Source organism: Bubalus bubalis, chromosome 4 (genome assembly GCF_019923935.1).
Source record: "Bubalus bubalis isolate 160015118507 breed Murrah chromosome 4, NDDB_SH_1, whole genome shotgun sequence".
NCBI lineage: Eukaryota > Metazoa > Chordata > Mammalia > Artiodactyla > Bovidae > Bubalus > Bubalus bubalis.
This window is the reverse complement of record NC_059160.1, coordinates 94,037,072-94,109,160: the sequence shown is the minus strand read 5'-3', so window position 1 is coordinate 94,109,160 and position 72,089 is coordinate 94,037,072. Positions and strand designations below refer to the sequence as shown.

Sequence of the window (72,089 nt, the reverse complement as noted above, 5' to 3'; positions counted from 1 at the left end):
TCCAGGTAACTGACTCCATTTCTGAAGTTTGAGAATGAACAATCTTTAAGTTATCATAAGGAAAGTCGCATTTCTCATGGACTCCACCACGGAAGCTACTGTCTTTATCAGGTTCATCTGCATCTATCCAGCTCCACTGGAAGTAAAAACTGGAGGCTGAGGAAGCAGGTACAGTCTCCCTCTTCAGGAGGCCTTCCACAGAAGAGAGATTTTTATTCACCTAAGAAGCTGGTAGGAGTAGTTTTTCTCTCAGTCAGGAGGCTCATTCAGATGGCCACGAAAAGTTCCTTTATGGATGTGGGGAGCCAATAGGGCAAAGGGCTAATTGCAAATAACATAATGTTGAGAATCTGTGAAACAATGGAGTCCTAGGAGTCAGGTAAGGCCAATTAAAGCAGCTTTATCCCCTGGAGGAGGGCATGGCAACCCACTCCAGTATTCTTGCCTGGAGAATCCCATGGACAGAGGAGCCTGGTGGGAGACAGTCCACAGGGGCACAAAGAGTCAGACAGGACTGGAGTAACTAACACTACTGCAGAGGAGACTTTCAGGACCAGGCTACAAAGAGGAGAGGGACAGGGTTGAACAGAGAGGACAGAGAAACAGTACTAAGGTTGAAGAAAGAGGAAACTGGCCTGTCAAAATGTCTGAAGGCAAGTACCGGCAAGCACATGTGGTGAGTGTCATGTGTGGGAGAGAGAGAGAACAAATGAACTCAGCTGGAATGGACAGTCTGTAACATGAGCCAACAAGGACTCAGTCCACAGGTAGATCGGTTTCCAGCACAGAACCTAGGTCAACACTGGATGTTATGCTGGTCTCTCCAGAAAGGGAGGTAGGAATTTCAGTCTTCATTTTTCCTTTATATTTAATACTTCTTCAAGACGTGGCTTACATTCCTAGTTGTCTGACACTGACTCATCCTCCTGTAATGAATCTGCGTGTCCTAGTATATGATGCTGTTTATTGTACTGAGGGACAAAGTGACGTGGGAGCAAAGAAGACTATGGGGCCCAAATTCAAATTATAAGGAATGAAGTTCTGCTCAGGCTAAAATTATGCTCTTAATCCTCTGCTCCCCCTGGTCATCCCTAAATCAGGTGAGGGAGTGGTCAGATGTGGGAGTTACAGGTTATTACAGAATGACTTCAGAAGGACTGCATTGCTTGGAGTTAACTGCCTCTCATAGCCCAGACTCCCGAGGTTATGGCACAACTTTCTTGCTTCATATCCCATCTGAATTCACAGAAGCAAGTAGCCACAATGGGAATTTGCTGAAGAGCCTGACTATCAGAGTAGAAACTGCTCATTGACCATTCTGTGCAACCAGTGAAGCCATGTTGACCTAAGCCACGAAGAAAAGTTTTGTTGAGTAGAACCAAACGTTCATACAATCCAACTGCAATTAGAAGCTGGGGACAAGGCGTCCCTGAAACCCAGCCGAGGAAGTCTGCCTGCACGTTCTCTCTAAACTCTGTATTCTACCACAGAAGACAGTTAAAAGGGGGCTGCCCCACACCCTTCTTGTAGGAAAAAGGTACATTTTGGGATGGTTTGGAAGCATCAAAATGGTAAGCAATTTTAGGGTACAATTAAGACCTGGCTGCTCAACCCTACAATAAATTACCATCAAAGGCACTCACACGTCAATAGGGGAAAGAAAAAAAAAACACAAGTGCTTGCAAGACGATGTGTGTTTGATGCTCATAAAAAAGATAAAAATATAGGTCATCATCATGTAACGAGCTTGTAGGTGTCAGAACGTGTGCTGTTGGGGGAGGCAGGGGAGGAGAAGCAGAGGGGGATCAGAAAACCAAAAAGGAACTGGAAGTCAGACTGTATCCCCAAGTTCTTCCCTGAGGTCAAAGAACGAAGGGTGGGCAACAGGGACACAGAAGGACACATCTCCCATGTTTTATTTCTCGGGACATCCCCTTCCCTTTTCCCCCTCGCTGGATTTCCGACATATTAATCACCTCTCCCATTTTGAAATCAGCAGGTCAGGCTATTATTCAAGCATTGTTAATGACACCATCAGCCAAGGTATCAATTAGGCAAGTTGGGATAAGAAGAGCAGAGAATGGGCTGGCCAGAGAGAACACATGTCTGTTTTTGTGTAGGTAACCCACAGGACAGCAAGGGCTCCCAACTCTCCTTTTCTGCTCCCCTTAAAGGCAAATGCACTGAATTCCCCAGTCAAGACCTAACCCAAAGCTAGGATACCATGTGGAGTCACAAGAGCCCCCTCATTCGTTCAGTCGCCCCTTGACTAGATTTCAGCTATCACTGAAATCAGTCAGCAAGTCACTCGGCATAAGCAGGCAAAGGGCCACAGTTGACCAGTGCTGAGGGGAGTTATTCTTGTGGGGGGCGCCCAGCATGACGGGAGGAAATGCATCTGCAGTCCACACTCGGAACTTCCTTTAAAAATCTCGCTCAAGATCTCTCATCCAGAAAGGTGTTTTTTTGTTTGTTTGTTTTTTCAAATAAAGAAAATCTTTCTATTTGTTGATTATTTATTAAGTCCAAGAGCTCACTAGCATTTTTCTCATCAGACTGTTTCCTAAAGACCAGCAATTAACTCTTTCTCCCCCTGCCATGTCTCTCTGCCCCACTACCTGCCCCTACCCCTTCCTTCTGTCAAGATAGGCTCTGTTCTGGATGGGAGAGGAGTTTGGGGGAGAATGGATACATGTATATATATATGGCTGCGTCCCTTTGCTATGCACCAGAAACTATCTCAACATTGTTAATTGGCTATACTTCAATATAAAATAAAAAGTTTTTAAAAAGACAGGCTCTTGTTTAGAACAAATGGGTGTGAAGATAATTGAAATTGGGATTCTTGAAAAATGAAGGGAACCAAGACTAGAATCAAAACTACAGCATGTGTGTGCATGCTGAGTAGCTTCAGTTGTGTCTGACTCTTTATGACCCTATGGACCGTAGCCTGCCAGGCTCCTCTGTCCATAGGATTCTCCAGGCAAGAATACTGGAGTGGATTGCCGTACCCTCCTCCAGGAACTGCAGCATAGTAGGAGTCAATTTAGTCATCAAGATGTCCAAGTTCCTTCCCATTATATACTTAGGGAGGTTTTCAGAGTCTTTTGTTCCTAGACTCCAATCTTCTTGAGTCATTCCCCAGCTCTTTCTCACCTTGCCACTCTCCAGATGGATACAAGTTCTCCGTGGCTTTCTTCCCACACCCACCAATTATCCAGATCTTCAGGCCAATGTGGGAGACTAGAGAAAGATACAAGGTTGATATTTCATATTTTTAGTGTCATTTGCACCAGAAGAAGGTGGCTAAGATAACCCAGTTCCAAATACCACAACCAAAACTGGAACCCTCAGTCAAAGATATTCATATTTGGAGTCTTGAAGGCACGGTTCTTACTTATTAGATAGGCTAAGAGACTGAACAGGCCTCCCAGGCCTCTTCTCAGAAGACTTCACTCCTTGGGTTCTCTTTGGCCCTTATTCTCTGTCCTTTTTCCTCCTCTGCCTTTCCTGCACCTTTACCCTAAACTCCAAAGCACTAAGTATACAGTAGCCAACAGACAATAAATTAACAAACTTTCAAAATGCAGTGGCCAGGATTTTTAAGATGAAGAACCAAAAAAGAAAAATTCAGTTAGCTTGTAGGTTCCCTAAGGGCAGGCACTGTATTATAATTTTCTTTTTTCAATAAAAGCTTTATTGAGATATAATTCATATACTATATGATTCACCTATTTAAGTGCACTGTTCAATGTTTTTAATATACTCACAGCGCTGTGCAACCACCATCACGACCAATTTTAGAATATTTTCATCACCCCAAAAGGAAATCTCATAGCTCTTGTCTCCCATCCCCCACTCCAAGAATCCTAGCTCTGGGAAATCACATCTACTCTCTTACTTCATAGATTTACCTACTTTTAACACTTCATATAAATGGAATCATGTGATATGTGGTCTTTTGTGACTGACATCTTTCTTTTAGCATAATATTTCAAGATTTAGCCATGCTGTGGCATGGATCAGTTCTTCGTTCCTTTTTTATTGCTGAATAATTGCATTTTGTGAATATTTCACATCTTATTTATCCAGTTGTTGAAGGATATTTGAGTTGTTTCCACTTTTAAGCTATTATGAAAATTCATTCTGCTATGAAAGTTCATATACACATTTTATATGACATATGTTTTCATTTCTCTTGGGTATATACTTAGGAGTGGAGCTGCTGGGTCATATGGTAATTCTAGGTTTAACAATTTTCAAAAACCACCAGACTGTTTGCAAAGCAGATGTATCATTTTATATTTCTACCAGCCAGGGTTAAATTTTTTCCAGCCTTCACCAACACTTATTAATATCTTATTTTTTATTATTATAGCCATTCTAGTGATTTTGATCTGCATTTCTTTGATAGTTAACGACACTGAGCATATTTTCATGTGCTTATTGGCATGTATTTCTTCTTTGCAGAAATGCCTATTCATATCCTTTACTCATTTGGGCTACTTGTTTTTATTTTTGAGTCATGAGAATTCTTTATATATTCTAGATACAAATCTCTAATCAGATAAATGATTTGCAAATATAGTCTCCTATTCTGTGAATTATCTTTTCACTTTCCTCATGGTATCCTTTGAAGCAAAAAGTATTTAATTTTGATGAAGTCCATTTATGCATTTCTCTTAGGGTGACTTTATCTGAGAAATCATTACCTAATCCAAAGTCATGAAGATTTACACCTATGTGTTTTTTTTAAGAGTTCCACATTTTTAACTCTTACATTTAGGTCTTTCATCAATTTTGAGTTAGTTTTTGTATATTGTGTGCAGTAGGAATCCAATCTAATTTTCTTGCACGTGGCTGTCCATTTGTCCCAGCACCACTTGAAAAGTCTATCCTTCCTCCATCAAATTTTCTAGGCCCAATGTCAAAAGTCAATTGACCATACATGTGAGGGTTTATTCCTGAACAATCTTTCTATTCCATCAATCTGTATGTTTTTCTTTATGCCAGTACTGTACTCTCTTGATTACTGTACTATTGTTGTAAGTTTAAAAATCAATAAATCTGAGTCTTCCATCATCGTTCTTCTTGTTCAAGATTGTCTGGGCTCTTTTGGGTCCCTTTGGTTTCTATACGAATTCTGGGATTAGCTTTGTCAGTTTCTACAAAGAAGTGAAATGAGATTCTGTTGTAGGCATTATGTCGAATCTGTAGATAAGCTTGGGAAGTATTGCCATGAACATGGGATGTTTTTACATTTATTTAGGTTTTCTTTAATTAAGTTTCAACAGTGCTTTGTAGTTTTCAGAGTATCAATTTTTCAATTCTTCTATGAAATTTATTCCTAAGCATTTTATTATTTTTATTATATATGGAATTGTCTTTATTAAATTCACTTTGGGATTGTTTATTCAAGTATTATTTTTCTTTTAAATACTATAGTGATGAGCATAATTATTTACGGAGCACCTAACTATGCAGAGAGTGCTCTGCTAGGTTGAATGGGAAATAAACAGTGTAAGACTTGTGATTCCCAGATGGTCCAGTGGTTAAGAATCTGCCTACCAACCAAGGGGACACATGTTCGATCCTGGTCCAGGAAGAAGCTGTATGCCACGGGCAGTGAAGCCTGTGGGCCCTAAGGCCTGTGTTCCCAAACAAGAGAAGCACCACGATGAGAAGCCCTTGCACTGCAACTCGAGTAGCCCCAGCTCACCACAACTAGCGAAAGCCCGAGTATAGCAACCAGGACCCCGAAATAAATAAGCAATAAGTAAATAAACACGTTTTTTAAAGGGTGTAAGATTTGGTTCCTACATTCAAGAAATTTACGATCTAGTTAACTAGAAACAATGCTTTACACTCTTTTCACCTGTACATTTTTTTTGAAGTATTTCAAATAGTTCATCTTAATCCTGACAATGCCATTCATTCATTCATTTATTCAAATGTATTTATTGGTTCACTGGCCAGTGCATGGAAGCACTGAACATTCTGGGAATTAAATGGAGAGGAAAATAAACACAGTTCTTGTCTTCCTGAATATGCCTGTCAAGTTAGGAAGACAGATCTTAATCAACCACAAGTTACAAACCATGAAAAGCACCATCACAGTCAAGCACACTGAATAGTGAATAGGGCAGGAATAGCTCTACCCATTTTGCAGAAGACAAAACAGAGGTAAGCAAGCACCTGAGTGTTCTAGAGGCAAAGAGCAAATGAATTCTGTGAGAAGGGTTAGGCCCTTCGGCTTTTAACATGGAGTTGCTTGATTATAATCCAACATTTGGTTTTATTTCCTCCCTTCAGCCTAAGGTCAGGGGATGTGAGGGATCAGCAGGGATGTGAGGCCTCCTGTTCCAATCAGGTCAGGACACTTCAGCCACCAGTCTCCCTCTCTGCTTGGCTCAAGAAGAGAAATAGTCTTCCTTGTAGAACACGATACAGACCCTGGTCCCTGCCTGCTGTCCCACTGCTCTAAGTATAGGGTAGTTTTCTTTTCTTTTCTTTCTTTCTTTCTGGCCACACTGTGGGGCTTGCAGGATCTTAGTACCTTGACCAGGGATTGAATCTGGGCCCTCAGTAGAGAAAGCACAGAGTCCTGACCACTGGATCGCTAGGAAAGTCCCTAGGGTGGCTTTAAACTGCTGCTCAGCATAGGCCAAAGTAAACCAAATGGGTTCTTTCCTATCATTTCACTTTCTCGGCATTCCAGCCTCCTCAGCACTAGTTAACCTGTCCTAACTTTTGCAAAAAACTGTCTCACGTTATAAATACTCTTCCAGATAACTTTGAAATACTTTTTTAAAGATTCACAGAAAATTGGGATAGGACAGAGTTAGAGAGAGATGGTGGCTTCCCAGATGACTCAGCGGCAAAGAATTCGCCTGCCAGTGCAGGAGACATGGGTTTGATTCTTGGGTCAGGCGAAGGAGGGCATACCAACCCACTCTAGTATTCTTGCCTGAAAAATTCCATGGACGGGGTGCCTGGCACACTATAGTCCATGGGGTTGCAAACAGTAAGACTCGACTGAGCGACTGGTCCCAAGTGAGCTGATGACTATTTTATGAGTGGATTCGAGAAGAAAACTTTGGTTTTATTTCTTCTGGGTGACACGCATACTGGGAGGAGGGACAGTGTATTTAATTAACCAAGGAAGCAGAGGTCTGGTACCAGCCCAGGATCTTGCCCTGACTTCATCTTGACAAGCAGCAGCGGGGCCAGGTCACAGACTGTAATCATGGAGCCTGATCCAGAACCCAGACCTTCAGACTCCTATTCCAGTGCTTCTGCCACTGCAATTCCAGAGACTTAATAAATCCTTGACCAATTCATTCAACAAGCAGAATATCATACTGAGGACTAGAATGTATGAAAATAAAATTCTGGCTCTCATCGTCTGCTCCTTGAGAGTCCATCCCCCACCCCAAAGAGCAGGTTAGATACCACCTCTCCTTTGTGCTTTTATAATACTCCTGTTTTACTTCTTTCATTGTATTATACCTATTTGCTAATATGTCCATTTCTTCCACAAATATGTACTGTGAGGACCTCATAGACAAGATCTTGTTGTCTTTTTAGCAGAACCTCACGCAGTTCCCAACACTTATTAGGGGCTCAGTAAATCTTTGCTGAATGAGTAGATGAGATGCTGGTCCTAGCCTCCTTGGTCACAAACCTAGGTAGTATATAGGCATGTATATCCCAAGTGAGAACTGGAAAGCTGGTATATCCACCCTATGATTAAATGGCATCACCAGGACTGTAGATGAAATAGAACAGCATCTAGGTACCTAACAGAGTACTTCCACTCCCTCTTCCTGCAGGCCCATTCCCAACTAGAGGTTTGACTCAAGTGAAACCACAGAAGTTGGTTTCATGTTGAATGTATTTAATAATGTGGGATGTTTAAAACTGAACAATTCAGAAAACTCTCTTTTATTTTATTTCATCCATGAGTAGCCAATCTTGGGTTTAAACAGGGTAGTCTTTCTCCAAGGCAGGGTTGTTTTATTCTCCTATGCTTCATTTTTGTTTTGCAAACAAGATAAAAGATGCAGATAGGAGAATTAGGTGCATATTTAAAACTAAGTTGTTGCTAAGCCAACCCAGAGAGAGGAGAATATTAATAAAACTCATCTATATAATTTTTCATACAAAATTATCATAAATGATGTAAAGCAGGGTCTTGGGAGCCTCCATGGTCAGCTCAGCCTGGACTATGCACAGGGGACGGGGAGATGGTAGCAGGGGCCTTCTTCCCACGCCATTGTCCACGGCGTGACCCTGAGCCCAAGCTCTTGGAGGCAGACTTGGGGGACACAGTTCCAATATCTGTTCCAGTTTCAGATACAGAACCAAACTGGGAGATAAGTAGAAATGTCATAGAGAAGCTCAGAATCAAGATAGTGGAGTAGGGACTTACCTTGTGGCCCTGTGGTTAAGAATCCACCTTCCAATTCAGGGGAGGCAGGTTTGATCCCTGGTTGGGGAACTAAGATTCCACATGTTGCAGGGCAACTAAGCCTGTACACCACAACTAGAGAGAAACAAACTAAGACCCGCTGTAGCCAAATAAATAAATTAAAGAAAAAAATAGATGGTGGAGTAGAAGAACGTGGAGCTCACCTGCTCCCACAAATACATCACAAAAATACATTTTCTACATGCAGCACAATTCTCACAGAATACCTACTGAACACTGCCAGAAGACCTCAGACACTTGAAAGGACAAGAAAGATCTTCATGTAACCAGGGAGGATGACAGAAGTGTCACAGAAATCTGATTAGGTATTTGGTAGTGGTTTGTAAACAATTTCTCAACCAAGCCTTTTTGGGTCTAAAGCACATCTCCATAATTGTGGCTTGTGTGCACTGGTCTGTTCTCGTGTCTGGAGACAGCTTTGGTTTGCTTCCTCCCCTCCACAGACCATCAAGCTGCTGTCAGTCCAGCTCAGAAAGAAATTAGCATCAGTTTAATAAAAGAGTGAGTGTATATGTGTATGTATGCATGCATGCTCCCGCATGTGTGTGCATGCATGCCTATGTGTGAGAGAGCAGGGCAAAGAGTGAGAGAAAATATTTTGACTTCATGACAAAGACAAATTGAAATTCTTTCTCTTAGCTTTTTCTTGGATAGTTTTCTATTCTTCCTCCCTTCAAGAGGGTGGATAATTCAAATTGGAATCAGTAGGTCCTTAACTATTCATCACACACCTGCATTCTCAAAGGCAAAATGAAGTGCATTCAACTGGTTCAAATTTGTAGGGGCTATATCTGCTGCTGCTGCTGCTAAGTCACTTCAGTCGTGTCTGACTCTGTGCGACCCCAGAGATGGCAGCCCACCAGGCTTCCCCGTCCCTGGGATTCTCCAGGCAAGAACACTGGAGTGGGTTGCCATTTCCTTCTCCAATGCATGAAAGTGAAAAGTGAAAGTGAAGTCGCTCAGTCACGTCCGACTCTAGCGACTCCATGGACTGCAGCCCACCAGGCTCCTCTGTCCACGGGATTTTCCAGGCAAAAGTACTGGAGTGGGGTGCCATTGCCTTCTCCAGGGGCTATATCTACGTAGCACCAAATAAGCAAAGATTTCAGAACTGAATTCATATAATTAGTAAATGCAGATTATTTAAGCCCCAGTGTAGATTATTTGAGTTTGAACTGCTCACTTTGGCTATCTACACTAATTCAGAACCCTCTCTCTGAAAAATAGCAAATATATATATATATATATATACACATATATATACATATATCTCCTAACCTAGTCTATATATAATGTGTACAAACATCTGTAGGCAAACTAGAAAATATATACATAATTTATAAGTCTAAATACTCGAGAACATCAGGATAACAGTGAAATTTTCAGTCAAATATGAAAATGGCTATAATTTTCAAAAAACATGCCTGAGCTATCTGCATAATTACCTCCACATTCCACAAGGCTGCTGTAGTTATATAAATATATTTATATACCATTCTATTTAAATCTGCAAACACACACATTGTGTAAGCTACTAATATGCAGAAACCTATATATGTTTATATGCTGAGATATGTAGGGATTCATAAGTACATTCTTTTATTTATTAATTTATTTATTAGATTTCTATTAGCCATGTCTATTTTGGTTAATTATCTGGGAGAATCTGGCCTCACAGAGCCCTGCCTCCCTCTTTCTATATTTCTGCTGCCAGGAGGTCCTGTGCCCAAGGCCTGGGAATTTTTAGCTCCTTTCTGTAAACTAGGGAAAAGGTCAGTCGCAGCCTGAATGAACCCATAAATATTAATACTGCCCCATTTCCTGGAATGTTCTTACAAGAAGAGTCATCTATACACTATCCTCCCTAATAATTTTTTTGTGTAAACAGGGGCAGTCCTACAACAGAACTGCCCCCCTTCTTGGGATGAGGAAAGAGGTGGTGCAGGGGAGAACCATATGGAATCCTGTTTCCACCCCAAGTTTAAATATAACTCAGAGTCAGTATAAAAGTGGCAGGTAACCACTCTACCCCTATCTTACACCACTTAAACCAACTAGACAGTAACTGAGCAAGTGGGCAATGAAATTTGGGCCCCATGACCCTATTTGTGTGTCTTTGTGTTGTTATTGTTTAGTCCCTAAGTTGCATCTGACTCTTGTGACCCCATGGACTATAGCCTGCCAGGCTCCTCTGTTCATGGGATTAACCAGGCAAGAATACTGGAGTAGGTAACTATTCCCTTCTCCAGGGGATCTTCCTGGCTCAGGGATTGAACCTGGGTCTTCTGCATCACAGGCGAATTCTTAACTACTGACTCAACAGGGAAGCCCTTTGGGTGTCTTTTGTGCTGTGCTGTGCTTAGTCACTCAGTCCTGTACGACTCTTTGTGACCCCATGGACTGTAAGCCCGCCAGGCTCCTCTGTCCATGGGGATTCTCCAGGCAAGAATACTGGAGTGGGTTGCCATGCCCTCCTCCAGGGGAGCTTCCCAATCCAGGGATCAAACCCGGATCTCCCGCATTGCAGGCGGATTCTTTACCATCAGAACCACAAGGGAAGCCCAAGAATACTGGAGTGAGTAGCCTATCTCTTCTCCAGGGGATCTTCCTAACCCAGGAATCGAACTGGGGTACATTAACACCTAAGGAGCCTTTAAAAAATACTGATGCCTGGGCCCCACTCCACACCAGCTGAATATATACATCAGGGAGTAGGCATCGCTACTGCTTAAAAGTTCCCCCAGGTGATTCTGATCCACAGTGTTGGCTGAGAGCAACTTACTTACACTGATCTGATTCAGTATAAACCAGAGACATATCCCAGGAATTGGGGACTGATAGACAGAGTGATTCTAGCCAAAAACGAACAAACTAACAAAAAAAAACAAAGGTTGCTTTCACAAAGCATTATGTGTTAATATCAGATCATGTAGAAACAGCCAAGAAACTGGGCTGGGAGTGGGGGGATTGGTGTCTTTTAGGAACCTCACATTTGGGAACCCATTCCCAGAGTAGTTACAAGGAAAACTGGGGCATGTGTGTGCACGTGCACATGCGCACACACACACTCATCCACACATACATACCATGTGACTGCAAGCAACTTAAAACAAAAAAATTTTAATTGAATTTCGGGGCCTGGGGAAGATCTGAACCTATAATTATTTCTTAGCAAACTGCTGAACACAGGGTTTCTCTCCTCTGGGACGAGATGAGACGGGTAGCATAATGAACCCTCTTTAATTAAAAAATAAAATGTTTAAGGATAATCATATTCTTCCAAGCTACATTATTTTTTTTTAAAGGAAAGGAAGGATGATGAGAAAATGCCCATTTTCAAATGCCCAGTGTTAGGCTGCCACAGATGGCCTCATTTCTCACTCAACCCTCTAGATTCAAAGTTAGGTCCTCAAGGGAGAACTCGAGTCTCTGCATTATTCCCAGGAGGAAGCTAACTTCTTCATCCCAGCTTTATTCCCAATTCTCTTAAAATCAACAGGCAGATTCAATGCCAAATTGATTCTAGCCAAGGAGAGCTGCAGGAGGGGAGCAGAAGTTGAGACACCAAAACAGAGACTCTTTGCCCAACAGCCCTCTGACCTAATTTGATGCGATTCTCCAGGAAAGAAGTGCACTTTTCCAGACTTATGGAAAAGGGGGTGGGGGAGGGTTGGGGGAGGTGCTAAGAAGGAGAGGGTGGGACAAATGGAGAGAGTAGCGTGGAAATATATACACTAACATGCGTAAAATAGACAGTATGGACAGTGGGAATTTGCTGTATGACTCAAGGAAACTCAAACCAGGGCTCTGTGACAACCTAGAGGGGTGGGATAGGGTGGGAGGTGGGAGGGAGGCTCAAGAGAGAGGTTACATATGTACACCTATGGCTGATCCAAATTGATGTATGGCAGAAACCAACACAATATTGCAATTACCCTTCAATCTGTTGCTAGTTGCTGTCGTCTGACTCTTTGCAACCCCATGGACTGCAGCACACCAGGCTTCCTTGTCCTTCACCATCTCCTGGAGTTTGCTCAAACTTATGTCCATTGAGTCGGTGATGCCATCCAACCATCTCATCCTCTGTTGTCCCCTTCTCTTCCGGCCTTCAATCTTTCCCAGAATCCTTCAATTAAAAATAAATGAATTAATTAATTTTAAAAAAGAAGTGCACTGTTCATGTTTTCCACCACAGAGTCCTTCCCCAGTTCCTTAGGAGAGAGATATTTGGAATGTGGATATACAGGCAGAAGCAGGGAAATAGCAGATCCTGGGACTATGGAAGGGGCTGAGGGAAAGGCGGAGGAAGGCGCATGCTCTAATTAACAGAAAATGCTTCTCTTCAGAAAAGGGAACAAAACAAAGATGTTCATAGAACTAGACGCCTGAGTTCCACCTCTCAATGGGATCTGAGTTTATTGGTGGCCTTGGGGTACAGTCAGTGATCAACCACCGGGATAAATATGAGACATCCAACTCAGGATGTTGTTTTTTAATTTTGTTACTTTCATTTTCTTTGAATCCTATTTTCTCTTCTACTACTTCTGGGTCCAACACCCCTAATGCTTTAATTTCTGCATTTAATGGAGATCTCTTTATTCGAGGTAATAAGTAATACACTGGAAAAACTAAATGAAAATTCTATTTTTCCAGAACTTTTCCTACCCCTTTTCCCTGAAGAAAAAGTAAAGGTATAAGGTTCAGATAGAAAAGAATCCATCTGCCAATGCAGGAGATGTGCCAATGCAGGTGGAGAAGATCCCCTGGAGAAGGGAATGGCAATCCACTCTAGTATTTTTGCCAAAGAATCCTATGAACAGGGGAGCCTGGTGGGCTACAGTCCATGGGGTTGCAAAAAGTTGGGCACGACTGAGAGACTAAGCACAACACGCACAGTACATAAAACAGCTAAAACCTATTACTGTTGCTGATTTCACATCAAAAATGACTGGTGACAGGATGTGTCTGTACTTCCAAGCGCAGCAGGTACAGTGGCTACTTGCACAGCTTCTTTAACCACTTAAAATACATTACAGCCCTTTTCCTAGGCAGTGCAAACTTTTATTCTCATAGCTAAAAGGGGAACATCCACACTTGAAACTACATGTAGACACACACACACTGCTGCACCAGAAGCATTCACGCCGTGGCTGAACGAAGTGCTAAAGAGCCTGGAAAGCTACCAGTGGGGAGGGACCTCTCAGTCAACAGCCTAGAGAGCTTTGCCCTGGCCAGGTCTGCACCTGCCCAGGGAGAATTTTGGTAATTTTAATAAAACCAAATTAAATCCTAAAGTAAGACCAGTTGGTGATTCAGTAGAAATGGCCCCAGACCATTATGGAGTGACTATAAAATAAAAATTATAGATGGATAAGAATAGGAGCAAAGCAAATAAAATCATGTTAATGGAAGAGAGAGGGACCACGGCAGAGAGGAGGAAAAACTGCCAAGTGTGGAGATGGGAGCTGTTGACAGGATTCTCCAGGTGAAGAAGCTTCTGAGATGCGAGCCTGAGAAGGACAGAGAAGAGAATTGGCACTGAGCTTGGGATTCATCCATTTGAGAGGAAAGGCTGGGCGGGGGTGAGGGGGAAGGCTTGAGGGAAAAAGCCTCCCAACCAAGCATGGAAGGGGCAGACGCGTGAGGTGATGGAGGAGGTGGAGGGATGTGGGGCGGGGAGGGGAGAAGGCCGCTGAGATCCCGGCTTTCAAGGACCTTCTCTTTACATCAGGGCGACAAGTTTGGCTATAAGACACTCTTCTGGGTACTTGATGTGCATGTTTTACTCTGTTCTCATGACATCTTGTGAGAAATAGTCTATTATTCAATTCAGATTTAGAAAGTGAAGTTCAAAGAGTTACGTAACTTGCCCAAGGTCCAAAAGCTAGAATGATCAAGTCTAGGATTTGAACCCAGGCTGAAGCCCACTTCACCATACTCTTTCTAATGCTGTGACAGAGACTGACTTCAATGCCGGTGTTTCCCAGAGAGATGTGGTGGGTCTGGAAGGATGCTCAGCATTAGGCCATCCAACTGACTGCTGCTCATGCTAAATCCTGCCCTCCCTGGACTCCTTCCCTCACCTGAGAACTTCCGTGGGCAGGGCCTCTCTGGCTGAGGTTGGCCTCTCTCTCCCCACCCCCACCCCTTCACAAGAAGAAGACATCAAAGATCGCAGCAGGGCCATAAAGAGAGGGAGGGTGTTAGAAGGGAGCCACCCTGGACTCATAAATTGGGCGGGGGTGGGGGTGGAGACCCACCCATTTGTCAGGGACACTGCATCTCACTTTCCGCAAAAACTGAGATGTCAGCTTTTGCTTGAGGGCAGGGCACTTAAGCAAAGTGCAGATGGCTGCAGCGAGAGGCGGGGTGGGAATAGGGGTGATGACTGGAGTCATTCTGACATGGAAACGGTGCCACCTCTCCACCCCGACCTTGTGAGGCCAAGACACTTGGCGGGGGGGCGGGGGGGGTCATTTGAGACCTGAGTTGCAGTTTCAGTTCCACTGCCCCGTGGCTGTGAGGAACTTCTTCCTGTCTCCTCAGTCTCTTTACCTTGTTCTGGGGTTGATCTTCGCTGGCACCCCCCTTTACCTTGCTGAGAAGTTCACTGGAGACCACACAGTGGAGGCAACGTACAGAGCACAGCTGAGTTCCCTGTGCCACAACCAGGCTACACATGTTGAAGGACAGCTAGAGACCCCAAGAGTATCAGTGGTCTCCCAGTCACCACCTCCTTCTACCATCACAGTCGACCAGAACCTCCAAACTCTTGTTGGGTGGTGTCTGAAACTGCAAGTCATGCAAATTCAGTTAAAAAAAAAAAGAAAAATGCCTGTGTCTTAGAGCTAAGTGCAATCTCCTCCATTAGCCTAGGAGCGTCTCAAGGACAGAAATCAAGTCTTGTTCCCAGATAATTCTTTCACTAAATGGAGAGCTCTGCACACAACGGGGACTCTTGAAATGCAGTCAGCAACATCTACATGGATCAAGAAGTCCATGTTCTCCTAGGCACACTGGAGAATCACAATTAAAATTCTCCCTTCCTCCCAATCACATTCACCATAGAACTGCTTTTTTTTTCTGAATCACCGTAATTATCAACAAGCTTTTATTAAATATGGTGCTGTGCTTGTTGCTTGGCATGACAGATATCACAGGTCCTGCCACCAGGAGACATGATATAGACATCTAAAAATATACAGAGTGTTGGGAGAGCTTGAGTTCTGGGTTGCAAATGCCTGGGTTCAAAGCTCAGCTCTGCCTCTTTTCAGTCATGAAACACTGGACAAGTTCTGTAACTACTCTGTACCTTTTTCCTCATCTTTGAACAAAGAAGACAAAAGGCCCTACCACACAGGGTTGATGTGGTGAGTAAATTAGATGATGCGCACAGAGCACTTAGGATAGTATCTGACACATAGCAAGCATGCAACAAGGTAACCATGGGAACCAGTTTCTGAGCAGAAAAGTGGCCTGATTAGGGCCATGTTTTAGGAAGACAAATCTTGCAGCAGAGTTTAGGATTGTTACAAGGGAGAAAATTGTTTGCTTTTTACAACAGATAAAGCTTTTACAGCAGATAAAGCAAAAAGGCAAGGACAGCCTGAATCAGAGCAGAAGGAAACAACAGCTCTTCTTACTCTTGGAGCCTTGACCTCCCAGAGAGACCAGGAGCAACCACTATTATTCAAAAGCTGATGTGAGAAGAAAAGGCCAAGGAAGTTGGTAAAGAAAAGTATGAAACCTGAAAAGTATGAATTCTGTTTATAAACTCATGAATTGATGTTACACTGGAAGTTTCTAGACAGCTTTCCAAATCACATATAGCTATATAGATACAGATACAGATACATTGATAGGTAACCCCTACCCCAACTCCCACTAACACAGAACTAGTTGGGATGGTAGCAAAAGAGATTATATTAGGCCTAAGATCTGGGTTCGATCCCCTGGAGAAGGGAATGGCTACCCACTCCAGTATTCTTGTTTGGAGAATCCCACAGACAGAGGAGCCTGGCAGGCTATAGTCCGTAGGGTCGCAAAAAGTTGGATATGACTGAGCGACTAACACTTTCACCTTCAGTTCAGTTCAGTCGCTCAGTTGTGTCCGACTCTTTGCAACCCCATGAATCGCAGCACACCAGGCCTCCCTGTCCATCACCAACTCCCAGAGTTCACCCAGACTCACGTCCACTGAGTCAGTGATGCCATCCAGCCACCTCATCCTCTGTCATCCCCTTCTCCTCCTGCCCCCAATCCCTCCCAGCATCAGGGTCTTTTCCAATGAGTCAACTCTTTGCATGAGGTGGCCAAAGTACTGGAGTTTCAGCTTTAGCATCATTCCTTCCAAAGAACACCCAGGGCTGATCTCCTTCAGAATGGACTGGTTGGATCTCCTTGCAGTCCAGGGGACTCTCAAGAGTCTTCTCCAACACCACAGTTCAAAAGCATCAATTCTTCGGCGCTCAGCTTTCTTCACAGTCTAACTGTCGCATCCATACATGACCACTGGAAAAACCATAGCCTTGACTAGACAGACCTTTGTTGGCAAAGTAATGTCTTTGCTTTTCAATATGCTATCTAGTTTGGTCATAACTTTCCTTCCAAGGAGTAAGCGTCTTTTAATTTCATGGCTGCAATCACCATCTGCACTGATTTTGGAGCCCAAAAAAATAAAGTCTGACACTGTTTCCACTGTTTCCCCATCTATTTCCCATGAAGTGATGGGACCAGATGCCATGATCTTAGTTTTCTGAATGTTGAGCTTTAAGCCAACTTTTTCACTCTCCTCTTTCACCTTCATCAAGAGGCTTTTGAGTTCCTCTTCACTTTCTGCCATAAGGGTGGTGTCATCTGTATATCTGAGGTTATTGATATTTCTCCTGGCAATCTTGATTCCAGCTTGTGCTTCTTCCAGCCCAGCATTTCTCATGATGTACTCTGCATAGAAGTTAAATAAGCAGGGTGACAATATACAGCCTTGACATACTCCTTTTCCTATTTGGAACCAGTCTGTTGTTCCATGTCCAGTTCTAACTTCAAGATAAAATAAATGACAGACATGGAATAGTTCAGTGGGCTTCTGCTGCTCTGCCATCTTTGAGCACCAGTCATCTAGCCTCATGTTGACAGTACGGCCCACAGGTGGGGGCCTGGAGAGAGTAGCCTCTGGAGTTTCCTTCTAAACCAGACTGCTTAGAACATTCAATATTTCATCAACAAAATATTATCAGGTTGGCATATCTTTCCCAGTTTTCTTAATATTTTCTTATCCTTGCAGTTAGATTTAGGTTTTTTTAGACCTCATTTCTTTCTATTTTTTTTAGATCATGCTGTGTGGCATGTGGGACCTTATTTCCTCACTCAGGAACTGAACCCATGCCCCCTGCATTGGGAGTATAGCATCTTAATCATTGGACCACCAGGGAAATCCCCTCTACCTCACTTCTTTTGGGGCCCATGCCAAGACCATCTTATCCTCAACCATTCATAAGACTTCATAGGAAAATCTGTATTCCCCACCCTGGGAATTCTTCAGAAAGGACTCTCTCCTTTCTTTCCTTGTTGGACACAGATTTTCAGCCCCCTCATAATGGCCACTAGACTTTAGTCAGATACCACATGTGTCTCTGTCGCTAACGAGTTCTATACCCTTGAGGAAATCACATTAACTGCTCTGTACCTTGGTTTCCTCCTCTGTCAAACGAAGGTTAGAATTCCGTTACACAAAGCTATTGTATGATTATAAATGAAAGCACTTTGAAACTGTAAAATGCTATTAATATTTAAATGTTTATTATTACTACAATATTTACCCATTACAAGACAGAAAAAAGAGGGAGCTGGCAGGGACTCTGACCCCAACCCTATTTTTTTTTAATTAATCAATTTTATCTTTGGCTGTACTGGGTCTTCACTGCTTTTGCACGAGCTTCTCATTGCAGAGGCTTCTCTTGCTGTGGAGCACAGGCTCCAGGCATGCAGGCTTCAGCAGTTGTGACCCACAGACTCAGCACTCCACAGCATGTGGAATCTTCCCAGAGCAGAGACTGAACCCGTGTCCCCTGCATTGGCACGCGAGTTCTTAATCACTGCACCACCAAGGAGGGCCTTCTATTTTTTTTTAATTAAGTTTTATTTTTGGTTGTGCTGGGTGTTTGTTCCTGGGCAGGCTTTTCTCTAGGTGCAGTGAGCGTGCCCTACTCTTTAGCTGCAGTGTGAGGGTTTCTCATTGCTGTGGCTTCTCTTGGGGAGCACAGCCTCTAGAGCACAGAATCCAGTAGTTGAGGCACATGGGCTTCAGTAGTTGAGGCTCTCAGGCTCTAGAGCACAGGCTCTATAGTTGTGGTGCATGGGCTTAGTTGCTGCATGGCATGTGGGATCTTCCCGGATCAGGGATCAAACCCGTGTCTCCTACATTGGCAGGCAGATTCTTTACTACTGAGCCACCAGGGAAGCCCGCCAACCTTATTTTTTTTAATTTTATTTATTTTGGCTGTGCTGGGTCTTCGTTGCTGTGTGGGCTCTTTCCAGCTGCCTTGATAGGCGGCTTCTCTCTAGTTGGAGTATGCAGGCTTCCCATTGCAATGGCTTCTCTTGTGGGGGCACAGAGGCCCGTGCTGGCTTCAGTAGCTGCAGCTCCCAGGCTCTGGAGCACGGGCCCAATAATTGTGTCACATGGGCTTAGTTGTTCCGAGTCACGTAGGATCTTCCCGGATCAGGGATCAAACCTCTTGCATTGGCAGGCATATTCTTTACCACTGAGCCAGGGAAGCCCCATCCCAACCCTCTTTAGACTTGCACATTTTGTCATTTTTCTAAATCAAACTGCCTTTTTTAAATCCTCAGAAAACTGGAACACTGATGTTTTCCAAGAGGGTAACACCTATGCGACTGGTAGACCGGGCTAAAGCAAGTATTGTGTCATCTAAGAACAGAGATTTAGGGATCTTTTGTGCACCAGTATGTTTGGAGGATCACAGGGCTTCCCTGGTGGCTCAGTGGGAAAGAATCTGCCTGCCAATGCAGGTGTCGTAGGTTTGATCCCTGGGTCAGAAAGACCCCCTGGAGTACAGCATGGCAACCCACTCCAGTATTCTTACCTGGAGAAGCCCATGGACAGAGGAGCCTGGTGTGCTACAGTCCATGGGGTCGCACAGAGTGGGACACGACCAAGTGGCTGACCACCACCACACGCATCTGTATGTGAGCTTCTGCCATTGTCACTTCCTAGCTGGTTTGAGAGGACTTTTAGCCTCCACACTCTGTGCAGGAGGCTGGGACAGGAGCTATATCTGGGATTTGAGGGAGTGTAAACTCTGCCCCAGGATGTGCAAATGAGGCCTAGAGGGAGTAGATCAGAGAACCGGGCGCCGTGCTTTCTCCCCCAGTTGTAGTTACAGTAGGATTGGCAGATGTGGGCTAAGGAGAGAGGGGGAAGGAGTAGAGCCTCCAGGAGCCCTCAGGGCAGTGACTGTGTTGAACTACGTGTGTTTAGAGTCAGGCTGATGGTTGTCTGGCTTCCCCAAGGAGTAAACAATAATAACCCTGATCATCTTCAACATCAGGAAACGATCATTAGTGTCCAGCTCCTTTTCTCCCTTCCTCAAGAGTAAGGGTCCAAGCTGCTCCCATTTTGTAGACAGAAAACTGACTCATTGTGAGCTGGGGAGAGGTACCAGGTTTGGAGAAAAGTTTCAGGTGTTTCTAGTTGTTATTTTGTCCAGAGGCACAGGTTTAGCCCCATAAAGATCTCTATCCAGCCAGGGTGGATGCCTGTCTGAATTTTGGCAATGGCAACAATGGGAGGAGGCGGAGCAGCACGTGGGCCCTGTCATGAGAGGGCACAGGGCAGAGTGGAGCAGCTCGGCATCCCCAAGGGGGTGACACTCGGTGGATTGGAAACTTCTCCTGTTTGGAAAGCTTCAAGACTCTGCATTCCCAGCGACTTCTTTCTCCACAATTTTCTTGCAACCAATGACAAAGTACCAAGTCTTTCCTCTTGGTAAGGAGTCTCATGAAATCTAAAAGGAAAGAAAGAAGGAACCTCAGGACAGCACACTTCTCCCTTTTCCCCCAAATTAGGGAGAGGGACAGAAGGGAAGCACCTCATTCAAAGCAAGCCTGTTTACCAGCTGCCAGCCCAGACACACCCCCAACAAAATGCCATGGAGAACGATGTCGTGACTCATGGCTTGGCAAGTACCGAGATCATGCCCCGGGCTCCCAGATACCACACTGGCTCCTCCAGGTCGCTCTGGCTGGATCTCCTCCTCCTCCTTTTCCCCAGAAGCATTCCTCATCTTGCCGTCTCTTCCCAGCCCCTCCTCTCCTCAAATCATTCTCTGCAGTGAGAGGTGGGGGTGGACAAGCAGAGGTAGAACTGGGATTCGAGTTAGGGTTAATTTCAGGATCAGGATTAAGGATGGGATTAGGAATGGAGTTAGGGGCTTCCTTGGTGGCTCAGACGGTGAAAGAATCTGCCTGCAATGCAGGACACCTGGGTTCGATCCTTCAGTCGGGAAGATCCCCTGGAGAAGGGAATGGCTACCCACTCCAGTATTCTTGCTTGGAGAATCCCATAGACAGAGGAACCTGGTGGGTTACAGGCCATGGGGTTGCAAAGAGTCAGACATGACTCAGTGAGTAACACTAGGGATGGAGCTACTTTGAAACTGGGTTTAGTCAGTGGACTTTTGTCGGTAGAGACAACAAAACTCTACTAACTTATATGCATTAATGTCTTGGGGTAGCAGAGGGTTAGATGTCTTGGCCAGAGGTCCACGTTCTTTTTTCTTTCTTCTTTTTTTGGCCACACAGCATGCGGCATCTTAGTTCCCTGACTAGAGATAGAACCTGTGCCCCTGCATCGTAAGGGTGGAATCTGAACTGCTGGGCAGCTGGGGAAGTCTCAAGGTCTGCTTTCTTTGAGATCAGACTAGAAGAGTTAGAATCTGGTTTAGAAGGAAGGAAATGTCAACACTTAAACAAAAATGTACTCAAGAATCACTTCCTAGGAATCTGAGCAAATGTTTCTGGGAATCAACTTCATCCCTAAGGATTGTAGGTACCATAAAACCACTACATCCGTTCTCCAGGCACTGGGCAATATTCTGTGACTTCACCTTGATCTCAAACTTACAACTTTCTAGTACACCCAAGAGTCTTTCTTGGATTTCTTCTCCTAATCCCCTCCTGCTGCCGCTGCTGCTAAGTCACTTTAGTTGTGTCCGACTCTGTGTGACCCCATAGATGGCAGCCCACCAGGCTCCTCTGTCCCTGGGATTCTCCAGGCAAGAATACTGGAATGGGTTGCCATTTCCTTCTCCAATGCATGCATGTATGCTAAGTTGCTTCAGTCATGTCCGACTCTGTGTGACCCTATGGACAACAGCATTCTCTAGGCAAGAATACTGGAGTGGGTTGCCATTTCCTTCTCCTAATCCCCTCCTAGTCTTATCCAAAGAATTGTTCCACTGTCCCATAGTCTCCAAAGCACCAGGGCCCTGACATTTGGGTACCTCGGGCACTGTCTTGGCAGTGAGGCACAAAGCATGCTGGGGCTTCCCAGACTGAGACATCTGTCAGCAACCTCAGGAGGCTCCCCTTGGGCGAAGGACAAGACGCATTGCAAGTTCTAAGCTCAGTTTTCAAAGACAGGAAGAAAATAAAGTAGGAACAACTAGTGGGCAGTAGCAGGGCACGGAACAGGAGGCTTCCCAGGGGCTCCTCCAGGAGAATTTGGTCCATAAACTGATGCGATGCCACTGGGTTGGATCGCTAGAAACCTACACACACGAATACACACCAGCACCTTTTTACATTGCTCAACCCAGAAAGATGAACTAGCAAGCAGCCCACCAGTGCTACGCAAGCAAAATCTCTTCCATTTCATAGGGGCCTGAATTTGTCTTCTTTCTCTCCAAACTCTCCTCCCACATCTGGCCCCTTAGGTGCTTGGAGATCCTCCCGCAGAGGGACGAGAGGGTTCGAGGCTGGCACAAACCCCACCTCAGCCCTGCCCTCCCCATGAGCAGCAGCAAGACGGTGATTAGCTGCTCTCCCCAAGGCTCCAAGGTAAGGGAATTTTTTTCTTTCAAACATGTCACATCTGGCACATCTGCTTTCCTAGCAATGATGCATCCCAAGGGGTATAATCAACAGTTGGGGCGGGGCTGGGAGGCAGGTCTGTACTGACAGAAGCCTGAGCTAGAGATGCCAAGAGCAAAACATAAGAACAGCCACTACCCCCACTCCCATTCTACCGCGGGGGCTGAAGATGAGTCCTATCCCTGTGCATCTTCCTGCCTTACAGCCAGGTGCCCTCCTCACAGGACAGATCTATTTTAGGACACAGAGATCACGCATAGAGCACTTTGCTTTGGAAAATTATATAATCTTTTCTCCTGTCCACTCCTAAACTCTCCTATTGGAATAGGAAGGGAAGTGGAAGAGAACTGGTCATCCATCCCCCTGCCACAAGTTCAGAAGCCCTGGTAGTGGCTCCCACTCTTCCTCCCCTACTCCTAGTAGCCACCTTCATCTCTTCTCTGCCCACCCTAACTCCTTATTCTTTCTAAGCCCAATTCCTCACTGCAGGGAAAATCTCCCTCCCCATCCAGGATGTAGTGTTTCAAGGGGCTACCTAAATGCCTCCTAGCAACAATTGGATGAAACACCATCAGCACTTTTATCCTTCTGCCCATTGGAACAGCCCTCTCCTCCACCCCCCACTTCCCTATGACTTCTTCACTTAAGACACTGCCTGTCAACTTGGCAATCTGCTACCTTCCCTGCAAATGTCTCCCTTTCTACCTTCAAGGTCATTTTTTTCTTTCTTCAAAGACATGGTCCTTTCCTTTCTTTCTGGTCCTAATCCACCTCTCCCAAACAGTCCCCCACAGTCTCTCCTGAAGGAAGTCCTCTGTCAGTAAGTCAGCCATTTTGCTTCTAATGGTGTCTCTCCATCCTCCATCACTACCTAGACCTCACCCTCATCTTACTATGTCTGCGTGTTTGTCATTATCCTGGGTATCACAGTGTTCCCATCACACCTAGAGTCTCCCTCTTGTGCCCTGTATACGCCAGTTTCTTGATGCAGTAAAGGAAGGTAACTGAGCAAGAGAAAGGCATAGGGTCTAATACCTACTCTGCTCACACAAAAAGACATAACCAACATATATACACGTACACACATGCATACAAATACACATACATACACCAAGTCATCCCAAAGATGACTGAGCTTGTCAGGTATAAATCATGTTTGGGTTTCAAATGCAACAGTAATTACACAGTATCTTAACTATCTGTGCGAACTGTCAGAGAAAATATATTGGCAATTCAGGGGAAAGAGGAGGGGAGGTTTGGGGCATCCATTGAACACCACCCTCTCCTTCTCTGAAGTCATCTGGAGATAGGACAGCACAGAATGGCAGAGACGTGCTGGGGCCAGTCCCAGCGCTTCAGAGCCTAATGATTTTTTGGGTGAGTTGTGCTGTCACAAGCTCCCAGGGAGGAGGGGACAATTCAAGATGAATTGTAGGCATCCCCAGTCTCTGAAGGTATTGCAAGCAGCAGCAGGAAGGATTTAGGCTAAATTTTCTGAAGACAGTCTGACAAAACAGTGGCCCCAGAAAGACTGAGTCCTTCCTCTGTGAGTTTGGGGATCATCTGAACCCTTGGCATCCAGGCAGAACTAGATCCAGACTATTCCAGAAGGGGAGTGATATTTAGAACATTCAATTTTTTCTTTTTTAAAGGAATGAATTGGTTTAAACATTTATTTATTTATTTTGGGCAGTGACGGGTCCTCATAGCTATGCACGGGCTTCTCTTGAGTTGCGGCAAGTAGGGACTACTCTTGGTTGCAGTGCATGGGCTTCTCGTTGCAGTGCTTTCCCATGTTGCAGAGCAGAGGCTCCAGACATGTGGGCTCAGTACTTGTGGCTCACAGGCTCTAGAGCACAGGCTCAGTAGTTGTGGCGTACGGGCTTAGGTGCTCTGCAGCGTGTGGGATCTTCCTGAATCAGGGATCAAACCTGTGTCTTCTGCATCAGCAGGCAGATTCTTCACCACTGAGCTACCAGGGAAGCCCCCTAGAACACTCATTTTAAATGTAAAACATATTCATATATGTAGGAAGTCTCCGTGTCTGAGATTAGGATTACATTACTTCTTCTTAGTTGTAGCTACAATTTGGGGCGCTCCTCCCCCAATTATTTTCTCTGCGAACACTCCTCCCTGCCCCAGACTGACATTTGCTTGGGCTCCTCTTTTCCTAGAAGCACTGCTTACCTGTGTCCAGCCTACATTTCATACCCATCTTCCTGCCAGTGGTCTTAGGGATAGCAGACTGATAAGTTTCAGAAGGAGAAAATGTATGTAGGGACAGTGCAGGGAGTGGGACATGAGAGATGGGAACCAGACTGAGGAGGGAGAGGCAGATTGGGGGCAGGAGTGCAGGCCTAGTGTTGAAAAGCTCATTGCTGCAGGGCAGAGGGGGTGACAGGGGCAGGCGGAGAATGAAAGAAGCAGATTTCTCGTGGCTCCTCTAGCCCACCTCTTGCCTTTGGACAGACTTCACACACACACAATTGGTTCCCCACCAACGTCAAGCCAGGGAACTGTGTCATCTAAAGCTGAGAAAAGAATACTGTATCAGGAGCTGGTTTATGAACATTTCTACTGTGAGTGTGTGTAGGTGTTCCGGTGACTTTGTGGGCAAGAGGAGAAGGAAGCTGCTTGGACAAAAGGCTGTCATATATGGCGGCAGAGGGCAGGGCCTTCTTCATCAGAGATGTAGGAAATGCCGATGGAATGTGTCTTCCCAGAATGATTCTGGATAGTCTATTTTTATATGTTCCCAGATCTTCTTGACCTAACCAACTAATAAAACAACACACATACACACACACACACAAGTACATTGTATTATTACAAACTTGTATAAATAGTAACCCCCAATTCCCTAGTTGGCATCTGGATGAATCCCATTTGGTTCAACACCCCAGCTGTCCCTCTAGGCCACAAGTTTCTCTGTCAAAGGAATAAGATCCTCTCCATTTTTCTCACCTGGGGACTTCAAGTTCACAAGCCCTATTTTAGTCTTGGTCTTACTATCAGTATCTCATTGCCCTGGAGTGGACATTTTAACTATACTGTAAATGACCACTCTATTTAAGGAACAAAAGTAGTATGACAGTCACACGAGCCACAGATTCAGGACAGACCCTAATGGCCAGAACAGCTTTCACACTTCCTCGGTAGGGTTATTCATATGCTGCAGGCAGGCAACTAGAGAAGAGAGAAGGGATTGCTTTTTTAGTTTGTGGAAGAGAGCTCTCCAACCCAGCCCATTCTCCAAATTCCTAGATTCCTAAAGATTCAGCATTCCTGAACTCCAAACACTGGAGTTTGCAGTGCTGAGATCTCCTGACCTGTCCCCGCAGAGCCGTGAAATTCAGTTATAAGGCAAACAAGGCCATGTTTGTCCCATAAAACCACCATGTGCGAGCTAATTAAATGACACCATAAAACAGAGAGATAAACGCAGGCGGCAGGGAGCTCGCCTAGAGATGAAGATAGGATCCGATGTGTGGCTGAGATAAAAACAGGCAGGAGAAGAGCTGTGAGTGAATATCCCCAACCCCAACCTCAAGATTCTTCAGGAGCTTCCATGCACAAGTGAGGGGCGAGGGAAAGGAGGGTTTGAAGATAGAGAAAAATTACACGAGGCCTAAACGGAAAGATGCTAGCAAAGGATGTAAAGTGGGCTACACAGATGTGGACCTCCCCATCCTGATACCGTCACTCATGGAGACTCTTACATATTATAGTTAAACGGATTTGCATATATACATGAAGTCATATGTAGAGATACAGATACACATAAGGAGTTTCATAAAAACACCTTCTACACAAGATAATTCTCCATTTCACCCCCAAAGTGAGTTAAGCATCTTCCACTGCAATGCAGGGATGTGTAAGTCATGACCGCAGGGATGTGTAAGTCATGACCACAGGGATTTCCTCCAGCCCTAAAAGAGTCTTTGACTTTGTGATCTCTGAGCACACTGAGAAAGAACATTTTAAAGTGACATATGATCACTGCTTCCCCTAAATAGTAACCCATTGAGAATGTCACAGAAATGATGGGTACCTAGAGAAAAAAAAACTCACGTTTGTATCTGGTCACATGGCCTCGAGTTCTGCTGTTTGCAACAGCAGAATGGATGAGGGCTATCACTGGGCAAGGTGCCTGTCCCAGAGGAATACCGTGGCAGGTGAGGTTCAGGAACTCACAGAATTCTGGAAATAAGCTTCAAATTTAGCTTCCTTCATAGATCTTCTTAGACAAGTAAGAGTGAGTCTCAGGAACTTCTTCCTCCCTTCTTCCAGGCCTCACTGCTCCATCCAGGCTCACATCTCATCCAGAGAAGTTCAACTAAAAGTTCAATTCCTCATGCCTGTGCCCTTTCCCAAAGATATTCCCATTAGAAGGAAAAATTGGAAGTGAGGGAGATACCAGATCAGTAAGACAAACTCAGGGATAAGGGCCTTCTATACACCAAGCACAACTGGAGAAGCAAAAATGAATGACCCTGAAGAAGTAAAATTGTCACTATTTGCAGATGACCCGATACATATATTGTTGCTGTTCAGTTGCTAAGTCATGTCTGACACTTAGCAACGCTGTGGACTGCAATATGTAGGCTTTCCTGCCCTTCACTATCTCCCTGAGCCTGCTCAAACTCATGTCCATTGAGTGGGTGATGCCACCCAATCATCTCATCCTCTGTCACCCCTTTCTCCTGCCTTCAATCTTTCCCAGCATTAGAGTTTTTTCCAGTGAGTTGACAATTCACATCAGGTGGCCCAAGTCTTGGAGCTTCAACTTCAGCATCAGTCCTTCCAATTGATATTGTATGTAGATAACCCTAACATTTCCACCAAAAAACTATTAGAACTAATAAGTGAATTCAGTAAAGTTACAAGGCCGATATATAGAAATCTATTGCTTTTCTATACACTAATAGTGAGCTATCAAAAACAGAAAGCAAGAAAACAATCTCAATTAAAATTGTTTAAAATTGCATTAAAAATGAGTAAAACACCTAGGAATACACTTAACCAAGGAGGTGAAAGACCTATACTCTGAAAATTATAAAACAGTGATGAAGGAAATTGAAACTGATACCAAGAAACAGAAAGATATCCCATATTTTTGGATTGGAAGAATTAATATTGTTAAACTCTTCACACTATCCAAAGCAATCTACAGACTTAATACAATCCTTATCAAAACACCCATGACATTTTTCATAGAACAAATAACCCTAAAATGTATATGATAATCTAAAAGAGTGGATGCATGTATATGTATAACTGATTCACTTTGCTACACACCTAAAACTAACACAACATTGTAAGTCAACCATACTCTAATAAAACTTTTTTTAAAAAATCATGGAACCACAAAAAGACCAAAATCTCAAAGCAATTTTGAGGGAAAAGAACAGCTGGATGGATCATGCTCTCTGACTTCAGACTATACTACAAAGCTACAGTAATTAAAACAGCATAATTCTAGCTCAAAAATGGAGAAGGCAATAGCAACCCACTCCAGTACTCTTGTCTGGAAAATGTCATGGACGGAGGAGCCTGGTGGGCTGCAGTCCATGGGGTCGCTAAGAGTGGGACACGACTGAGTGACTTCACTTTCACTTTTCACTTCCATGCATTGGAGAAGGAAATGGCAACCCACTCCACTGTTCTTGCCTGGAGAATCCCAGGGACGGCGGAGCCTGGTGAGCTGCTGTCTCTGGGGTGGCACAGAGTTGGACTGAAGCGACTTAGCAGCAACTCAAAAATACATATATGGATCAATGGAAGAGAATAGAGAGTCCAGAAATAAGCCCATGCACCCATGGTCAATCAATCTACAGCAAAGGAGGCAAGAATAGACAATGGAAAAAAGACAGTCTCTTCAATAAGTGATGCTGAGAAAACTGGAGAGCTACATGTAAAAGAATGAGATTAGAACATGTCCTCATATCATATACAAAAATGAACTTAAATGGATTAAAGATCTAAATGTAAGACCAGAAGCCATAAAACTTCTAGATGAGAAGATAGGCAGAATGTTCTTTGGCATAAATCATAGCAATATTTTTCAGATGTCTCCTATGGCAAAAGAAAGAAAAGAAAAAATAAACAAATGGGACCTACTTAAAAGGTTTTGTAGAGCAAAGGAAACCATCAACAAAATGAAAAGGCAATCTACTTAATGGGAGTTCTTTTGCAAATGATGTGACCGGTAAGGAGTTAATACCCAAAATATAGAAGAAGCTCATACAACCCAATATCAAAAATAAAAAAAACCTGATTGAAAAACAGGCAGAAGACCTGAAAAGACATTTGCCAAAGAAGACATACAGATGGCTAAAAAGCACATGAAAAGATGCTCAACATTACTAACCATTAAAGAAATGGAAATTAAAACCACAATGTTACCTCAACCTATCACCTGTAGGAATGGCTATCATCAAAAATTCTACAAATAACAAATGTTGGCAAGGGTATAGAAAAAGAGAAACCTGTACACTGTTGGTGGAAATGCAAATTGATGCCACCACTGTGGAAAACAGTATAGAGGTTCTTGAAAAAAAATAAAAATAGAACCACCATACGATCCAGAAATTCCACTCCTGGGTATATATCTGAAAAAAACAAAAGACTAATTCAAAAAGGTACATGCACCCCAATGTTCATAGCAGCATTATTTACAATAGCCAAGTTATGGAAGCAACCCAAGTGTTCATCAACACATGAATGGATAAAGAAGATGTAGCATATACATACAATGGAATATTATTCAACTAAAAAAAATGAAATTCTGCCATTTGCAACAATGTGGATGGACTTAGTATTCTATTTAGTGAAAGAAGTCAGAGAAAGACAAATGATGTACAAATCACTTATATATGGAATCTAAAAATAAAATGAATGTATGTAACATAACAGAAACAGACCCACAGATACAGAAAACAAACTAGTGGTTACCAGTGGGGAGATGGAAGAGGGAGGGACAAGATAGGGGTATGGAATTCAGATGTACAAATTACTATGTATAAAATAGATAAACGACCAGGATAAATTGTACAACACAGGGTAATATAGCCTTTATTTGGTAATAACTTTAAATGGAGTATAATCTATAAAAATATTGATTCATTATGCCATAAATCTGAAACTAATATAATATTGTAAATCAACTATACTCTAATAAAAAAAAAGACCCTGATCCTGGTCTTGAAGCATACACCTCTCCTTGGGCAAGGCTATCTTTGTCAGCGATCCAAAAGGAGTCCCATATTCCAAAACGCTAGCCTCAACTTTCACCATTCTCTACTGAGTTCTTTTTTGTGCTGAATGTGCAGAAAACTGGAGCCCTGAATCACTGGCAGTTGAGGAGATGGTCTCCCTGGACACTTAGGTTCCTTTCCTGGCTCCACCCTGTCTCCCTGGGCAGTTCTGGACAAGTCATGGACTCAGTTTCTCTGCTTGGAAAGCGGGGGAGGCTCCCACTGACTAGTTCTCAACTTCACAGAGCAGCTTGGTGATTAATGGGTTAATGTCCGTGGGAGGCTTTGAGCTCTTGGGATGAAAGACACCCTAAAGCCCTGACTCTATTGGAAACTGCCCAGCCAGCAAGATACCCTGAAACCAGAAAGGGGGCCTTTGATCATATATTAAGGGTTGTCTTTGGAAGAATGAACTAGAGGGGATGAGTTAAAACAGCAGCAGAAATTAAAGTAGCATGAAAAAAAGAGGACTTTCTGGCTCCTGGGTGGAGTACCTTGCCCTGGAGTTGTTTTCAGATTTTTCACTTGCCTATAGAGGGGGGTGGTCTGAATCATTTCTGGAAGCTTTTTTTGGACATCCTATAGCCCACTCCATGTTAGCTCGTCTCTGACAGATATTTAATATTTAAGGTTAAATATTTAACCTTAATGTCTCCCTCCATTCCACATATGAAACTAGCCACCTCTCCCACTGCACAAGTTGGTAACAAGCATAAATAAGAATGGTCCACTTACTTTAAAAATTGTTTTAATCATTTTAAAAAGTTAAACGGGGACTTCCCTGGTGGTCCAGAGGCTAAGACTCTGTGTTCCCAATACAGGGGGCATGGGTTCTATCTATGATCAGGGAACTAGCTCCCACATGCTTTAACTAAGAGTTCACATGCTGTAACTAAAGATCCTGCATGCTGCATTGAAGATCAAAGATTCTGAGTGTTACAACTAAGGCCTGGCATAGCCAGAAAAATAAATAAATACCTTTTTAAAAAGTTAACTGTATAGAAGAATTTTGCTATAGAATTTATCCAAAATCTCAAAATACTCATTATCAGGATAAAGCATAAACATTGAGATTTCAAGCTTGGTTATGGGGTCAGGCTTAAGTTTAAACACTGGCATTGCCATTTGCCAGTTATACAACTCTGAGCATCAGTTTAATCAACTGTAAAATAGCAATAATAAAAATTCTAACTTCGTATGATATTGTAAGGATTAAACTGGAAAATTCTGAGACTACTAAGAGTTGACAAGGATGGTAGAACAACAGGAACTCTCAGATAACTCTTTTTAGAGTGAAAATTGGTACAAATACTTTGGGAAACAATTTGGCATTACTGAGTAAACTTGAATATTCACATATCCTCTAACCCAGAAATCCCACAACGAGGTATAGACCCTCCAAAACATGGGCACATTTGTACTAGGATACATGTTTAAGTCTGTCCAAAGCAGCATTGTTTTCAATTGATTAAAAACTGGAAAGGATGCAGAGCTCTGTCAACAGTAGAATGGACTAAATATCAGCTATTCACACACAATGAAATATGTATGGCAATAACAATAAACTACAGCTAAAAGCATATTCAAAAGCAGAGACATTACTTTGCCAACAAAGGTCTGTCTAGTCAAGGCTATGGTTTTTCCAGTGGTCATGTATGGATGTGAGAGTTGGACTGTGAAGAAGGCTGAGCGCCGAAGAATTGATGCTTTTGAACTGTGGTGTTGGAGAAGACTCTTGAGAGTCCCTTGGACTGCAAGGAGATTCAACCAGTCCATTCTGAAGGAGATCAGCGCTGGGATTTCTTTGGAGGGAATGATGCTGAAGCTGAAACTCCAGTACTTTTGGCCACCTCATGCGAAGAGTTGACTCATTGGAAAAGGCTCTGATGCTGGGAGGGCTTGGGGGCAGGAGGAGAAGGGGACAACAGAGGATGAGATGGCTGGATGGCATCACTGACTCGATGGACATGAGTCTGGGTGAACTCCGGGAGTTGGTCATGGATAGGGAGGCCTGGTGTGCTGCGATTCATGATTTGCAAAGAGTCGGACACAACTGAGCGACTGAACTGAACTGAACAGCTAAAAGCAATGATGTGAATGACTCTCACGTATAATATGCTGAGTAGAAAATGTAAGACGAAAGAACACTCACAGTGTGAGTGTATTTATATAAAATTCAAATGGGACAAAACTTTGTTGTTTGAATATATGTTGTTATATAGTAGCTAAATTGTGTCCTCCTCCTTGGACTGTAGCCTGCTGGGCTCCTCTGTCTACGGGATTCCCCAGGCAAGAATACTAGAGTGGGTTGCCATTTCCTTCTCCAGGAGATCTACCTGACCCAAGGATAGAACCTTCATCTCCTGCATTGACAGGTGGATTCTTCACCACTGAGCCACGTGGGAAGCCCCTTAAGGACACATACATTGGTACTAAAACCATTATGAAAAGCCAGAAAGCTATTATTACTAAATACAGGATAGTTACCTTTGGGAAAGGGAAGTGAATGTGATCAGAAAGGGGGCTTCTAGGGTGGTGGCAAAGCTCTTTCTTTTCATGAGTATTGGCTCCATGACTGTTTCTAGGTGCCACAGTATGCATTAAAATACACATATGCTCTTTATACACTTTAATGAATATGTGTCATATTTTACAATTTAAACATAAAAAAGATTTAATTAGATTACATATGTAGAGTGATTAATAAAACGTGTAGTGAATACTAAGCTCTCAGTGAATGTTAACTATTATACCCATTATTTATCCACCACTAGTTCAGAAATTGTCTGTACTCTTTCCCCCATTAAGCGTGGTAGATATGTGGGTTTGTGTTAATCACATTTAGTTGCCTACTATGTGCTGGGCTTCCCTGGTGGCTCAGTAGTGCAGGAGATGCAGGGTTCTATCCCTGGGTCAGAGGAGCCCGGCCAGCTGCAGTCCCGTGTGTGTGTGTGTGTGTGTGTGCTCAGAAGCTTCAGTTGTGTCCGACTCTTTATGACTCTATGGACTGTAGCTCACCAGGCTCTTCCGTCCATGGGATTTTCCAGGCAAGAAGACGAGAGGGTTGCCATGCCCTCCTCCAGGGGATCTTCCCGACCCAGGGATTGAACCCACGTCTCTTATGTCTCCTGCACTGGCAGACGGGTTCTTTACCACTAGTGCCACCTGGGAAGCCTGGCTACGGTCCACAGGGTTGCAGAGTTGGACGGGACTGAATGACTGAGCACGGACATGCACACGCACGCACGCACGCACGCTATGTGCTGCACACTGTATGAAGGAAAGATGAACCAGAGAGCATTCCCATCCAAGGTGCTCACTGCACTGATCTGACTGCACCCAGACAGCTCCTGCTTCCCAGACTAGCAACTTCTCTTTCCAGCTACCTGGGTCAAATGTCAACTTCTCAACGATGATGAAATCACAAACCGGCATTTGTGTCTAGAAAGAAATCTCCACTTCAAACCACCCCTCCTGCATCCTTACCAATTGTATTACTGCCCCAGACAGTGGGTATCCACTCACCCCGCTACACACACACCAGATGCAGTCATCATCCCATCTGCCACACCCTCCACTGTGGCAGAGAAAAAAAAGAGCCATGACCAAAAAATCTCCCCAGAGGAGTCTGCACTAGCCTCCTCCTCATGGCTTCCCACCCCAACCCCACCACCCCAGCTTCAGGGCACAAAATACATTATGACCCGGGGCCTTCGTTTACATGTAACAAACAGAGGTCAATTTATTTCTAAATCACTTTTTTTACGGCTCTATTGAACTATTTGCCACATTATTTATACGTTAATGGGCCAGGCCCCTCTGGGAAGCTCCCCATCTAATAAATAACGTGCCAAATCATTAAGCAAGGTGATAAAATCAAAACCATTTAAAAATACATCAACCTGCGTTCCCTTCCAGTGAAATAAGCTCCAGGGGACCAGAGAAGGGACGGGGGAGGGGAACCATCTTCTATTACTGAGTTTGGTCAGGTGTAGGGTTTTTTTTTTTTTTCCTCCTCTGGGCTGGAGATAAAAATCAGAGCTGAGAAATCTAGATAACCTGGCCGCTTACCCATATCCCTAGCAGCTAAGAGTGAGAGGAAGCGGAGAGGTATTCACTAGGGATGGCTTCCCGCCAGAGGAAGAAGGGGCATCAGATTCTACCTCCCACCTGCCCTGTAGTCTATTGGAGGTAGACAGAGGAGCCCAGCTGGGCAAAAGAAGTTACATCTTCTGTCTGGGAACTAGGAGTTAAAAAGAAAATCCACCGAAGCCCTTTGCCTTTCTACCTGTTTCCCATCACTATAATTCTCTCTTATGAATCTCTGTATTTACAATTAATCTGAGTCACAGAGAAGAACACTAATAATAACAATTACTCTGGCTACCCCTCCCCCATTCTCCACCTCTCACCCTAGAGGGCTTTCCACACCCTTATTTACCACTAACCCCCTCAGAAAACCTGTCCCGAGCTGGCATAGCAGTGGCAAGAAAACCTAGGCTAGAAGACTTACTCCTGAGCACCCTGAGGATTTGACCTTGAGTTCCCAAGGGACTTGACCTTGAAGTTCTTCCAAGTAGTCCAGAGAAAAAAGGGACAGGGGAACTCTTCAATCTGTCCCTACCCTGAGGCTCCCTGTGGGTAGACCCCTGCCTTAAGTGTTATAAGGAATGATTCAGCTAGATCATGCCCCCATTGATGAGAAAGATAAGACCCCTCCTCAGGACTCTGAAAACATAAACAGCAATACAACTGAAGGAAATACAGGTTGAATATCTAAGCAGAGAGGGCAGGCAAAGCAAAGACATTATCTTTTGAATAGGAGAGGTTTAAATAAATATGTAAGTCCCTTTTTCAAGGAAACCAAACATTGTTTATTTTGATCATAACAAGAACCTTAAAAGGTAACTATAGATTCAAAGAAGTAAAATGATTTAATCAGATTACATAACAGATAAGTAGAAGGCCAGGGCTTGAATCCAGGTGTGACTGTCTACAAAAGGCTATATTCTTTTTATTAAATCATTATGCCAAGGAGTACAGATGAGCTTTGAGTTGGGTTCTAAAGGAAGAGACCCATAGGGATAAACTAAGAGAACTAGGGAGGTAGGGTTGCCAAATAAAATTCAGGATGCCTGAGCCTGATTATTTCATGGGACACGCACTAAAAAATTGTTCATTGTTTATCTGAAATTTAAACTTAATTGGCATCCTGTATTTTCATTTGCAAAATCTGTCAACCTTAAAACAAGCAATTCTTGGGACTTCCCTGGTGGTCCAGTAGTTAAGAATCCACCTTCCAAGGCAGGGCACATGGGTTTGATCCCTGGCTGGGGAACTAAGATCCCATATGCCACAACTAGAGAAAGCCTGCATGCCACAATGAAGACCCAGCCTAATCAAAATTAAAAAAAAAAAAAAATTAAAGCAAGCAACTCTTAAACCTTAAAGCAAAGCCAATGGCCTGAGTGAGAGCTCCAAAGTGAAGGGAAATAAAGCTTGCAGAAATGAGAAATAGGTTTGCCTGCTTGGTACAGGCAGTTCCATACTGGAAAGTCAAAAACGAGGGAGATGATGTCATAGCCAGCTGCTAGAAAGGTCTTGAAGAATGAAAAGTTTAGACTTCATAGGGAATTGTTGCTTCTAAATTGTAAGCTTTGAGGAAAGGACAAAAATAGTTTCACAGAATTTAGAACTGGAATTTAATTTATAAAAAAGTAACACCTTTTATTTATAGATTATAGTTTTCAAAGCACTGTCACATACATTTCATTTGCTCCTCATATAGGCAATGGCAACCCACTCCAGTACTCTTGCCTGGAAAATCCCAGGGACAGAGGAGCCTGGTGGGCTGCAGTCCATGGGGTCTTGAAGAGTTGGACACGACTGAGCGACTTCACTTTCACTTTTCACTTTCATGTATTGGAGAAGGAAATGGCAACCCACTCCAGTGTTCTTGCCTGGAGAGTCCCAGGGACGGGGGAACCTGGTGGGCTGCCGTCTATGGGGTCACACAGAGTCGGACACGACTGAAGCGACTTAGCAGCAGTAGCAGCATACCCCTGGCATGGTAGACAAATGGATGTTATCTGCTTCTGTTGGGTCTGTTCCCCCTCAGTCTAGCTGGTCTCCATCCTTCTCTCTACCACCAACATCCTGAAAGGCACCCCACTGCCTCGCACCCCCAACTTTACCACCCTCCTGAAACTGTGCTCACAGGGTCACCCATAACTTAGCCAAAGGCTTCTTTTCATCCTGCATCCCACTTTACCTTTCTTTGGCACTAACATTGTGGACAACCTCCTTTATCTGTGATACTATTGACTTTATTTTTCTGGGCTCCAAAATCACTGCAGATGGTGATTGCAGCCATGAAATTAAAAGACGCTTACTCCTTGGAAGGAAAGTTATGACCAACCTAGACAGCATATTCAAAAGCAGAGACATTACTTAACCCACAAAGGTCCATCTAGTCAAGGCTATAGTTTTTCCAGTGGTCATGTATGGATGTGAGAGTTGGACTGTGAAGAAAGCTGAGTGCTGAAGAATTGATGCTTTTGAACTATGGTGTTAGAGAAGACTCTTGAGAGTCCCTTGGACTGCAAGGAGATCCAACCAGTCCATTCTAAAGGAGATCAGTCCTGGGTGTTCATTGTTCATTGGAAGGACTGATGTTAGAGCTGAAGCTCCAATACTTTGGCCACCTGATGGGAAGAGCTGACTCATTTGAAAAGACCCTCATGCTGGGAAACATTGAGGGCAGGAGGAGAAGGGGACAACAGAGGATGAGATGGTTGGATGGCATCACTGACTCAGTGGACATGGGTTTGGGTGGACTCCGGGAGATGGTGATGGACAGGGAGGCCTGAAGTGCTGTGGTTCACGGGGTTGCAAAGAGTCAGACACGACTGAGCGACTGAACTGAACTGACTGATCTCTTGTTTCCTCCTACATCTTGGATCACTTTTTCTTGGTCTCCATCACTCTTCTCTTGTCCTTCCATCCCCTCCTTGAACTAGATATTTCAGAGTTTCCTTGTTTGATCTTCTCCTTGGGTGATTTCATCCATTCTATTTTCAGTCACTGAACGTATGCTGATGACTCCCAAATTTACATCTCTCATTGGTTTTCTAGATGATAGGTTTGGATTTTAAATTGCCTCCTAGAATTTCTACTTTCTATGTGAGCTCAGTCACTCAGTCATGTCCAACTCTTGAGAGCCCATGGCTGTTTCAGGGCATTCTCCATGCAAGAAGACTGGAGTGGGTTGCCATTTCCCTCTCCAGGGGATCTTCCCAATGCAAGGATGGAACCCATGTCTCTTATGTCTCCTACATCGATAGGCGAGTTTTCATCACTGGTGCTACCAGGGAAGCCCCCAGCTCTATTCATCCTCCTACTGCCACCAAATCTAGCCATCTTCTTCAATTAATGAATAACTCCCAATTACTTACAAGATAAACTCCAACTCCTCACCACACTCGTCCATGGCATACAGTTATGGTGAAATTTGGTCTAGATCAGGAGATGGCAAACTTTTTCTGTAAAGGACCAAACAGCAGATATTTCAGGCTTTGCAAGCTGCATATGGTCTTTGTTGTACATTCTTCTTTGGTACTTTTTTCCAGTACAACCCTTAAAAAATGTTTGAAAAAAATTTTCTTAGCTTGAGGGTTGTACAGACTTAGGGTCACAGTCTGCCAACCTGTGATCTAGGACCAGAACTCCAAACTTATTCTCTTTTCCTTGTTTTCAGAAGTTAAAAACTTATATGTGTAGAGCATTCACAGCTTAAAAAATTTCTCTAGTGCACTTCATTTTATTTGCTGTCACTTCTTTGAACTTTAGTGGTACCTCCTTTATGATATACCCTCCATTTCACAGCTTATTACTCTACTAGGCTGTTTGTGAGAATAATGGTTATCTCATTCATTTTTTATATTCCATAGCAACCAGCCCAATGTGTTATTGATAATGGGCACTTCAAAAAGTTTGTTGAAAGAATTAATAACCTAATTTAAAATTTTTGTTTAAATAGGAAAAGTTGAAGAAGGATCTGAAAGCTGAACACTCGGTCAGCAGATGTTCTTCTGGACTGTAAGGAGAGCCGTGGGGACAGGAAGGAACGGCGAGAATGAGAGAAATCCCTCAACACTAAGATCTCTGCTTCCCCCACTGGGAGTCCAAGAGTTGAACTGCCCAAGATTTTTCGAAGAGAAGACCTATCTGGTTTTCATTGCCTGTGGGTGTCTTAACTGCTTCAGTGGAGCTTCAGAGGCCTCCAAGGCAGATTGAAATGAAATCAGAGAACCTTATATTTACTGGGGGTCCAGCTTCCCACCTAAATAGCTACAGTCAACTCCCTGTTATCTGGGCTTAGGCAGGAGAGCTGTAACATGGCGCTTACCAAGTCAGCAGAAAAATTAAATAATTTCTTCTGGACTTCTTTGTGCAGCATTTTTTTTTTAACCTTCCAAAAATGTGTCTTTGCTTTCAGAATTTCTTAGGAAGTATGTCTCATAAGTACACCTTGCTGGGAAATAAAGGAGAAAGTAGCCCTGATTAGGAAAAGATTGAATGAGAGAGTTGACAACCCTATTCCTGTAGCTAATCTGAGGCCTGGGGGGGTTAGGGCAAAAGTCATTGCATTTTAATATCAGGACCTCAATAAATGTTAATAAACTTATCAATCTATTCTTCTCCCATATCTTCCTGTCTTCTCTTATTAAATCATGCATTTGGAAGTGTCTAACAAGGAAGAATTCCAAACATCTGAGCCTGGACATTTCAGGAGGCACAGCTAATCAAGGGACTACAGCAAGAGCCCTGAGGCTGGGTCACTTTCATACTAAATATCTCAGTCTAATTCAACTTGCAGCTGCAATGGAATGGGTTGCAGATGCCTCCACCAGTGCATCATCAATCAGTAGACATACCCAGAGCCTACAGTAAACATGGTTTGCACCCAGGAAGTGTAAAGCTACCCTCTCATCACTTAGGCTCATTTCTTTGCACAAGCCTCACCAAGATGTGTCAATACAATTGGCCAAGTGTCAACTCCCTTTTTTCTTCCAGGAAGAAGCTGACTTGTATGACTCACAGAACTGTTTTAAACAAATGTCATATCTATTCAGGGGCTTGTTGGGTGACTCGGTGGTAAAGAATCCACCCACAATGCCGAAGATGCAGGAGATGCCACGGGTTCGTTCCCTGGGTCGGGAAGATCTCCTGGAGGAGGGCATGGAATCCATTCCTGTATTCTTGCCTGGGAAATTCCATAGAGAAAGGAGCCTGGCAGGCTACAGTCCATAGGGTTGCGCAGAGTCAGACATGACTGAGGTGACTGAGCACTATTCAGGAAATAACTCTGACAGCTGGGGACAACATGAGTCAGAAAATGGTTGATACAGAAACACAGTAAACAATGTGTAGGGTCTTACTCCTCACCCTGTGATCCAGGGACCAAGAGCATCAGCACTTCAGTTCAGTTCAGTCGCTCAGTCGTGTCCGACTCTTTGCGACCCCGTGAATCGCAGCACACCAGGCCTCCCTGTCCATCACCAGCTCCCGGAGTTCACTCAAACTCATGTCCATCGAGTCAGTGATGCCATCCAGCCATCTCATCCTCTGTCATCCCCTTCTCCTCCTGCCCCCAGGCCCTCCCAGCATCAGAGTCTTTTCCAATGAGTCAACTCTTCGCATGAGGTGGCCAAAGTACTGGAGTTTCAGTTTTAGCATCATTCCTTCCAAAGAAATCCCAAGGCTGATCTCCTTTAGAAAGGACTGGTTGGATCTCCTTGCGGTCCAAGGGACTCTCAAGAGTCTTCTCCAACACCACAGTTCAAAAGCATCAATTCTTCGGCGCTCAGCCTTCTTCACAGTCCAACTCTCACATCCATACATGACCACAGGAAAAACTATAGCCTTGACTAGACAGACCTTTGTTGGCAAAGTAATGTCTTTGCTTTTGAATATGCTATCTAGGTTGGTCATAACTCTTCTTCCAAGGAGTAAGCGTCTTTTAATTTCATGGCTAGCCTATTAAAGTGCAGAACTTTGGGCCCCATCACAGATTCACCGAATCAGAATGAGCATTTTAACAAGGTCCCAGGTGGTGCATATGTTTATTAAAGTTTGAGAGGCACTCGTGTGTTGGATGAGATTCCGCTACTTAACAGCTATGTGACCATGGACAAGTTATTTAACTTCTTCACAGCTCAGTTTCCTCGTCCGTAAAGTTGGGATAATAATAGTATCTCCTCAAAGTTGTTGTGAGACCTTAGTTAACACATGAAAAGTGCTTAGAATTGCACCTCACACCTGGTAAGCATGCAGTTAATGTCAGCCAGTATTACTCTTGGCTCTGATGCACTCCTCAAACTCCATTAAGGGGAACTGGCTGAACTTAACGGGACAGGATAAGAGAAAGTAGGGGAATACATTCTATGTGTGTGTGGTGGGGTGAAGAGAAGGGCACTGATTACAGGAGGAATAACTTTTTTGGTTAATAACAACAAAAAAATTCAAGGGAGACAGCATATGGCCAAGCTGGGGCTACCCAGAGCCCCAGAAGAGTGAATGATGGATTCATTCATATTCATTCATTCATATGATGGATTTATCAGTAGATACAACGCCAGGCCTACAGAGTGGTAAACAAGACAGACAAGGCTCCAGCCCCTAAATTAGGGGAATTCAGAATTTCTATTAAACACTGACAAGAAGTGAAGGCCTGTGGATGCTATATACCGCAGCCCATTTAGACAGCCCAATTATGAGCCCTTGGAAATTTGGTTTGACTCTCTGCCCAGATCTTATCAGCCTAGAGTCTCTGTTACTCTTCTTTCTTCCATATCCCACACCCACTGTCATGGGAAGCAGTCATGCCGCTCTCATTGGCTGTGTCGACTGCTGAGTGGAACACGCTGAGAGTAAGGACTAGCCTGCTCAGAAGCCAGTTGTCCACATTGTCCCAGTTTTCTGGAACTGTCTTTCTTTCATTTTTCTTTCAATCATTGTTTTTCTTTTTTCTTTTATTTATTTGTTTATTTTTTTTCTTTCTTTTTTTAAATTTTATTTTATTTTTAAACTTTACATAATTGTATTAGTTTTGCCAAATATCAAAATGTTTTTCTTATTTTTATTTTATATGGTAGCAGAGTCCATTAACAATGTTGTATCGGTTTCAGGTGTGCAGCAAAGTGATTCAGTTATACATGTATCTATTTTTTTTTCAAGTTCTTTTCCCATTTAAATTATTGTTATCACTGCTATTTTGATCACCACTTTTAAGGACTTCCTCCTAGAGTAAGCACCCCCCAAAGTGGATGTTTGTCAGGCAGGAGCAAAGGCGAACTTCATAGTTTGGTAGCAGAAGTCAGGATGTTCCTAAGAAAGTCCTCAAAGCCTTGGTTGTATTTCTTGGTTTTGTTTGGCAAAGCCTGGCCCCTTTGTAGGGACCGGAAGCTAAGATTGCTCTCAAAACTGGTTCTGGAATTGTCTTTCTAAAACATAGATCTGATCTTGTTACTCCTCTGTTTGGAAACCCCGAATGGTACACAAGGCTATTCACACTTTAGCCCCAAACTATTTGGCAGTTTCCTTACAAATTATTACCTCTACCTAGTGCAGTGTGCACTCTACACCTTAATTACAAGAGTGGTTAAAGACTGGGGCTCTTTTCAGAACTAGGTTTCAAATCCAGGCTTTATTGCCCACTATGTGTGTGAAATTGGGCGAGATACTCTACCCAAGCCTTGGATTTTGCATCTGTTAAATAGGAATAGCAATAATGAAATAGTAATTTTTAAAAAAGCTAATATTATTCTGTATTAAGTACTATTCTAAGCACTTTCCATCTATTGAGTCACTTCATCTTCACAACAGTCCTACCTCATAGCATTGTTGTAAAGATTAAGTGTGTATGTACCATGTAATACACATGAAGTAATATTAACTGCTATTATTATTGATATTAATATTACAAAGCAAAAAAGCTTCATTGTTCATATTCCCTGTCCCTGAATGACCAACTCCCTTTTCTGAGCTGCAAACTCTTAGCATTCTTCCAGAAACCTCAGCTTTTTGAGTTCCTATACACATAGTACTTTAAATATACCCCCCTATAGTTCACTTATCCTAGTACATTGAAAATAGTCTTTGCCTGCTTTTCTCTACCACCAGACTGTGAGCTTCTCAGCAGTAAATATCCTGTATTATTTACTTTATGTCACTAGGGCCGACTCTAACATAAGAAACATAGCAGGTACTACATGAATGTTAGTTCAATGAATAAATGAAAGTCTGACTGAATAAGTAAATACTTATAAGAAAGGACCTAGCGTAGGAAGTCCAAGAAAGGAGTTGGGGAGTAAAGCAATCTAGATAGCTTCTGCCTGTATCCCCTAGCCTCTGAGCAGCAAAGCCATTCCCCAGCCCAAGCTGCCTCACATGTCACTGGATGGATTGGATCTCCCCATCAAGAACACTCCCCAATCCCCTCTTGCTGTAGACACACCACTTGCCTCTGGCAGTGACAGAAATAAAGAGGATTACATCATTTGTTACAACAAAATGGTTATTACAGTAATAAGTATAATTAGCATCAGACAATTACAATAATAACATATTTCCTTGCTGCAGAGGTACTTTTTTAAAAAACAGGTTTATTTAATACCCCCCCCTCACACACCCCCAAGAGGAAAACAACTCTTTTCGGGAAGAGCAAAGGCCTCTTTCATTCTAGTGAGATGCTATCTTAATGAAGGAACATTATTGACAAAGCCCATAAAATGGGAGCAGATTCCCTTGGAGCAAAATCTCCTTTGCTCTCTCTGGTTTCTTGGGGGAAAGGAAAATCTTGTGCCTCTCTTTCTAGGGATTAGGAGAACTGGTTGAAGGATAGAAAAGATGAGGCTGGGGAGAAAGAAAGAAAGGAAAGGGAAAAACCCTTCTCAAACAACTAGAGCTTAATACCCGTTGTTGACAATCTCCCTTGTTTTCTTCCTGGTTGGATGGACCTGGAAGGGAAGACAGTCTATTTATTTATAGAGGTAAATAAGTGGTATAATTTCTTTATAGAGGTAAATACGTGTTTTAGGTAGTTTTCCAAGCTCCATAGGAGCAAGAAGAGCCTAGTGCACAGAGCCCCAAGAGGAGCCTGAAGGTGGGTAACAAACAAGGCATAATGCCACTCCACGTGCACAAGCCCGTGTGAGATGCTTATACTACATCAAGTTTGTTATCTCCTGCTTTTGTTCCGAAAAGATTTGGGGGAGCTTACAATAATCTGTAATGCAAAATGGAAAAACTAGATAGATGAGAAAATTAGGATACACATAAACATTTCAAAAACGTGACATATACTGGTACTTCCCTGATGGTCCAGTGGCTAAGACTTCAAGCTTCTGATACAGGGGGCCCAGGTCTGATCCCTGGTCAGGGAGCTAGATGCTCCCACATGCTGTGACTAAAGAACCCAAGTACTACAGCTAAGACCTGGCACAGTCAAGTGAATAAATAAAAATAAAAAAATATTTAAAAAATGACATATACCTAAGTACATGTACAGTTTCCATACATACCTACAAAAGGATACACACCTGATATACATACATAGACATGTACCTTGTACATAGCAGGCTCTCAATAAATACTTGGTGAATTACTGAAACAAACTCACCCCAAAGACAAAGAAATGTAAAAATAAGTGACTTGAATAGATATAGCCTAAGATACAGAGAGAAATACGAATAAATGTTCATATATAAAATATATATGTGACCCCATGCCTTGTATATATAAAACAGACCACTCTCTAAAAATTGAACCTCATCCTTTTACAATAGACACAGCGATAATTAGACATATGAACACTTTTCAAACTCATATATACACATAAAACATGGCCACATTTCCACAAATATGTGCAAGTGCACACTTACTCATATAAACACACATTCATACACATAGACAGGTGCATACAGAGTACTCACACACACAAACAGAACAGAAGTCAAACAGAAACAGCTATGAAGACACACGTCTTTCCTCATCATTCTTATCTTCTCTAAGTGATGGTGCCCAGAGGTACACACTTAATTTAGGGCTCAAGCTCATCACACCCAATGCAAGAAAAGGCAAAACAATTGGGCCACCCACCAGGGACTCTGTCTCCAAAGCCATCCACATATGTGTGTGTTCAAGCACCCTGGAAGTTCAACCTCCCCTGGAGAAATGTGTGTTGGCCTACTTTTCCAGGTGCTTCAGATAAGCTCTTCTTCACCCTCATTGACTCTCAGCACCAAATCCATCCCATCACACTTCCCAGGTGAGCATTTTTCTATTCGCCTTGAATTTTCAGTCAAGTAGGTTGCCCCATAAACCATGGATACCCACTCTCCACACCCACCCCATCAGCAGAGAATATTCTCTTTCCTCGCTTGATGTCAGTGCTCCTCTCTTCCAAGGAGCCTTCTCAGAGCTTTCCCTTAAGACATTCAGCTGCTTATGGAACACTCACGTTTTCTTTCCATAAACAGCTTTCCTTTCCATAATGTCTAAAATGCATTTATTTCAGCTTTCTTAAATCACATATTGGTTTAATGTCTTATTCCATTATCCACGTGTCCTTTATGTCAGGATATATATCTTAGATTCAAAGTTTCTGATCCTTAGGAGATTGGGCCTCCCTGTGGATGCCTTTGTACAGTGGCCAACACTTGTTGGGTATTTTCCTTCTATCCCCCTCTATCTTCAGATAGACTCTGTCTTAGATGTTTCAGGAAGATACATAGAGTTCTAAAGAAGTGTGCTGCTGCTGCTGCTAAGCCGCTTCAGTCGTGTCCAACTCTGCGCAACCCCAGAGATGGCAGCCCACCAGGCTCCCCCGTCCCTGGGATTCTCCAGGCAAGAACACTGGAGTGGGTTGCCATTTCCTTCTCCAATGCATGAAAGTGAAAAGTGAAAGTGAAGTTGCTCAGTCGTGTCCGACTCTTAGCGACCCGATGGACTGCAGCCCACCAGGCCCCTCCATCCATGGGATTTTCCAGGCAAGGGTACTGGAGTGGGGTGCCATTGTAGTGCCCATCTTAGGGATTCTCAGAGTAATGGTAAAAACAAATATGAAGAAAGAAACAGAATAACAAGGGGAAAATTCTATAATGTCAGAGCCAGGACAGGATTGAAGGATCATTTAATTCAGATCCCTCATTTTTCTAGTGAAGGAATGAAGGTCCAGAGAGGGGAAGTGACTTGCCCAGAGTCACCTAGAAAGAAAAGTTCAGGTTCCTATCTCTTAGTTCAGTATTCCTTCCACTACATCAGCATTCCCAAAACTTAAGTTGAGGAAACACTGATGTCCCCAAAACTGACACCAGGTTTTTCTCTAAAAGGGTCTGCTAAAAAGGGTACTATGGTCTAAATAATATTGTATATGGTGTCCCCTGTTAGAGATTCAAAATGCATATCAATATGTTAAAGGTTCTGAGAAGTCCTGCAGTTTAAGAATTTTGCCCAGTGTTTCCTCAACTGACCTGTTCATGTAATACTTTTTAAAGAAATTGCTATTAACATCACGTGGGACTGTTCTGACAATTACACAATTTAGGCAACACAGCACTTGTCTGAATGCAACAATGAAGAGGACCTGAGTTGAATTCCTTCTAGAAAAGACAGAACTGATCACAATATGAATGTAAGACTGCCTTCTTCTCTATGGAGGACAATGTGGAGCAGTTTCAATGAAGAGCAAGGTGGTGAAACCGAGCAGGACTTTGATTGGCTCTTGGGCACGGAAGCCTTTCTCTGTCCCCCATACCTTGTTTGTAGGGAATAGACTTCAATATTCATGACTTTACCTGAGTCCCAAAGGGCATATCCAAAGAGTTGCTCATCCAGGAAGGAAGGAGATGCAGAGATAGGGGAGGAGGAGCCAAAGATACAATATCCAGCCCTGCAGCAGAGTCCAGGTTCTGCCCCAAGGGACACACATAACAATATCTTTAAATTTGTTATAGAACTAAAGCCCCCAACAAATGGAAGATGTCAGCTTTCTTCTTTTCAGAGAAGACCATCTGAGGCCAGATTAAAGGAGCCAGAGAAATTCATCAAGAGATTACCTGAGACCAGAATAAAGGAATGCAGGCTCTGCACACACCCGAATCTTACCAGCAACCCCACCCTTGAACCATTTTGCTATAAAACTCCTCACCAAATCCTCCTGGTGGGACACAGTTTTTGAGGACAGGGAGTCTGATGCGTCCCCCTTTGCCTGGCAAAGTAATAAGGCTCTACTTTCCTACTTCCCCTGAAACTGTCTCCAAGGTTCAGTTTGGCGCCAGTGCACAGAGGCCAAGTTTTCCGCGTCAGCAGAAGAATACTACAAGAGGTGGAAATGATTGATCAAAGACTTAATGAAGGGAGAGGGATAGGGCTCAGAAACCAAGTTCTCCCAATGGTAGAAAAGGAGGAAAAAGGTGTTATTATTACTACTACAAGATGTTATAAAAGGGGGGTTTCAAATCATTCAGTTAGAAGGTGAAAGTAGCAGCATTCTCCAGAAGAGAAGTCAGCACACCCCCATCGTGAGAGGCCAGAGCTCACACACAGTAGGCATTCAGTAAATATCTGTTGAGTGGATAAACCAGTGAAGCAAGCTGATTTACTTCAAGTCTTGGAGAGAGCTCATGCCAAGTGAATTCAAAGGTACTGCTCATCTTCTGCACCTCCAGGGAAGATTAATGTTCTATGGGAAAGAGGAGTAGGAATCTATATCCAGATACCCATAACCATTGGCTCCCTTATTTCCATAGGGTCTGAGGGGTTTTTCCTGGCAAACCCCAGGAATGAACTGAGTATGGCTGGTGGAGGGAATGAGTCAGGTTGAGCTGTTTGTTTGTCTTCCAGGGCAGGGACATGCAAGGGTCAATAAACACACTGGAGCCTCTTTGACTGGGCCTTGGAGCAAGAGATCAGCTTGTTTGTTCTAGGGAATTTGAACTTGGGTCAAAATGGCTCTCAGGGCCTCCCTTCCCCGGGGTAGAGACCTCCAGGCGACAACTGAGGTCATCTGCTGGGCAGCCAGGTGCTCCGCCTAACAATGCATTCCACAGAAGAAAGTCCTTTCACCAGCTATTTTTTTTTTCTTCACAACATGCAGTGGATATGCCAACCTTCCACCTACTATCTGCAGGGTGTCTCATTTAACACAGGCCACAAAATTGGTTACAGTGTCAGCTTAAGGCTATAGCACATCCAAGTATGTTCACATGCTTCCAGAATCCCAGGACTACAGCCTTAAGAAACCATTTCAAATACATCCTGCCCTCAAAGCAGGATCGCCATACCCACCTATCTCTAAGTCAGTCTTCTTTTCTTCTTTCCTTTTCCCGATCACAGTAAGAATTTTAACTTTCTCAGGCTATCCAATCCCTGCTAGTCAGGCAACAATATAAAATTCCCGCTATGTGTTCCAAACCTTTTTATTGGGAAGTTCCTAATCTAGGTAAATTGAAAGTGAAGTGTTAGCTGCTCGTGTCTGACTCTTTGCGACCCCATGGACTGTAGCCCTCCAGACTCCTCTGTCCATGGCATTCTCCAAGAATACTGGAGTGGGTAGCCATTCCCTTCTCCAGGGGATCAACCCAGGGATTGAACCTGGGTCTGCTGCATTGAGGGTAGATTCTTTATGGTCTGAGTCATTGGGGAAGCCCAATCTAAGTAAACTGATAAAACTTAAATTTCTAGAAGCTGACTTGAGAATGCTTATTAAGCAACAAAGCCACAAGTTCAAACCAACAACTGGGCTGAAAAGATAGAGACCCAAGAAGTATTCGAAGACAAAAGAGGTTACTTCAGGGAGCCTTCCTGGATGAGGAGCTATGAAGCTAGGTTAGAGAGGAAGAAGGGAACAGAGGGAAGAGAAAAGTCAGACTCGACTGAGCCTGGGGATGGAAGTGGTTTAAGGGACATTTCAGAAGCCAGAAAATGTGTAGTATGGACAGAAGTCCAGGAAGCAGCTTGGTTTGGCTAATAGACAATAGGGAGGGACAGAAAAGAACTGAGTGGAAGGAAGTTGATATGGGATCCTTGCAAGTAAATGTAGAGTTTGAGTGTGACAGGCATAGCGAAGTGTAGTATTAAATGTCTTGAAGTAGGAGTCAAGAGACATGGTTCCAGTCCTAAATCTGTGACCATCTGTAGTACCATAACTCTTAGTCTTCTCATCTGTAAAATAAGGACATTGGATCAGAGGGTCCCTTGCAGTTCTGAAACTGTAGGATGCTAAGGTACAAGCATTTTTTCCTGTGGTCATGTATGGATGTGAGAGTTGGACTGTGAAGAAGGCTGAGCGCCGAAGAATTGATGCTTTTGAACTGTGGTGTTGGAGAAGACTCTTGAGAGTCAAGGAGATCCAACCAGTCCATTCTGAAGGAGATCAGCCCTGGGATTTCTTTGGAAGGAATGATGCTAAAACTGAAACTCCAGTACTTTGGCCACCTCATGCGAAGAGTTGACTCATTGGAAAAGACTCTGATGCTGGGAGGGCCTGGGGGCAGGAGGAGAAGGGGATGACAGAGGATGAGATGGCTGGATGGCATCACTGACTCGATGGCCGTGAGTCTGAGTGAACTCCGGGAGCTGGTGATGGACAGGGAGGCCTGGCGTGCTGCGATTCATGGGGTCACAAAGAGTCGGACACGACTGAGCGACTGAACTGAACTGAAGGTACAAGAGACAATGAGGACTACAATGGCGGTTCCTGGACAAATCCATTTAATATTTTTTCCTTACAAGACAAGTCTAAGTTCCCTTTATCCCTGCTACTGAATTACAGCTTGAGCATATTTACTACATCAAAGATTAATCCTCTAAACCCGGCAAGCTCAATGGTTGAGCAGCAAGGAAATATCTCTATAAAGAGAATAGACTCTATAAATTATTGGTCACTTACCTAGGGTTGTTACTAAATTATTTTAAAAGGATATATATTCTGCTCCTACACCCTCTCTTCTGTCTTTCTCAGACTAATTGCTTCCTGAACTAAGAAGGGTGCCCAGATGGAGACCTGGGAAGTTTGATATATTCTGGATCCTTCAACGACTGAGATTCCGGATGATAAATAAACTGCTCAGTGGAATTTGAAACAACCTACTCACAGACTTGAAAGGAGTAGAAGGGTAAGTCATTGAAATTGCCCTCCTTTTTTCTCTTCTAAGCATTCCAAGCAGCAGAATAGTTCCACTGGATTCCACGAAGAAGTGTCAGTTTTCCCTTGCTCTTGCCTCGGGCCTTATCACGTGTTTTTTTTGTTTGCTTGTTTTTTGGCTGTGCTTGGTCTTTGTCAAGGCATGCGGGCTCCTTGTTGCTGTGCACAGGCTTCTGTATTTGCAGCATGCGGGCTTCTCTTGTGGATGGATCACAGGCTGTAGGGTGCTTGGGCTCAGAAGTCATGGATCATGGGCTTAGCTGCCCCGAGGCATATGGAATCTTAGTTTCCCCACCAAGGATCAAACCCAAGTCCCCTGCATTGAAAGCTGGATTCTTAACCACTATATTACCAGGGAAGTCCCGTTACATTGTATTTAGATGTTTCTTTTTCTGTTCACCACTCTAGACTGCAAGCTCCTTGATGGCAGGGATTTAATTTTATTTATCTCTAAATAGAGCTTGCTATTCCCTCCTGGCCTGAAGAGTTTCTATTGAAAGATCAGCGGTTATCTTTATGGGAATCCCCTTGTGTATTATTTGTTGTTTTTCCCTTGCTGCCATAGGACCCAGCAATCCCACTGCTGGGCATACACACCGAGGAAATCAGAATTGAAAGAGACACGTGTACCCCAATGTTCATCGCAGCACTGTTTATAATAGCCAGGACATGGAAGCAACCTAGATGTCCATCAGCAGATGAATGGATAAGAAAGCTGTGGTACATATACACAATGGAGTATTACTCAGCCATTAAAAAGAATACATTTGAATCAGTTCTAATGAGGTGGATGAAACTGGAGCTGATTATACAGAGTGAAGTAAGCCAGAAAGAAAAACACCAATACAGTATACTAACGCATATATATGGAATTTAGAAAGATGGTAACAATAACCCTGTATGCGAGACAGCAAAAAAGACACAGATGTATAGAACAGTCTTTTGGACTCTGTGGGAGAGGGAGAGGGTGGGATGATTTTGGAGAATGGCATTGAAACATGTATAATATCATATAAGAAACAAATCACCAGTCCAGGTTCGATGCAGGATACAGGATGCTTGGGGCTGGTGCACTGGGATGACCCAGAGGGATGGTATAGGGAGGGAGGTGGGAGTGGGGTTCAGGATGGGAACACGTGTACACCCGTGGCGGATTCATGTTGATGTATGGCAAAACCAATACAATATTGTAAAGTAATTAGCCTCCAATTAAAATAAATAAATTAAAAAAAATAATAATAAAATTAAAAATAAATAAATAAATAGAGCTTCCCTGGTGGCTTCAGTTTAGTTCAGTTCAGTCGCTCACTCGTGTCCGACTCTTTGCGACCCCATGAATTGCAGCACGCCAGGCCTCCCTGTCTATCACCAACTCCCGGAGTTCACTCAAACTCACGTCCATCGAGTCAGTGATGCCATCCAGCCATCTCATCCTCTGTCATCCCCTTCTCCTCCTGCCCCCAGTCCCTCCCAGCATCAGAGTCTTTTCCAATGAGTCAACTCTTCGCAGGAGGTGGCCAAAGTATTGGAGTTTCAGCTTTAGCATCAGTTCTTCCAAAGAACACCCAGGGCTGATCTCCTTCAGAATGGACTGATTGGATCTCCTTGCAGTCCAAGGGACTCTCAAGAGTCTTCTCCAACACCACAGTTCAAAAGCATCAATTCTTCAGCGCTCAGCTTTCTTCATAGTCCAACTCTCACATCCATACATGACCACTGGAAAAACCATAGCCCTGACTAGATGGACCTTTGTTGGCAAAGTAATGTCTCTGTTTTTCAATATGCTATCTAGGTTGGTCATAACTTTCCTTCCGAGGAGTAAGCGTCTTTTAATTTCATGGCTGCAGTTAACATCTGCAGTGATTTTGGAGCCCCCCAAAAATAAAGTCTGACACTGTTTCCACTGTTTCCCCATCTATTTCCCATGAAGTGATGGGACCAGAGGCCATGATCTTAGTTTTCTGAATGTTGAGCTTTAAGCCAACTTTTTCACTCTCCTCTTTCACTTTCATCAAGAGGCTTTTTAGTTCCTGGTGGCTTAGATGGTAAGTAATCCACCTGCAATGAGGGAGACCTGGGTTCAATCCCTGGGTTGGGAAGATTCCCTGGATGAGGGCATGGCAACCCACTCCAGTATTCTTTCCTGGAGAATCCCCATGGACAGAGGAGCCTGGCAGGCTACAGTCCTTGGGGTTGCAAAGAGTTGGACATGACTGAGTGACTAAGTACACAGCACATCTTTAAATAAGACCTAGCATAGTGACTACCACATAGTTGATCCTTCCTTGTTCAAGCCTGAGTACATAGATGAAGAAATCATTATCTGATTAAAAAAGACTGTCTAGTATCTAGCCTTAGTCTTCTGCTACCACAAACACTTACCTCTTTCTGTCTACAGGGCCAGTTAATGACACCTCCTTGCTCCTGAGTTAAATGTCTAAACCCTCATCCTGGTACCTGATAAGCATCTTCATCACAGCTCTGACCACACTCTATTGTAAATGCTCTACTTATCTATCTTCTCACCCACCTGACAGCACTAAAAATGTGGATACCTTGACTTATTCATTTTGTACCCCTTGTTCAGAGTAGTAGCTATTACAAGTAAGGCAATTTGTTGAATTAATCAAAAAAACACAGAGGTTTATATTTTCCATGTTATAACCAAAGAAAGAATCCTTTAGGAGTTTATTAAAGATCAATCTCTATGATGTTGTGCTTAGACCAAAGGAGAGGCTTGTGGAAGCAATTGTATGGCTATTTTAATGATCTAAACATGCTTCATAAAAACAAAAGTTGTCTATACAGTTCAAATAGGTAACTGTTCACCTCTAGTATTTTGGAGTAGTATTAATTCAGTGTCTCAATTGCACTATGAGGAGTGGGGAATGGATTTAAAAAATGCAGACACAGCTCTGTTGTCAAGGATGCACAGACTAAAACACATCAATGAGGGTGAACATAAGAAAGATGAAGACCATCAGTGCCGTACACTTATCCAAAGAAAGGCATCAGGCAAGGGGAGGCTCTGGGGGTGCTTGGCTTGGGAAATGGGAAGAGGTGGCTAATCATTCAAGTTTTGAGAAACTCTCCTCTTATTGGCCCAGGAGAGCTTCTTAGGTATAGGGAAGAAAGCACAGACTGCTGGAAGAATGAGGAAAAGACCATTTAATAGTTTGAGGGAAATCAAGGCCAGACCCAAAATGTGAAAAAACTGCCCCAAAATTATGAATGAGGAAGGCCAAGGTAAGTGGTGGTGAAATAGGAAAAAGAGGCCTGATATGTATGGCTGAGTCCTTTTGCTGTTCACCTGAAGTTATCACATTGCTTGTTACTTGGCTATACTCCAATACAAAATAAAAAGCTTTTTGTAAAAAAGAAAAGAATAAAATAGGCCTGATTCAAAAGTGTTAGTCTCTCAGTTGTGTCAGACTCTTTGAGATCCCATGGACTGTAGCCCATGAGGCTCCTCTGTCTATGGGATTCTCCAGGCAGGAATACTGGAGTGGGTAGCCATTCCCTTCTCTAGGGAAAATTCCCGACCCAGGGATCAAACCCAGGTCTCTTGCATTGTAGGCAGATTCTTTACCATCTGAGCCACCAGGAAAGCCAATGAAAGGGTCTCATGAATTCTTCTGAAAGTTATAGGTGTGCTGTAGGTGAACACTAGGAGAGATTGATGAGAATGTGAACTAATTAATCAACTGGAAAACTGGATGACCAGACTGTAGATGATCCATAATGGAATCTATACTCCCAAGTTATGTGACATCTCCCACTTACCCACCTCTGCCCAAGGGGCCATTTCCTCTAAGAATAATCTCCTCCTTTTCAGCTCCGTGTTTGTCTCCTCCAAGAAGCCTTCCATAGCTAATGGAATGGAAATGCCTTTCTCCATCCACAGCAATTTGGATCTTGGCTGCTCTACATGCTACTCATTCATTTCCTGACCTTTTGTCATTCACTGTCTACCTCTGGAGACTGCAGTCTGTCTCATCTTTTTTAGAAGGGTACCCAGAAGAGAAAGCATCTTATCCTCCTTTGTGCATTTTGCTTCCCAAAATTGTTCATGGCAGGAAAGCACAGACCACCCAAGGAAGACAGCCATCAGATGGCTCCATTCCCCGCATCACAGAGTCTGTGATGGGCTCTTCTCTCACACTGGAGTTATGGAGCAGGAGTTATAGCTCTCCCTGTAAAAAGTCATTATAATTATGAAAAATGTCTACGCTCCTTCCACCGTTTAGGCAAAGCCTCTGGCTGTCCCAATGAGCAGAGATTTAAGATCCTGTTCTCCATAAAGATGGCTAGATAGCTGTAGAGATGGATGTGGTAACGCCTAATTGGTCACTGTTGACTCATCAAATCTGTTTCAGAAGCGGGACTGGACAGTCTCATCTGATAAGGGAGGGCTGAAAACAGCTCAGGAGGGTGGTGGCAAGGGGTTCTTTTCACCATTTTGTCTGCGCTAGCTGCCCCCTGCCCCCACCCGTTTCTGATATCTCTTTGCTTGGGATTTCTAAGAACAGTAGATTCCACCGTCTTTCTCAGAAGTACCTTCATTCAACTTCCCAGTACCGTAGGGCTTCCTTTAAGTCTAATCTTGATCTCTTATGCTGAAAGTCCTGGTTGTTTCTGCTCTGGCCTCATGAAGGCCTGTATTTTCCTCTTTGTGTGTGTGTGTGTGCCTGCTTTCAATACTTTATTTTTTAAAAATAAAGTGTTTATTTATTTATTTGGCTGTGCTGGGTCTTAGCTGTGGCACATGGGATCTTTAGCTGTGACATGTGAACTCTTCATTGGGACACATGGGATCTAGTTCCCTGACCCTGGCCCCTGCATTGGCAGCACAGAGTCCTAGCCACTGGACCACCAGGAAGTCCTGCTTTCAATACTTTAAATCACTGGTCAGCATCTTCTCTACCCCCCTGCTTCCTCTGTCATCACTCCTCAGTCTTGATCTTGCTCTTCTACATATTAATCACAACTTTCTTAGTGATAAACATTTTTCAAAATCTTGTGACTTTTAAAGAACACTCTTCTAGAATCCGTAATGACTATCGCTTGGTTCAGAGTGGGTAAAATATATTATTCAAACAATAGTGCCTTTTGGCAGCAAACAATGTGGAAATATAGGCCAAACTCCAGGGGTCTATCACTAGGAGGTAATAACTGATCCAGTGTAGAAGTGAATGAAGAAGACAGCACTGTTCACAATTTGTGGCTTTAAAAGCAAGGGAAAGAGGTCAATCTGTGGTAAAAGTAAGACTTTTAAGATGGTAGAGGGTGTGAAATCTTCATTTCAGGCTTTTAAACACAAAAAACCATCCTCCTGCCTGAGTCCGAAAATATTTCAAATGGTAAAGATAACTTCCTGGGTAGATGGGACAGAATGACTTTTCAAGCAAAACCTGTGACTCTTCTTTCTTCCTAAGGAAGATGATTTGGTTTGTGAAAATGGTAAAGGAATAGTGTTTTTCCTAGGAGTAAAGGTGCAGAGGCCAAGGGCAAGATGGGAAATAAGGACTGATTCCCTCTGCCAGTGGTGCTCCCCCTCCCACCTACCCACCCCGTCCAGGTGGATGCAATTGAGCAGCAACTCCATTTGTTCAGTTCAGTTCAGTTGCTCAGCCGTGTCCGACTCTTTGCGACCCCATGGACTGCAGCACGCCAGGTTTCCCTGTTCACCAACTCCCAGAGCTTGCTCAAACTCATGTCCATTGAGTCGATGATGCCATCCAACCGTCTCATCCTCTGTCTTCCCCTTCTCCTCCTGCCTTCAGTCTTTCCCAGCATCAAGATCTTTTCCAGTGAAACTCCATTTGAGCTACCCTGAAAAACACTCTGCCATCATCCAACATTATTACTGACCAAAGCCCAGAACATCAACCCCACCCCTCCCAGGCAGAAAAGTAGAGCCTGGTTATGACCTGTATGTTTATTCACTAAGAGCACATATTCCTTAAGGTTGTCCTCGGTATCCTTCTGTCTCTGGAATGCTCCTCCACCTCAACGACTCGAGTCAGAGATGAAAATTCTCTTCATTTAAAATGCATCACAGAAGGTGCCTCTGCCACTTCCCTGGTGTGACATCTTTCCTCTCTCTCTCCTATAAACCTAACATCACTCCTGGGCAGCCGTAGTCCGAACCCATTTCCTTTTCTTCTCCTGCCTACCCACAGAGTTGGTCGTCCAAGCTCTCTTGGACCAACCACTCGCCTCCCCATTTCAGTCTTAGAGATGAAGGTCAGACCAGGTGGTTAGCCTCCATGCCTAAAGTCTGAGTGCTCCTCCACATCCAGATCCTCTTGAGACACAGGGGCTAGAAATGAGTCTGGTTTCTGTCACTCCATGCACCTCAGAGCGGCTGCACCCACTAGAGAAGGGGCATTTCCTAGTTTACCGAGCTCGTGCAGGGCTACCTGCCCAGCTCCAGAGGGAAGATGGCAGATAGTAAAAAGGAACCTCGCTGATACCCATCAGAATCCAAGGCAGATAAAGCAAGGCAGTTTGCCATTCCTCTGAGGGCCTGACACTCCCTGGAGGGACAAAGGGAGCTGGGTACCCTGATCATCCAGAGTAATTGCTGCCGCCGCCACCCTGACAATAATAACCCCCGAACCACAGTCAGCCCTTTTCATCTGAAAGATCTCAAAGCTCCTAGCCGCCAGGTGCTCATTAAGCCCTCTTGGATGAGGTTGGCCTGACGGGTCTGAGCCTTGCTACAGACGGTCAGGGTCAGGGGGTGACTCAGAGAACCTGGGGTGCCAAATGATGCAGAGGAGGGGGCCCACCACCTTCCTACACGTGGGAAAATGATTCTCCTTGGCCCAGGTCTGAGTCTCGACTCCAGAGGAATGAAAAGGAGACTAGCTCCTCCCCCAGCCCTCTACAAGCCAGGTCATGTAGAATGAATCCAACACAGAGCTCAACTACCCCAAATACCAGACAGGACTGTTTACACCCCAAGAACTGGTGGGAGTCACAGGGAAGTGGGAACGGGCACAGGGAGTTTTGAAAGAGAAAAGCAGAAATGAGAGACACCTTTTCTCTTCCTGGAAACAGCCCCTGAATCAAGAGGCTGGTTCTGAGCATGACCCTGGGTAGCAAAGCAGGGAAAGGCTAGTCTTCATTGCCCTGATATCAAAAGAGGAAAAATGTATTTTTCTACAGAAATGGCCTCTGTACAAAGCCTGAATTCAGAGTGAGAAGGGGGAGTTGTCATCCACTGAACTCTACACTTATCATGTGTAGGTCAGAATGTGAGTTCTGTTTACCACCTATTCTGCTATCCTGTCTCACTTGAGAGCCTCCATCAGACCACGCCAGAAGTTACACGGATCAGGTAAATGAAAACATCCCCACCTGCCTCCCTAGTCCACAGAGATCACTATACTGAAGTGAATCCAAAATCATTTTGAATGGCTCTTTCTGACACAGACCACAAAGCCTGCCTTTAGAAAAATGGCCCACAAACCAATTCCATGGACCATTTGGATGGATCATTAGACAGACAATCTCAGAAAATCATATCCTTCACTCACTCCCTTTCTCTATTACAACTACCACAACAAAAGTTGAAAGGCCTTTTATCTGATGGCATATGTGGTTTTGAATAGAGTCATATCTAATCTAAAAATAAGCTACAAAATAAAGGTATCTTGGGTAACAATTTGAAAATGCACAAATGGGCAAGATTGCAAGCCTGTCTTGTTCTCTTTAGATGACCCAAAGCTAAATCACTACTGATTCATCTAGTAGCAATTGTTGGAATTTCAGGTATAGGTGCCTTCAAGAAAACGGCCTTTATTGTACAGCAAAAACTAACACTACATTGTAAAGCAATTACACTCCAATAAAAAAAGAAAACTCCCTTTATTGCACTAACTTTCATACTCCAAAACTAGAAGATGAGAGCAGACACACTTAGTAGCCTAACCTGTGGACTGGGAGGAAGATCATTTCCTGAGTGTTAAACCTGGAGAGCCAGTGACTTAGGAAAACATTGAGGGAGGAGAAAGAGTCAATAGTTCCAGCTTGCCTCTGGAAACCAAAGCCCAGGAGACTCCAAGAAGTCCAAAGAGCCCCAGACCTGTTGTTTAACAGCCCCAGACCTGTTCCTAAAGGTTTCCATCTCTCCACAACTCTACAGTCAGGAGAAATATCAGAAGTATCCTCTGTTTGGGGGCTTCCCAGGTGGTGCTAGTGGTAAAGAACCTGTCTGCCAATTCAGGAGACTAAGCAACAGGGGTTCAATCCCTAGGTTGGGAAGATCCCCTGGAGGAGGGCATGGGAACCCCCTCCAGTATTCTTTCCTGGAGAATCCTATGGACAGAAAAGCCTGGCAGGCTACAGTCCATAGGGTCGCACAGAGCCCATCACGACTGAAGTAACTTAGCACGTACACATGCATCCTCCATTTTTATTTAGTATACTCCTCAAGGTCATTTTTATATTCTTTTGCTCCTAAAAAGGACCTGCCCCTACCCTCCAACCTCAATTCTCCCAAGAAAAAAAAAGGAGAAAGCATCCATTTGCCCAGAAATCAGGGGTTCCCACTCCCAACCTCGAAGAGGTGAGAGAGGCAGGGGAAAGACACTCATTAGTAAGTTGCAGGTGCTGTTACTAGGGTATTATTTATTATTTGTTGGCTGCCAAGGCTTCCCTGAGCCTGCAAAGACAGAGCCATTGCCTCGGGGGCTGCAAAGTCTGAGACAGACAAACAACACACAACCCAGGCATGAAATCCGCCCCACTAAGGAGCTAGGGGCAACCTCAGGGATCAGAGCCACCCTCTTCTTTGGGGAGTCCTCTGCCTCCTGAAAGTCTTGGGGAAGGTACAGATGTTCAGGGCAGAAGTTCAGAGAGGAGAGGGCTGTCCATGGAATGAGAGGGGCTCCAGAGAAAGGAACCCAGGCGCAGGTTGAGGCAAGAGGTCTTAGAATGGTGTGAGAGGTAGGAGGAAATGAGATCAGGGTTACAGGCTGGGACAGCAGGCAGAGGAGGCGGGTTGGGGGGAGAGGCATTGCTGAACCGATGGGGGAGGCCAAGAGATGTCATCAGCTGTTGCGTGGGGGAGCACTGATGCCAGAACTCAAGTTGTGGCAAGAATGGACCGCCAGAGGTACCAAAAGATTGAGAGTTTCACCAGAGGCAAAGAGGGGCGGCTTGGTCACTGATAATACCCTCTGTTGAGATGCTATTGCTGCATGATAACTGGTCCATCCCCAGTAAAAAGCAGGCAACAAAAGAAAAGGCTAGCACCTGGCATTGAAGGGCTCTTCAAGACATCTGGTCATGTCTCCCTTTGCTGGGAGAAGTCCAACCATCTCAGAGATGGGTGAAAGCTGTTTAAGTCTTGCCCGTGATGGCTTTCCCTAGGAAAGTCATTTGAGAGCTCAGCATCCCCTGGAATCTCTGTTCCATATCCCATCTTCTTGGTCTGGCCTCATCCTCTGTGCAGACTTCACTAGTACAAGGGAGCTTGTTAGGAGCTTTAGCAGGGAAGACTTCTCTTGTCTAACCAAAGACAGCACTTCTAACTAAAAAAAAACACTTCCTGACTTTATTTTTTTTAATGTGCAGGTCAAGAGGGACGTGCATGAAAAAGAGAGGGAAACAGAGCCTCCCATCCAGTCAGCAATGGAAATTGACGAGGTGAGCGCCATCAGAACCACACTCAGCCTTCGCACCCCACACAGGGCGGCAGAAAACAAGGCCTGGGCGGAGGACAGAAGGGACTCTGTCAGCTTCCTTACTCTCAGAAGTCCTGGGCTCAGGCTAACCTCAGCACCTCCACCTTTGAAAGATCTTTTCTCATTCAGAAAAGGAGAATAGCAATTACCCTTCTTCATTTCGCTACCCCAGAAATTGGTTCTACAAGCCCCAAGCCAAGGTATCAAACTCCTGAGCCCCCTGTAAACTCAGCAGTCCTGGGTTTCGTTTGCTGGTCTCTTCCCAAGAATCCCAGGCTGCACCAAGTGAGGAACCTGAAGACAAGAAACCTGCCCGGGTTTATTTATTTCTGTCCTTCAAAACCCGCACCCATTACTCAATAACCTTGGAGGGCTCGCCTCCAAACACCGCAGGACAGCCCTCTCCTGCTATTCATGCCCAAGCAGAGAGGCCAAACGCCAGCCTTCTGCTTTAGACTCACTAGCGCTACCCGCAATGGGATGGAAACTTGCTAACAGTCTGGTCTAAAAGGGCCCTAGGAGACAAGCCAGGACATCCCTTCTGCAGGGACAATTACAGGGTCATCGTGGAGAGCGGGTCTGCCCTCCTGCAGTGTGTTCCCAAACGGTGTGAATGGAAATGTCTTCTACCCCATGCACACTTGCTCAGTCGCTCAGTCATGTCTGACTATTTGCGACCCCATGACCGGAAGCCCACCAGGCTCCTCCGTCCAAGGGATTCTCCAGACAAGAATACTGAAATGGGTTGTCATTTCCTCCTCCAGGGGATCTTCCCGACCCAGAGATTGAACCCGCTTCTCCTGCACTGGCAGGCAAATTCTTTTACCACTGAGCCCCAGGTTCCTCCAAACTGTCAAAGCCCCTAAATACCATAAGAAGTAGCCAAGACTATAAATCTCTCTGTAAGTTTCCATGTTCACCCCAAATTTTGAAGTCCTACACCCTGTGAACACTGGGAATGGAGAACAATAACCTAGACTATCCAAAAATATTTAATAAATTTTCCAAAATCCATGTGGCTCTGAAATATTTTATTCAGTGTTTTTGCACAACGCGTGTTTATCTGTGTTATTTAAGCTGACATTAGATTGCTCTTCCCTAGCACACGCTTGCTTAGAGCTGGGGGTGGAGGGGGAGCAAGCCCAGGGTCACAAAGATGTCCTAAAATGAAAACGAAACAATTGTTCATGTTAAAAACTATTGCCTACCGAATCCTCATAGTCACTGTATACAGAGAAATCCAGAACTACCATGCATCCACCAGGGGGCCAGCTGGCCAGCAATCCTTCCCAATAGCAAACACTGGGGCTGAGGGAAACGAGATATTATTACTAATCACTGCAGGCTCTGAGGGCACTGGAAGGTCTACTCTCGTATTTTAGTGGTGGAATCAATTCTATACTTCAATTGGTTTTCAATTTGACTAATTTATTGAAAGGAGGAAAGGCAAGCAGGCCAGGCACCGTGGAAGACTTCCTAATAGAAATGGGGATCTATTACGCTTTAGCATCTCTTAGACTGATTAGCTTTAAAAGCATAGAATCCATCCTCTTTTTCAAGCTAGATTATAAGACAGTCTGTCCTGAGGCCGCGAGACTGGTAAAAGGACACTCTTGCTCACTGTCTTGACTCTTCTCTCCTCAGGGAAGCAGATTCAATATCCAGAAGGTGAGGGCTGCAGTGTTATTTTACAAACCAGCCCTCCCTATATCAACGCCACTTACTGTACTGGAAGCCAGTATTAAGTGAACCACTAGCGTAGTGCATCAAAGGCTTATTGAATATTGATTCCCATTTACGTGACAGCAAAATGGCCTAAGAAATCTTCTCTGGATGCCTCAGCTCCTTGATAAAGAGGGTGTTAGTTTTGTTTTATGAAGCCGGGATCCCAGCCAGTCACATCTTATAGCTCCACTTACTTTTATTTAATAAAAACAAAGGACGGTATGAGTGAGGAGGGGGGGTGTGTTGTGTCATGTTGTTTTTCAAGAGGATTCGATCTGTGAGCAAAGCAGGAGAAACAGGAGTTAGACTTCAGGGAGGATTTTGTCATGGGCCAAAAAGGGAACAGAGACATCCTAAAATGAGCCATCTCGAAGACATATATATAGGGTTCCTTCTTCCAAGAAAACAGCAGATAGGGAAGGGATTTTGCTGGCTTGCAAGTACCATACCAGCAAACAATGAAACAGACTACTCTGGCAGCAAGGGCAGAATCACAGAGTCTGTCTTCAGGGAACCAGGATAAAAAGGTTTCCATATCCCTTCTGTATATGCCAGGTCTCCCTAGCCCAGCCCTTAGTGGGAATTCCTACTTAATCTCCAAATTTTACAGAAAAAGAGATTCCACTATTTTCCCACCCCTAGTTTCTAACAGAGAAAAATTCCCTAATGTTAAGCCTTAATTCTATTCACCTCTTTTTTTTTAAGTTTTCCATCCTAGAAGATAAGCTACAATACTTTTGTGGGAAAGAACAGACAGCTCCATACCTGAACAACATGAGGGTGGGGTGGGAAGCATGGAGAACAGGGGTCAGGCTTAGAAGGTGAACCCTCTCCTGGATCCTCACCCCCATCCCGCTCAACCTCAACTCTTCAGGTGAGACACCGGACAAAACTCCTCAGTGTGGAAGACCACAGAAGCCACCTCTCCTAGCGCCTCTAACTGGATGGGGTACAGAGCAGACAGATGCCAAGACTGGAAACAGAGCACAGAGGGAGGGTGAAACAGAGGAGCTGGGGAATGCCCACAAATCGGTCAGCCTGCCAAGAGCCACTGACCCCGTTTTAATATCCCAGAGGTTGGAGGCGAGAGCAGAAATCACAGGCTCCAGAAAAAACAATCTTTGAAAGAAAATTGCCTGTCGCAGCCAGAGATATATGAAAGCGCTGTTACAGTCGGGGGGAGAGACTGTAAAACTACACCTGGTTATTGCACGGACTGGCTGACACCATGATGCTTTTGCACAGCAAACAGTTTTGTTTGAAATGAAAAATCCCTATGGACTCAGGTAACTAAGATGGTGCTGGATGAGGTAAGTAGAGAGAGGAAAAGTGGGCAGGGCTGCTCCAGCTTCAGCGTAGAAGCAGATCTGGGATGATTGGGTTGATACTGGGATGACCAGACTGCAAGGAGGAATGAGAGGTGGGACCAGGACATGGAATTCAAGTCCCACAGTAGCCAGAAGCAGAAAGAAAGCAGGAAATTTCTGGCCCCAGGGATTTCACACCAACTTCCTCAAGTAAACTCTCCGTCTCTCTCCCCTGACAGCCTTCGCACTTGCGTCCTGTCCTTCCCATCTGACTGTGTCTCTCTCTTCTTTCACTTACCTTCCACTGTTCCCCTCTCCTTTGCCCATCTTTGTATCTTTCACTTTCTCTCTGCTTCTGCCTGGTTTTTACTATCTGGTCCTCTAACTTACAACTATTTTTGTGTCTTTGTCTCCATGGTGTCTTTGGCTTTTGTTAACCCTCCTTTCTTCTTACGTCAACCTCTTGTGTCTGTCTACTTGGACATCACTCTCCCTGATTTTCTCTACCAAAATCATAGACAGGGAATTCTAAGAAAACTGTTCACTACCTTTTTGTGAAACACTTGCTTAACATTCTTTTATTTAATCCTTACAAGTCTGAAAATTAGGTCTTATTATCCCTCTTTTACAGACGGGAAGACAAGAGCAAAGACTGCTAAGCAGCAGAGCCAGGATTTAAACCCAGAACTGCTGACTTCAGATATCCAACCTTAACAATTAATGGGCAAGAAAAAACAAACAGAAAATGATAAGAGGGTAAGTAGATGCCCTGGAGAAAACCACAGAGACAGGAGCAGGTAAATGTTCCAGACCAATCAGTGGGAGCAACCTGAAGTCCTTAACCTGCCTGCCTTCAGGCCCAATGGACCAATTACCAGATCTGTCAAGGAGATCCTCAGCTCTGTCCAGACTCAATAGAGAACCACTAGCCCCAAGAAGAGCATCCTCCCCTTAGGCTGGGCCTAGTCTTTCCTAAACCTCCTCTCTAATTGAGCCCTGAAATTCTTTGGGGAGGGGGGGGAACTGGCGCCTTCTGCCTTGGGATGACACTGTCTCCACAGCCAGACATCTGTTCATTTGTTATGTGTAAATATAACATCATCAGAAACTGTGTTGGATCACAAAATTCTCAGGCTGGAAGACAAGCTTTTTTTTTTTTTAATCTATACCTAATAAATCTCTTTTGTTGTAAAACTACAGTCCTCTCCATGTTCCCCGTTCATGTTTACAAAGTTTTCCTTAGCACTCCTGTCCTCCCCTGCTAGAACTGAATCTCGGTCGCCAGACTTTGCCATCCAATTCTCGGATAAGCAATGGCATCTTCTAGCTCCCACGAGTGCCTGGCGTGTGCCACAGAGCATGAGATGGGATCTCTGTTATCTCAGCGTCATTACAAATGGAATAATTGGTCATAAAAATTATGCAGCCTGTTGGAAAAGAAATAACACACACGCTCATTACAGATTTCTGAGATAGCTTCTCCTGGCTAAAATTTCATGTTTCTCCACATCCCAGTCACCACCAATATCCCCTACTTCCTGTGCCCCAAACATTGAATCGTCTCCAGAAAGAAGCCTGAGACAGAATACAGACTCAAAGCTATAGCCGCATCAGAAGTTTTCCTCAACTGAACCAACATAACCTGACCTAGAAGTTGAGGAGTTACTTCTCTCATAAATCAAAATCTTAGATACTTTTTGAAGTGGAAAGGTGAGGGGGACCTCCTTAAATTTCCTCTTCATCAGCCAATCTGTATACTGACACTGGTATGAAATGAGATCCAGAGAAAGGAGGTGCCGTTCCGAGGGCAGGGAAACTTCAGTTTGATGGTGAAAATGGGCGTGTTTAGGATACGGACATACTTGGAGCACAGCGGTGGTTCTGAGCTCCCAGAGCTGGTGTAAAATATAAGAGGGAGATACACTGGGCTTCCCAGGTGGCGCTAGTGGTGAAGAAACTGCCTGCCAATGCGGGTAGATATAGGAGACCCAGGTTTGATCCCTGGTTTGGGAAGATTCTCTGGAGGAGGGTGCGAGGAGGGTGCGGCAACCCACTCCAGTATTCTTGCCTGGAGAATCCCATGAAATGGCTACGGTCCAGAGCATCGCAAAGAGTCAGACACAACTGAAGTGACTTCACACACACACTGGTAATAGATGAAACGACCAGCCCCGTGCCACCCCACAGAGAAGAAACAAGGAGTGTTATTATTTATTCTGAATGATGAGATGCTGGAAATCTACTATCTATAGGCATTATCGATATTCTGAAAGGCACCCCAGTGCACCCCACCTCATGGTCCTGACTATCAGGCCTCAGTGCCTCACCCTACTACTTCCAGGCATGCCTAACACCCAAGGATTAGATTATTACACGTGGTGAAATCAAAGGGCACTGCTCCAAAAGAGAAATGCTTTTAAATTTTTTTAAAATTTATTTACTTATTTTTGGCTGTGCTGGGTCTTCCTTGCTTTGCTGGCTTTTCTCTAGTTGGAGGGATCAGGGGCTACTCTCTAGTTGCTGTGTGCAGGCTTCTCATTGCAGTGGTTTCTCTTGTTTCAAAGCACGGGCTCTAGGGCATTCAGGCTTCAGTAGTGCAACCCCCGGCCTCTAGAGCACAGGCTCAGTAGGTGCGGTACAGGGGCTCAGTTGCTCCGCAGCATGTGGGATCTTCCTGGGCCAAGGACTGAACCTGAATCTTCTGTGTTGACAGGACTCTTACCATTGAGCCACCAGAGAAGCCAAAGAAATGTTTAAAAAAAATTTTAATTAGATTATAGTTGATTTATAATACTGTGCTAGTTACTGCTGTTCAGCAAAGTACATCAGTTATGCATATACATTTATCCACTCTTTTTTAGACTCTTTTCCCATATAGGTCATTACAAAGTATCAAGAAGAGTTCCCTGTGCTACAGAGTGGGTCCTTATCAGTTATTTATTTTACATATAATATAGTAATGTGTATATGTCAATCCAGTCTCCCAGTTTATCCCTCCCAATACTGCACTTTCTCCCCTGGTAACCATAAGTTTGTTTTCTACATCTGTTTTGTAAATAAGTTCATTTGTAGCATTTTTTAGATTCCATAGATATGCAATTATTATATGATATTTGTCTTTCTCTATCTGATTTCTTTCATCAGTATGACAATCTCTAGGTCCATCCATGTTACTACAAATGGCATTATTTGTTTCTTTTACATGGCCAAGTGATATTCCATTGTGTATGTGTGTGTGTGTATATATATATATATATACCACATATTCTTTACCCATTCCTCCATCAATGGGATAAATGCTTGGAGATGACAAGAGACACACATGAGGCCTTTTGCTCAGGCTGTGGTCTGGAGGTCTCTGCTCTCAAAATTACCACTAGGAAAAAAACAAGAAACACATTTCTCCATCAATAGAGCAAAATTTAGAGACTCAGGAGCCCAGAAAAACATGGGAAAGATGCAGAGTAACCTCCTCCCATGACTCTGGGGGAAACCTCTCATTTATATTATTTTCCCACTCAGCAGGTCACCTCTTCTTCCCTAGTTTACCCCAAACTATTTTGCTCTCTGGGATTCCTAGGTAGCTCAGTGGTAAAGAATCTGTCTGCCCATGCAGGAAACGTGGATTCTATCCCTGGGTTGGTGAGATGCCCTGGGGGAGGAAACGGCAACCCACTCCAGTATTCTTGCTTGGAGAATCCCAGGGACAGAGGCGCCTGGTGAGCTACAGTTCGGGGGGCGGGGGGGGGGGGCGGGCGGGTGGCGTGGGTCGCAAAGAGTTGAACACGATGGAGCAACTGAGCTTGCATGCACTTTGCTCTCTAGTTGCTCTATAATCCCATTCAAGATCTAAAAAGAGGCAAGGCCAGTAGTAGTTCCTGGCATCCTCTTCTGGAGATGACCAAGAAGCACCCAGCACTAGTCTAAAGAATTTCATGCTCCTACCTCCAAGTGTGCTCTGGACATCACAGTTCTACACCCAAACCTGGGAGAGCAAGGGAGCCTGTTGCCTCTCCCTGATTCCTGATGGGAGAGGGAACAAAAAAGAGGGAGGCTGGCTATAAGCCAAGCAGACTGAGAGACCGGTTCCTAGTTTTCCCAGCTGTGGACTCAACTTCTTGGAGTTGAGTGAAGAGTGAGACGAGGAGATTGCTATGTGAAGAACAGGTCTGACTCCTACACCCTGTCTCCACTCTGTGCTTCTCCGTACTCCCTCTCTGTGGGGTGAGGAGGAAGGAGGGAATTACACCAGCTCCTCAGCCATTCCCAGCCACAGTCAACCCTCCTACAAAATATGAATCAGCGTCGGTGGCGGAGACAGAAACCAGGAGGTTATTTTGAGATCTGTGAGTTCTGCCTCTCCCTAGGATCTTAGGAACAAATGTCTGCTAGGGACAAGGTACCATTCTGAGGTGAACACCATCAGTCAACCTTCAAGAGAATTTTAGGGAGCTCTGTCCTACTTGGAGACAACTTGGAGACAGATGCCTGGGAGGTTCCCATGCCTTCCCCTCAAGAACACTGTCTCCTGTGCCCTCCCAGCCTCGCAGAGTCAGCTCCTAGCTTTCTAGGCAATTCTGATGGGGTTTCATAAATTCAAAGGACACAAATATCCTTTTTCCCCTCTTCAAAAATATCCACACAGTTTGAATCTAGTCTGGAGTGTTACTTAAGTAGCTTTTACTCAGGCACATCTACAAGATAAATTACGTATCATCCCTCCTTCAGCAGAGCTTCTCTCCCTTTGTTACCCATGGGGTGGTTGTTCGGTCGCTCAGTCCTGTCTGATTCTTTGTGACCCCATGGACTGCAGCACGCCAGGTTTCCCTGTCCTTCATTATCTCCCAGAGTTTCCTCAAACTCACGTCCATTGGGTCGGTGATGCCATCCAACCTCCTCATCCTCTGTCGCCCGGCTTCTCCTCTTGCCTTTGATCTTTCCCAGCATCAGGGTCTTTTCCAATGAGCATGGGGGATCCTGTCCCAATGCAGATTCTGACTCCACAGGTCTGGGGTGGAGCCTGAGATTCTGCATTTCTAACGAGCTCTGAAGTGAGGCCAATAGTGCTGGAGCCCAGGCCGCCCTGTGAGTGTGGAGGATCTAGGATGGACTAGGTGAACCCAGGGGAGAGTTCTGTGGGAGGCTCTTGCCTTGAGGTTGCCTCCAGTCTGAGAGGAAACTAAAACACAAAGAAGGCGAGAATGGGGTAAGAGCCGCCAGGCAGAACGCTACAGAGTGCAGGAGGGGTGGGTCACGTGATTAAGGCCGGGGCATCTTAGGACATCAGGGAGGATGTCGAGGCAGAAGCATGGAACAGAAGAGGAACGTAGGGGCCGGCCGCACGGGGGCAAGGGGGAGGGGCAACACGTGCACAGGATCGGGGGAGGGCGGGGCAGGAAGAAGAACCCTGGAGCAGGAGCATGGGGCCAGGACTGCCTCTCAGAGCAGGGCGCTGAGCCAAGAAATGCTAGGAGCTCATTGGAGGTAGTCCATGGGGGCAGTGGAGATGGGTCTAGAAATTCAGCCCTAGGACCTGAAATTTAACAGAAGAAAGAAAGCCTCTGTGGTCAGAATGGTGCTATAAGAAGCTAAGTCAAATGGTAGTGGAGGCATGCCTGGGGCTAGGGGCAGGGGGTGCAGAGTTAGTGTTTCATGGCACTGAGTTTCAATTTGAAAAGATGAAAGAGTTCTGGAGCTGGACGGTGGTGATGGTTGCACGACGATGGGAAGGCACTCGATGCCACTGAAAACCACACATATAAAAATGGCTTAAATGGACATTTTATGTTATATCTATTTTATCACAATAAAAAAAAGTTATAGTGGAGGCTGAGGTCATAAAAAAATGGCACTACTATGTAAAAATGACTAAAAATTTTAAAATTTAAATAGGACTAAGATCCAAGCCCACCCTAGACTGAGGAGGTGCTGGAAAATGGGCCTCTTGAAGTAAACTAAAACCTGGAACTCTTTCAACCCCAAACCCCATCCCCCTCCACTTCACTCTCCTACCATAATGCGTGATGCTTATGTTCTTAAGGATTTGAAAGAAAAACAACCACATTACAAATGGGTTTCTGTTGAGTCTTTGAGCTCGACCTGCTCATCTTGAGTCACTAGGAGCTGCTCCGCGGGCAGTGCACGGATCTCCTTGCTCAGCAGCCTGCAGGTGAGAGAGCAAGCCAACGATGAGGAAAGGCCAGCTCTTAAAATGCCCAGGCTCAGAGTTCTTGGGAATAGGCAGCTGTTTCCTGTCTCTGCAAAGGAATTCAGGAGAAAAGGGATGAGCTGAACTGGTAGAGAATGAAAACAAACTGTGAAAAGAACCTACCAACCATCCAAATTGGACACCTTCCCAAGAAGAAAATAGTGGCCACCCTAAGAGGCCAGAGGAGCAAAGAGACAGGTCTGTCTACAGTCAGAGGCGTGGACATGCTTGGGCTGGAGAAGGGGCTGCACAGAACAGAATGCCAGCACGCTGTGTCAATGTTTCTACCAGGCGCGGGCTGTAAAGTTGGCTTGCCTGAGAATCACGGATGAGCCTCAAGCCAGACAACTAGAAGAAATCCCTGACAGGATTATGCGGTTGAGGAGGGAGTCTGGGGAAACCAAACAAGTTTCCTCGGGTCAGAGAGGAGGCAGGTAGAGGAGAAAGGAAACCTTAGAAAAGTGAAGCAGCTCCCCTAAAACCCGTTATGTTGATCCGTCCAATGGAGAGACTCCAGAGCGATACCCTATCACAACCCACCCGTCAGGGTGAGCTCGGATAGCCAGGGTTCCAGGGAGCTGGGAAGATCCCGGAATCCAGGCAAGTTCTCTGCCCCTGAGCAGTTTCTGCCCCAGCTTTCTGCCTCCACCCTCTGTAGGTAATGGGGTGAATCCAGTGGCTGCTCTTAAGTCATTAACAGGAACAGAGCTTGATGATATTTTCTGACTCAGGGCAGCCTAGTCAGACTCTTAATTTCTCTTTGGAAATCCATCATCTGGGATAAAAGCATCACTACCGCTCTCCCATGTAATCCCGGGCTCCTCCCAGGTCATCAGAGAAATCCCCCTGTCTCCAGTGATAACGCCAAGGAACTACCTTGTGATAGAGGTGGTGGGGGGGGGAGGGGACGGTTGTTGGATCACTCCTTTTACTTACGTTCTCATGCCTAAGTGGTTAAGGACTTCTTTCTGAAGTCTGTCCTCAGTCCCTCTTACTTCAAGGAAAAGTATTTGTTTTCTTCAAGAAAAAATTTTAAAGGGACGTGGGTCTCATTGGCAACAAAGATCAAAGAACTGCTGTCTACAAATTGAGTACGGAGGGAAAAGACTAAAAGTTGATGTAATTCATAATTATTTAATATTCTCTTTTTAGCTATACTATTTATAGGCAAGAAAGGCTCTTCTGCATTTCCACTGAGAAGTTAAGAGGGAGTCACGATCTAACCTTCACAAAGTTTTTAGGGAACTATTACACCCATCCTTTCAGCCAGTCTTCACAAACATCCCAAGATATGGGAAAGCAGGTATTATTATGGTTATGAGGCTCATTTTAAAATACTTATTTGTTTACTGAATATTGAAGCCCAGGGAATGATCTGGACTGCAGGAGTTAGGTAACTAAAGTTAGGTATCAAGAAGAATTAACCATCTGTAGAAATTCTGAAACATTAGAAAGCAATACTAAGGGATAAGAGTCCATCCAACTTGTCACAGCTGAAAGAGGACTTTGGGAAAAGGTGGCCAGGGGCCTTCACTTGTCACCTTCTATCAGAATTGCTCAGGTGCTCTGTGCTCCCTCACACTGCTCAGAGCCTGTGTCCCCCAGAACCAGGTCCTCAGCTGGCTGGCACTTACCAGGCCCTCGGTAAGTATTTGACGAAAGAAGGGGTAGGGAGAGAGGAAAAAGGAAGGTAGGCAGGGCTGAGGGGCATTGGAGGGAGATTAGGGGAGGTTGAGAGGAAGCTCAAGAAGGAGACAAGACGGGGAAGTAGGGGAGAGCCCAGGAGCTACCATATACCCAGAAGGAGAAACAGGCTTAGGGGGCACAGGAGCAAGAGAACTAGGGGAACTAGGGGCCCCCAGGACACCAGTGGTACAAGATGGGGAGCAAGGTCATAGGGAAAAAGAAGGTTATGGGGCAATTTCTATGCAAGAAGCACAGTTGGTGCCTCCTTTTAGAGGTACCTCCTTGGGGATCCTGTAAGTCAGGGACTATGTTAGGTGCTAAGAAGAGGACAGCTAAGAAGGGAGTGTAAGACAGACAAGCAGGAGACAGATATTTTTGCAGCAGACATCCCACAGCAAATCAGCAAGGATAGAGAAGCCAGCTTTGGCAACCACTTTACTGAGAAGTCACTAGACAAGTCAGGCAGGTGGAAAGAATTCGGGGAGCACATAGAAGCTACTATGCCTAAGACATGATCTCATGTTGCTGGGCATCTGGGCGCCCACTTCAACTCAAGAGCTGATTACAAAGCGGGTAGGTCTGGGGCAAAAGTCAAGGGACTCTGGGACAGGAAGCAGGGTAGAATCTTCAATATGCTACGTGTCTTTTGGAGAGGAACTCAAGCTCGCTGGCTTTCACAGGGAAAGTGGATAGAGGATTTTTACCATATCCAGGCCTCACACTTTTGACACTTGAGCCACAGAAGCAACAGCTTCTACCAACTCCCCGTTATCACCTTCTGCTCCCCGGATTCAATGTCCTCTGCTCAACAGCAGACAGACTACGCCAAGGTGCCTTGAAGAGCTGGAGAGATACAGTGTGTGAGAAACTGGTTCCTATTGCTGCAAGGAAATTTTCAAGAAGGATCACTGGACCATGGATACGCAAATTAGTCTCTGGTTTCAGAGGAGAGGTCCATCTGTCTATCTACAGATAAGGATGGCACTGCTCAAAAGATTCACTGAAACCCCAGACCACACCATTGGTAAGAAGGGACACTGGCTTCTACTGCATCTTTCCATCCACAGACTTCCTGAATGTACCTAGAGAAATCAGAGTAGATAATTCAGTTAACCTTGGAACTAGACTCCACCCCTATTAAAGACTCCTACTCTCACCCACCTCCCCATCCCAGATTTTGATTCTTTTGAGGATGAAAAGGAAGCAGTTCTCCCTTACAGCTTCTCCTGACCTGCTGCAGGAATCAGAATAGAAATGAAGATTTTGGCCATCACCATGGAAACCAGCAGTCTCTATGGCTCCCCCTCTCACACACTCTCCCATCAACTCTTTCCCTCCCACCTCTAAGTCATATCCAGCTCACAAGATTCCTCTTTGTGACCAATACACTAATTCATTTGGAACAAAGAACAGAAAAATAGCTGGTTTGGGCAGCGGGGGAAGACTGACCCTTGGCTTTCTAACCACTCACCTCAGCTGAGATTCTCTCCTAGACCATCACACCTCTGCTCTCACGCAGATGTTCCTCTTTGCCCCCACCATCCATTTTCAGCACCCCTCTGAGCCCTTTGCCTCTTCTCACACGGTTGCCCCTATCCAGAACCCCTTTTCAATTGGTCCCCCAATATAGATCCATTTGCTTCATAAACCCCAGTTCACCACTGCTCACCCTCATACTGCCATCCTCCAAGTCCAGGCACCTTCACCCCATTCTTCACACCTCCCCATACACAGCCACTATTTCCACAGTCCCGGAGCCTCTCATCCCCATCCAGTTACCCTCCATTCTTAATGTTCTCCAATTCAGGGTCCTCATCACTTATTCTGCCCCACCCCCAGAATCTCAAGCACTCCTTAATGAAAAGGGGTCTTACAAAATATCAGTCTTTCCCATTATCCATTCCCCTTTCCCCGCTCAGTCTTAATTCATCTAAATTGGAGGTTTGAACCGTGGGCCCCTTGAGAGAAGAGGAGAGAAAGGAACTCTTTCTCTCAATGCTCCCTTCTCCTAACTTGGTCCTGCGTTGGTCCAGTCTTGGTCCCCACTGGGGGCTGTGAGAGTTAATTAGCCTTTTCCAGATTACTCTGAGATTCCCGAGACAGGCTCCAAAGACTATTCTGAGCTGGGAGGAATTTTATCAGCATCTTTTATGGTTTTGTTTGTTCTTCAATTTCTCCAGCTTGGACTCTTTAGCTGAGTCTCTTCAGTCATAAAACAACCTCAAAAGAACAAGCTGAAACCAAACGACATAGATCCACCTTGATGCCTGCCCCTCATCCCACCCTGTGATGGGGAAGGGGTGCCTGGATCCCCAGGCTGCCCCTCACCTGCCCACCCACTCCAAACATGGTATCCTGCAGCCCCCCCATCTGGGAAAATGGAAGCAGAAGATGACTCAGGG

General features: G+C 44.4%; 1 long non-coding RNA gene across 1 annotated transcript; it reads left to right on the top strand.

Annotated features, from left to right (window-relative positions):
* Positions 1-22,444: 22,444 nt before the first annotated feature.
* LOC123333105 lies at positions 22,445-38,301 on the top strand. The gene is made up of 2 exons (XR_006550258.1): positions 22,445-22,570; positions 37,898-38,301. It is a non-coding gene; the product is annotated as an uncharacterized LOC123333105 (long non-coding RNA).
* Positions 38,302-72,089: the final 33,788 nt, after the last annotated feature.